The sequence below is a fragment of the Medicago truncatula genome, chromosome 1 (genome assembly GCF_003473485.1).
Source record: "Medicago truncatula cultivar Jemalong A17 chromosome 1, MtrunA17r5.0-ANR, whole genome shotgun sequence".
NCBI lineage: Eukaryota > Viridiplantae > Streptophyta > Magnoliopsida > Fabales > Fabaceae > Medicago > Medicago truncatula.
Window position 1 is genome coordinate 21123730 of NC_053042.1, and position 72089 is coordinate 21195818.

The following is a 72089-nucleotide window of genomic DNA, read 5'->3' on the forward strand; positions in this document are numbered from 1 at the left end:
ACATAACAGTCTTGTTACTTTTTTCCTTTTGATTTCTTTGAGTGATTTGATTGAAGAATTGTGTAGTACAAATTGAGTTAAAAGCTTCTCTATAGATTGTGGTTAGTAGAGGAAAAAAGAATCAATCTAGATGAATTCATTTCCTATGGGATCAGTTTGATTGATTATTAGTGTTTCTTGTTGTTATAAGAATTCACTCAAGGTGAATTTTGATTGTTACATTGTTGAAGAGATAGTTGTAGAAATTTTTTGATTGTTTTGAATTATATAGTTCCACCGATTCCAAACCCAAGCAATATCTCCAACAGAAACTTTTATATGATTTCACAAAACACTAGCACATAGGCTTAGGACATAGCATGCATACCATTTGTCCATATAAAAATGTTCAATTTTTCGAAATAAAAAGAGTGTTCCATCAAACACATAGAAACACCCCCCAAAATGTCATAGTTGAATTTGGTAATTAAACAAATAGGTAACATAATAAAAGAATCCCTCGACGTCACCCAACGGAGCAATGAGAGTAAAATTCCAATACAAGGTACTTGACATGCAAGCCAATCAAATAACAACGTAAATATAAAATAAAAGAAAGTCTTCCAAACACGAATATAAATAGCTCCTTGGCACTACTTCTCACATGTTTCTTGCGCCTGCGCGTCATCCTAATCGTCAAACACAAATACATGAAAGGGGTGAGTAATCAAGTTTCATAATGTATAATAATAAATTAGACAAACACTATAAATCATACACTATCTTTCACAAGGCAATAAGTTTTCTTCCAAGGGACACACTATCACTCACATGAATACACATTTCATAACAACACATGCACGCACAATTCCTACAACACTTCTATTTCACTTGGTACCATGGAACATGGCACTATGCTCTTGTAAGTGAGACAAACAGATTCAGATTCTCATATATTTACTCGACTCAGCCCAAAATTCATATACATCACATGCAAAAATACACAGTGGTTGCACGTCAACTCCAGACAATATGGGAATCATAATTGCCATTTGTTACATTCACTATTATACACATAACTTAATCGAACAATTCTCACCCTTATCTTGATTATATTATGTCCATTTGTTGTTTACAATTTTAATTAGTCATTAAAAAATTTGTTGTAATGCTTGTTTAGAACTCCAACCCTCATTCTCTATACTATACCTCATTATATTGTCATTTAAAGCTTAGGATTATCCATCAATTAATTTGTACTTTCCATGTGTATATAATGGGGAGTTCAGTTGGTCAACTCAATAATCAGCAATGTTAGTGTATACTTTCCATGTGTATTTGTGGCCAATCAGTTTATTGAAAAAGCTTACACAAATGATCAAGAATTTTATTTGAAGTGGTGATGTCAACCAACAGAAGATCTGCACTACAGCTTAGAAAGTGGTGTGCAAGCCTAGAGAGGAAAGAGGGTTAGCTGTAAAATTCCTTTTTTGTTGAATCAAGTTTCTTTTCTGCATCTTTGTTAGAAGTCTTCCACTTCTGAAGAGCAGAGGCAAGTTCTTCAGAAAGGGTAATCCTATTAATCATCATATCACCTCATCTGTTTGGCATGGCATGAAGCATCATATTCATCCTATCTTTCAAAAGGCTACCTGGACCATTGGTAATAGGGGAAAATGTTCATTTTTGGACTGGTAGATGGTTAGCTAGACCTATTGTGGATACTTGGCATATCTCTGAGCAGTTACATAGTTCTCTCGATATGAAAGATGGAAGATGGTTTGTGGAACATTTCTGATTATTTTGTCCAAAAAGATGTTACTTTGGTGCAACAAATCATAAACATCACTTTGCGTACGGAACCTGGCCCTGATAAACTTAACTGGTCTGTGAATGGTGACCTTACCAGCAATCTAGCTTATGCTCTCTTGAAAGGAACTGGTCTTAATAAGTTGATTTGGAATAAGTTTTTTCCTCCTACCAGTGCTTTCATTTTCTAGAGATTTACGCACAATGGACTGCCTACTAATGACAATCTCAGAAAGAGAGGTTGCATATTTGACCACCACTTATATATTCGTTCATTGCTCTGAAACTATAAAAGTTTGGGACTGGCTTAGGAAGGGAACTGGACTGCAAGTGGATACCTCTAGTACAACAAGTAATGATCTATGCAGTCCTTCATATTATCTAGATAATACGAATAGAAAGAAACATGTATTTTCCAAACATGTTTATCCAGACTGATTAAGCAGATTATCTTTGATGTTCTACTAAGTTATACTTTGGCTTACTAAGAAACATGGTGGCTGATGCTTTGGCAAAAAATGGTGAAAGTTTTGTATCTTTCCTTTGCTTTCTATTGATAGCCTAGGATTAGATTGCTCTAGAATTATCATGTGAATTTTTGTCAAGGGTATTTTATCAGTTTTATTTAATTTACTAAAAGAAATAGATATCTGCAGATATAAATATCATTATATTTGCATTTGTATCAACTAACTAATAGGTGATTAAAATATCGTTTTATTTTATCTGCGGATTGTAGATACTTGTTAAACCATATGTCTCGTGCCCATCACAGATATCCACAAATACGAACTTTTTCCCATCCCAAAATAAAGGGTATATCTTAACATATCTTACATTTTGAGTTGTGCTTATTAATATTAGTTTTCCCTTTAAAAATGTGATAACATTTTTTTTACAAGAAAACAAAACTAACTTATCTAAAGCAAAATGTTCAAAAGGATTAACTTATATTTAATTTTATTAATAATAGATTTAAAAATGAAAACGTCCCTGGAAATATCAAGAGTTTATTTCACCTTTTTTTTAAAAATAAATTATTAGTCCTTGCAGATATCCCTCTTTTTTCTTTTGATTCTTGTTGTTTTATATTAATCCTAGTAAAATTTATTTATATTAAAATTAGTCCTTATAATATGTCAAGTATTTGATTTTAACCCTCAAAATAAGGACTAAAATGAGTATTACAAAAAATGATTTCAAAATGATCATATTTTGCAAGTATCAAAACAAAACTCAAAGTTCGTCAAGAAAAAAACTCGAATGACTAAAAACAAAAAGATATATATTTGTAAGGACTAAAAATTAAATAAATAAAAAATATTTTTTATTTTTTTTTTGTTAAGTAGTCTGTTGGCTATAAATTCATCTCTTAAGGTGAATAAGTTGGATGTTAGTTCGAACTCTGACCCCTGCATATTTTATGCTATGATGATACCAATTGATTTAAACTCACGGAAACAAATAAAAAGTATTTTTTTAATAGAGATTAAAACAACAAAAAAAGTAGTAAATTTTCATGGACTAAAAATATATTTCAACCTTAATAATAACCGGTGATTCAAAAGAGAAGGAAAAAAATGTATTCCAAAAATTTCAGTCAAGAAGGAACAAAACACTTCACAATCAAATGATAATGAGAATAATTCCCTATTGAGTAGAATTTGGTGTTGCGCACCTTGCAATTGTGAGGATAGATGATGGTCTCATCATTCAATATATTAATTAGAAAGTGGGACTTCCTGTCGACAAAATGTTAACATTAATTAATTAATTAATTAATAACAAATATATCAGCCCTTAACTAAAAATATTATTTTGATTTTTCAATAAAAATAAAATAGTTTGATTATCATACCATCAGTTTTTTATTTCTAACCAAAAAAATCATACCATCAGTTTTTTTATCGATAAAAGTAACTTATTCCGCGTCAATATAGAAGACAATTTCTCTTTCTCAGATTTCATTAGATAATTTTGTTTAGCGAATTAGATCTCAACCTAATAAGACCAACCACAATGGTGGATGTTTCACCTATTTAGCACCATATTAAATAGGCACTCCCATTGTGGAGTATAATACATGGGTGGCTATGGAAGCACCCTCTCTCTTCATTTTTCATGGGTTCCATTTAAAAAATCTTAATAAAATAAATAAATTTTGTTGAAATGTAATGATATAAAATTATTTGTGGGCCCTATTTAATAATTCCTTTTAAGGTGCTGGGTTGGAGAAAATTGATGCTTATTAAGTATTACGGTAAAATGAGTGATGTGGGCATATGAATTCAATTTAAGCACGCAATTTAGGGTGTTGTGTTGTGATGGTCTTAGTGTTAACTTTGTAGTAAATCTATAATTAATTTCAAAGTCACGGTCCGAACATGCACCAAATTAATATTGTGAGCCTTGTTTAATCATGTGAATAAAAAGTAAACAATTTTCATAAATAATAATGACATTGTGTACCTTTTCTATGAACATTTGTTCAATAGTTGTGTTAAGATCACCTTTCCATCGCATGTTTTCTTCTTCCACCTTAATTGATGTGAGGCACGGTGCTACTGTCAGTGCACATGAGAAGATCTTCATTTGAGGGCATCCTTTAACGATGAAACTGAGCAAAGATGGGAATATGAATGTTTGTTTCCCATAGCAGAAGCTTCTCAAATTTGACAACGAAGTAAATTCCAAGTATTCCAAGTTTTCAAATACGATGTTTTCCTCTGCTTTATCATCGTCAATCTTCACGACATCCAACATCTTCTCACAATTAATTATGTTTAATGCTTTGAGTTGAACTAGACTTTTAGCTGTTGAAATTTTTATCAAATAGATCAACTCTTTGCAGTTGTCCACTTTTAAATGGGTTAAATTTGTGAAAGATGTCGATGATGGTACCAAGCTTATCAAACTTGGACAATTCACTACACGTAACTCTTCAAGATATTGTAACAGAGGATGATCCAATGGAAAGTCTTCCTGCCAGATGTGCTTGAGCTTGTCCAATTCAAAAAGCCACAACTTTCTTATTTGATTTGACGTTTGCATACTGAGATAACTTGTGGTTCCTTTAGTGGTGAACAATGTTTCAAAAGAACTATTACGCACTTGAAATGTTTCAACATTAGGAAATATTGTATGGAAATCATTCAGAAGAATAGTTGGAGTTTCATCGAAGCATTGTAAACGAAGAAATTTGACTTTATGAAAGATATTTTCTTGAACATAACCATTCAATATCCCCAACATATCTTTGCCATTTACTGCCAATTCCTCCAGGTTTAGGCTCAACTGAAAAATACACATCCATAATGAAAATAAATACTAGCGTATTACTTTACATACAAAATAAATATGAAACATAAAAATAAAGAAAAACGGTGTAGATATGGTGGGGTTTACCTTTTCAATACAAAACAGGGGTTGTTGGAATAGCATGTCCTGGTTTTCATCAACCGAGTAAGGTTGTTGCAAGTCTGAATTGTTGAAAGAAAACATTCTCAATGCTTCACAACGATATACATTCAAAGTCTTCAATGAAGGGCAATCTAAAGTATGCTTTCCTTGATAGAAACTCTTGAGATTTGACAAAAGCCGCAGTGCCATGATTTTCAATTGGGGGAAATTAAATTGAATTTCCATTGATACAGTTTCTTCCATTGCAACAATTTCCTTGACTCCGCAAGAACTTATCTCAAGCATTTCAAGATGTCCAAGATCTGGGCATAGTGAATATGGAAAGACATATAACAAGCTTTGACACATAGAAACATCCACCTTGTGTAAGTTTCCAAAGCTGATAATTTCATGAGGATCCTCATTCCATATATGCTTCAATTTGGGTAAAGTAGACAAAGTCAATCTTTTCAATTGAGTGTTTTCTTTTATAAATATTTCTTGTGACTTCATACCTTTCACATCAAACACTGCTTCTAATGAATCGCAATCTTTTACTTCTAGTTCTTCCAATGTCTGTAGCACTTGCATTACATTTGATGGAAAAAGTACATGTGATAAAAAATCACACCTTTCCACGAGAAGATGTTTCAAATTGCAGAACACATTGCAGTGAAGTTGGCCATACCACACATCCTTTAGCTCAGGATAGTCAGATAAGGCTAAGTACTTGAATTTACAAAATGCAACCTGATCATTCAAATTAATAAATCAAAAGACAAATTAAAATTGCATTTAAGCAATCTTTAATTATGCATTAATATTCTAGTCTACAAGAATACAAAATTGATCTAGATAGATTTTCTTAAACTTACCCAAAGTAAATAAATTGATGGATGATAATAAAATATACCTTATCACAAAACATTTTCTTTATGGTTCTGTTGAGGTCACCCTCCCAATGATTTCCTTCATTAGTTTGTACATTTTGAAGAATTGTTGTGTTGGTAACTCCCAATGAAAAAAGTTTCATTCGAGGACATTCTTTGACAACTACAACTTCCAGCAACGGAAACTTAATGGGGCATGGGCATGAACAAAATCGACATAGCCTTTGTAAAGAAATTAGTTCTAGAGTTTGTAAACTGCAAAATACAATATCATTTATCTCATCTTCTTTACCGTTCACTATATCCTCAAGCCAATTACACATTTTAATCTTCATTGTTGTGAGTTTGACAAGACTCGTGGCTGTTGAGTGTGTTATCAAATTTATCAACCCATTGCAGTTTGTTACCTCCAAATAGGTCAAATAACTAAAGCTAACAGAGGATGGAACCAACTTTGTCAGACTGGAACACTGAGAAACATCAATGCTTTCAAGAAACTGTAGAACGGGGTCCATCTGAAATCCTTCTTTGCATATACATTGAAGCTTGCTCAGTTGCCACAATTCCAACCGTTTGAGTTGCGGGTTAATTTGAGTTTCCTTTTCCGTTCTTATGGTTTCTTCACCTTGAAATATCTCTGTGAAGGAACTCCACTGGACCAACAAGCTTGCACAATTAGGAACATTTTTCAAGAACCAATATGGAAAAGTAGTTTCTTCATTGTAGAACTCACACACGGTAATGTGTTTGATGTTGTTGAATTGAACCCCTGAATATTGGCTCTGCAATATCATGCCAAAATCTTTGTCGTTCAAATCTAAATTCTCCACATTGGCAAGTACCTGTTGCAAAGACAATTAAAAGTGTTATATCCATGTTAAGAAATGTTGAATAATTTATCTTCAAATTAACAAAACAATGAAAAACAGTTCAAAATTGTACATGTATGTTCAGTGCAAGGATGATATTTAACGCTACACTTACCTCTTCAATCTCAAAAAGAGGTTGATATGTTGAGATATTGAGCACATCATTTCTGGAACTTTCTTGGTGTCTCAAAGTCTCTGCCTTAAATAGCTCTATTTTTGGACATCCAAACAAATGAATTGTTTTCAATGATTTGCATTGAAGAGAATGGACCCCAACAAAGAATGCCTTCAGTTTGGTCAAATAATGAAGTTTAATGAATGTCAAATGAGGAAACACAAATTTAACCATCTCATCTGGTCCATCTTCCCTGGCAACGATTTCTTGAATCCCACATTTAATTACTTGAAGATTTTGAAGTTGCATCACATCTCTAGCTACTGAAAGTGGAAAGAGGCTTATCAAGCTATTGCATCCCACAACGGATACATCACTTAAATTTTGAAACCTCATAGTGTTATGTGGATCCTCCTTCCATACATGCCTCAGTTTTGGAAGATTAGATAGTTTTAATTTCTTCAGTTGACTAGAATTCTGCACAACAATTTCTTTGGAAAATTCATCTTTCAAATCAAAAACTGCTTCTAATGAATTACAATCCTCCACATCTAATTCTTCCAGGTTCATCAGTACTTCTAGCAAGTTAGGTTGAAAGAGCACATCGGATAAAAAACCACATTTATGAACCACTAGATGCTTCAAACTCCTAAATGCGTTATGCTCAAGTTGACCATACCAGAACTCTTTTAACTCGGGAAATTCAGATAGTTTTAAATGCTTGAAACCACCAAATCCCACCTGTGAAAACAATTGTATTGTGAGTTAGTTCAACAAACGTAGCAGTAAAATATAGTTCATAAGCTGATATCCCATAGTAAAAGTGTGGATTTTTTTTTCAGAAACTCATGAAAACCAAGACTGTGAATCCAGTCCAAAGGATGACATTAGCTCAGATGAAACAGAAGATGGAACTGTTCCTTTGAGTTTGTATGCTCAAAAGGCTCTCAATCTTAACTCCCTGGGGTGTTGACTATGAAGATGAAGTAAAAAATACTCATCGACATGAGATTCCTAACCATGGAAAATTTCAAATAGTTATTTCTAATATAGAGAATAGAATGATAAAAAATGATTAGAAAACAGTCCAGAAATGATCCAACCAATGCCCATTAGAGGGATGTTATCCCAAAACCATATTTTCCATTAAAGAGACCTTTGGTTGGATATAACTAATCTTCAACAAGCCCCACCACCGTTCACAGTTTCACACACACAAAATTTGACCATTACCATTTTAGTTAGTCTTCTAAACAATCCTTGTGAGCACCTAAACTACAAATTCCTTTCTATTTGGAACTCTCATAAAGATTGCAAAAAAAAAAAATTAAAATAATGGAGTGCTCGAAAAATGTTAGTTATAGGAGGCAATCAATCCATCCTTCACAGAAAATTGTAAATTCTCAAGTCCAAGCTTAAATGGTGGAATAAACACTCGTTTTGTAACATTCATGACTCAGTCAATAATATTAAAACAGAGTTGGATTAATTCTAGCTCAAAGTGAGTAGCTAAGGCTCTTATGGTGACCATAATGGAGGAACTCTAGAACTTAGCATAATAGATGGCCATGCTTGAGAGGCTTAAAAACGGGTTAAATGTAATAGAAGCGATGTTGCCCATGGGTGTCCTGGTAACGCTTCATGTCCAGATATTTTCAGCGAATGCCAATCTGTAGCAGGTTTTGCTACTAATTTAGGCATATCAACGACCTTGTGTGCACAGATTACGACGGTCATGCTCACTATTTAGACTCCTTACGAGCATAGTTGGAGGAATATTTGGATTTAAATGGATAACATGTTGGTTATATCTACTTCCCAATCTATCATTGTGTCACTTGGAACATTAGAAATAGCTAGCTTAAATGTTTGAATCTTTGAAATTCAGAAGGAAATGCCTACGCTGACAGAATTATTAATCATGTAGAAATTCAGTATTGACAGGATATGAATGGATTCAAGATACTCTTGATGGAATTGATAGGATATGAATGAAAAAAGATTTGAAAAAGCGTTTTTTTCTAGTTCTAAAATTTTTAAATGAAAGAAAAAAATGGTTTCGAACTATGTTAAAAAAAAATAGAAAACTGGAACATCAAAACTTAAAAGTATTCTATTTAGGTTCAAAACAATAGATGAAACAATAGATGAACTGAGTGAAAGCAAAAAAACTTCAACAATTAGTAAGAATAATTTAAAGATTGAGGTGATTGAGGAATCACCCGTTAAAATGGAATCTATTAATTGGACAAATTCTTCATTCACGGAAAAAAGGATAAAAGATCTTAATATTAAAACAAAGACAATCATAAAACAAATAGAAACAATGACAGAAGAAAAAAAAGAGGGGATTCTAACTTCAGAGATCAATTTGAATTCGAACAAAACTACTTATGATGCTAAAAGATTAGAATTACAAAAAAATATTTTGCAAATCTTAAAAAGAAGATTTGTTCGATTAATACGTAAATCCTATTCTTTTTTCAAAATTTTCATAGAAGGGGTATACATAGATATCCTTTTATGTATCAGTAGTATTGCTAGGATCCATCGACAACGTTTTTTTTATTTTCTTGAATCAACAGACAAAATACTATTATAATTTAGAGTTAACAATGGAAGAATACGTGAATACAGTAGATGAAGATCTTAAATCTGGCTCATACTATTATAAAGGATCAGATTCTAAATACAGGATCGATCTAAAGGGAGAACGAGATTTCTTACTATCAAAATAGTTGGGTTTTTATTTGCACTATGATAGTTCAGACGAAGAAATAGGAATGGATAATACCAACTTATTTTGTCTCCTGCTTAGAATGAAAAAATTTTAAAAAATTGTAATAATGTCGATTAAAAAGCTAGAGCTAGATATAGAAATGCTGGTTGATTCAATTACGAAGGATTTTTGTTATACAGAATGTAGGGACACTGAGGACTTGAATGAAAGGCTAATATTTTTTATTGAACCTATTCGCCTGCCTACAAAAAAACATGAACAATCTCTTCTATATCAAACCATAAGACTACCGTTGATTCATAAGAGTAAGAGGCGAAGAAGTTGGAGTTGGAAAAAGAAAAAAAGTCGTGTTGATCAAAAGATAACAGAAAATAAAGATAAAAATCTTTATGATTTGTTTGCTCCTGAAAATCTTTTGTCCACTAGACGCCGTAGAGAATTGAGAATTCTAACTTGTTTCAATCCTAGGAATAGAAATACTGTGCATAGAAAAACAATAAATGACAATGAGAATCAAATAAAAAATGTTTCTCAAGTTTTGGCTAAAAATAAAGATCTTGATAGCGAAACAAAAAAACTAATGAATTTTAAATTATTTCTTTGGCCAAATTATCGATTAGAAGATTTAGATTGTATAAACCGCTATTGGTTTAATACCCATAATGGAAGCCATTTCAGTATATTAAGGATACATATGTATCCTCGATTGAAAGATTAATTTATAATCTGCATTTATCTTCTATATTATCATTATCATAATATTTTTTGTAACATATTTGATATGTGAATAAATAAATATATATATAAATAAATAAAAATATAAAATTTTATTTATTTATATTTTTATATACATAAATAAAAATTTAAATTTAAATAAAAAAAAGAAATGTGATGGTCTTATTTTTATTTGAAATAGACAAGACAATAGAATTTTTTATTTATTCAATTAATAAATATAGTATTTATTTTTTTATCTATTTGATTTCATCTATTTGAATTACATTCCTTAATAATATAATAATATAATTGATTTGAAGAAAAAAAAAATTAAGATAATTTTATATACAAAATTAAAAAATAGTGTCATTACTATTACTGATCAATAAAAATATCTACCAAAAAAGAGGGGGAGAGAAAAGCTTTCATTTCATTTTATGTTAAAAAATTCATTTATACCTGTTATTTTACAAAAACAAAAACCGCGAATCAGTTGAATTTCAAGTATTCAATTTCCATAATAAGATACTAAGACTTACTTCACATTTGGAATTACACCCAAAAGACTATTTATCTCAAAGGAGTTTACATATAATTCTAGAAAAATGGCAACGACTACTGTCTTATTTGTCAAAGAAAAATAAAATACATTATAAAAAATTAATAAATCAGTTGGGTATTCAGGATTCGCAAATTCTTTAATTTCAAGAATCATTTTCAATTATTCGATTTATTAGATCCTGAATTTTGATGAATTTTTTTTTTTAACGATTCATGGAGAATGAATCGAGGAAAAACTTATGAATGTGCCAGCTACAAGAAAAGACCTCATGATAGTCAATATGGGGCCTCAACACCCATCGATGAATGGTGTTCTTCGACTTATTGTTACTATTGTGAACCAATATTGGGTTATTTTGACAGAGGTATGGAAAAAATTGTGGAAAATCGAACAATTATACAATATCTGCCTTATGAAACACGTTGGGATTATTTAGCTACTATGTTCACAGAAGCAATAACCATAAATGGACCGGAACAATTGGGAAATATTCAAGTACCTAAAAGAGCCAACTATATACGAGTAATTATGTTGGAATTAAGTCGCATAGCTTCTCATCTACTATGGCTGGGACCTTTTATGGCAGATATTGGTGCACAAACCCCCTTTTTCTATATTTTTAGAGAAAGAGAATTAATATATGATCTATTTGAAGTTACGTCAGTTATGAGAATGATGCATAATTATTTTCGTATTGGATGAGTAGCGGCTGATCTACCTTATGGTTGGATAGATAAATGTTTTGATTTTTGCAATTATTTTTTATTGAATATCAAAAACTGATTACGCGAAATCCAATTTTTTTAGAACGAGTTGAAGGGGTAGCTGTTGTTGGTAGAGAAGAAGTTATAAATTGGGGGTTTTTTTCTAGTTCTAAAATTTTTAAATGAAAGAAAAAAATGGTTTTTTACATACTAATTAATGTAAAACTCAATTTAACAATTCTATTCATTTTCTTGTTAAAAAAAAAAAAAACAATTCTATTCATTTTAAAATTAAAGATAATAATAATTTTCTCTAATGCTAACTTTTAAAATTAATCTAGTCAAAATATATTTTGTCTTTATGGGCTTAACTCAATTGGAAAGGACAATGTATAATATATGCAAGGTTCAACGGGGTGCGGTAATCATGAATAAGGCATCATTATGCAACATGCATAAATCCCAGCCCATTAACCGGTAGGTACACCCCAAGCGAAACCACAATTCCGTTACTTCATCTTTTCCGGCACGATACCAGATTTTCATTAATTAATGGCCAGTTTATTTCTGCAATTCACATGTTCACTTTACTGATATGTGATCATGGCAACACATATATGCACAAGTCTTTAATTTTTGAATTAAGCTTTTAGCAAAACAATATATACATATGCTTAACTTGGTAACCGTCAACATTTGCATAACACACCATTGTCCACGGCGACACCAACACGAACACAACAAATGAGGAACACTCAATAGCAACAACACACCACATCAATTTCCATTTTCCATCGTCGTCATACGATACACTTGATTTGCAGAAAGGGTTGTTGCTGAATTGAAATAAACTTCAAGATATTGATTACCGAAACCATAAGTATGGTTTAATGGTTTTGATAGTCTTGTATGTGAAACCAAGATAATTGTGTAATGGTTTTTAATGAAATTATTATTGTTACATGGTTTTAAATAATGATTAAGATGTTATACACTGAAATTATTACTGAAACCATAATTATGGTTTTGATAGTCTTATATGAGAAACCAAAATAATTGTCTAATGGTTTTGTGAAGTGTTTATGCAGGGTGCATAAGAAAATGACTTATGCATAATAATTTTTGCCAGTTCGAGGTTCTCGACAAAAAAAAAAAAAAGAAGTCAAAAGAAATATTAGTAGTTGGTAGTTATTGAGTAGATTGTTTGTAGCTAATGCTGCAATCACCTATGATACGACTTTTAGTTTCTGAACATTATTAAGCGTTAGTAGTTATAAGTTCACGTATTAAACTACTTCTATGGTGTTTTGTTTTATAAATAACCACGTATATCTTTTTTCCCAAAATGATAATTTAAATTATCATTATATTTATCTAAACCCTAATTTGCCTTTCAATTGACGTGTTTTTTTTTCTCATATGGTGGCCGGGTTTGAACTTCGAACATTGCATATTTTATGCATTGTTCAAACCAACGGAGTTAAGCTCACAAGGACAATTGACGTGCTTTATATATACTAGCATTGGACGGGCTAACGCTGATATATTTTTTTTTAACCGTTTGTCAGTTCTTTCTATTGCACTAACGCATATAAATTATCATATTTTTTTATAAAATTTATATTTTCATGAAAATTAGTTAGATTTTGTCAACTATTGCGCTAACACACTTTCATCAACAACATCAGCGTCATTCCTCAAAGAAGTCTGCTGGTTCTTAAGGTAGTCTGACAAGCGCTATTTTTATTGCGTTAACATTTAAAAATTATGAGGTTGACATTTCTTATTCTCCTCCAATTATTCATCTTCATTAAAAATTAAATCAATCTATTTTCCACTCGCCTTCGAGGTTAAGATCGAATGATTCATCTCCATTAAAATAAAAATCAATTTTTTCATCTCTTGTAGAATCAAAATTATTCTTTGGCTTAATTGCACTTTTCCCCCTATAGTTTGCCAATTGTGCGATTTTGCACCCCCATAGTTTTAAACGAGCAATTTTGCCCCCTATAGTTTACCCCCTTTCTGATTTTATGGTCCCCATGACATTTAATGCTGATTTTTTATGCATTATGTGTGCCACGTGTGTGATTCTATTTTTTAAAAATTAAAAAAAATGGTATTTTTCAGATTTTGAGAGAAGGAGCACATGATTTTTCAGATTTTAAGAAGAAATATCACGTGTCTCCTTCTCTCAAAATCTGAAAAATACCATTTTTTTTTATTTTTTAAAAAATGGAATTACACACGTCACACATTAATTGATAAAAAACAGACATATCAGCACTAAATGTCATAGGGACCATAAAATCAGAAAGGGGAAAACTACAGGGGGCAAAATCGCTCGTTTAAAACTATGGGGTGCAAAATTGCACAATTGACAAACTATAGGGGGAAAGTGCAATTAAGCCTTATTCTTTTCATCATTTCCACACACACAGGTGATATAGTGAGAAAAAAGTTCAATTTTTATCGGTATATTTCTCCAACAATAAAGAATGTTTAAATTGGACCTATACAAAATAAACATTTAAATGTAAACATTAATTGGAGTAAAATAAAGCAAATTTTTGCCAAAACATCCATTCGATATTTATATATTTATTTTTTTTATAAAAAAATAATAAAATATTTACACGTACGGGATACCTTGTATTTTTTTATAGTAGAGTTGTACTTTAAAAAATCATCTTAAAAAATGGTTATGAAACTCACTGTTCATATTATCTAATTTTTTTTGGTTCTATATTCATATTAATTAAGATTTACCAAACTACATGTGTTTTATATATGTCGAAATATGAAAGTCGTTATAAGGTCACGACAAAGCACTCCATATATGAAGAGACAAATCAAAATTACTACCCTAAAAAAAAAAAATCAAAATTACTATTTTTTTAACGGCATATATTTATATTATTATAATTGTTTATCAAACATGACTACAAAATCTTTGAATATTGAAGTCTTTGTTACAACCTCAGGGTCCATTTCTATGATTTTTTTTTTCTTCTTTTTATCAAATATGACTTTCTTTCTTTTGACACTATGTATCTCTTTTACTTTTTTTTAAGAGTATATTGCGAAGTATTTTAAAGTCTCCAAATAGTTGTTTTTCCACAAAGTTCAACTATTATGTAAATTAAAAATCAACTACTATGCATCCAAAGAAAACAAGAGAAAATAGAAACCCAAATGACATTATGAATAAACATACCTTATCTTCAAACATGTTGTATATTGTATCGTTTAAGTTTCCTTTCCAATGCCATTCTGAATCATTTTCTGCAATTTTAACTTTTCGAAGAATTGGTGTGCTTGTGTCTCTGGCAGAAAAAATCTTCATGCGAGGACATTCCCCCACAATTACTTTCTCCAACAACGGAAACTTCATGAAACACTCACCAGAGCAAAACTTGATGAGGCTTGGCAAACATTCCAAAATCAAAATTTGTAAACTAATAAAAGCAATGTCAACATTTTCTACTCCATTAACTACTTCTTCAAGTGAATTACAATCTTTTATCTTCAGCACAATGAGCTTGTCCAAACTTCGTGCAGTAGGAGTTGTGATCAAATATTTTAGCCCATTGCATTTTATTATCTCTAACCTTGTGAGATGATTAAGGGTGACAGAGGAAGGCATCAAATTTATCAAACTAGAACATCCATCAACAAGTAAGTATTCAAGGAACTCAAGAACTGGGTCAATTTGAGATCCTTCCTCACATATATGTTGAAGTTTAGGTAATTCGTTCAAATTCAGTGTTTTGATTTGTGTATGAGTCATCTCACTTATTTCTCCTTTATCTTGGAAAATCTTATTGAAGCGACTCCCCCCAATATATAGTGACTCAAGAGTATGCACATTTTCAAGAAACCAATAAGGAAAGCTAGCATCATCAGTGTCATAGCAATTAAAGCCAATCCATGTCATTTTGCAAAAGATGACACTTGTGTTTTGGGTTTGCAATAGCATGTCAGCATCCGCCTGTTCCATCCTCAACATCTCCAAGTTTGGAATCACCTAAAACATATTTAAACAATAATTACTATAGACTAAAATTTGTCTTTTTAATTTTTGCCAATACCTCTGTACTTTTTCCTCAAGAAATTGTCAAATACTTTTACACGCCATCTAATTCAATTGTAAAAGGTGAATGAATTAGAATTATTCAATTGAATACAAGTATAATAATTATTCTTTGGTATTTCAAAGTAATAACACTAATTCCTTACTGTAGAGAAAAACAAAAAACAAGTCCTACATTTATTATATTGATATGCATACCTCTTCAGCAATGAAAAGTGGTTGTTGCTTTAAAACAGAGTGTTTGTCATCTTGAAAATTGGAGCTTCTTGTAGAATGAGTTCTAAACAAATTCAACTTTGTACATTTGCAAACATCAACTTTCCTCAAAGATGGACATAGCAGAGTGTGATTTCCAGCATAGAAACCATTGAATTCTTCTAAGTACCAAAGCAGTAAAGTAGTTAGTTGATTAAACTCAAATATGGGAGCTGCATTCACGCTAGATTCATTCTCCTCTGCAACAATTTCCTTCATGTTCCAACAAGATTTTATACTAAGTTCCTTGAGATGAGAGCAACGAGTGGCTACAGAGAATGGTAATAAATACTCCAAGCTTGCACAATGTTTCAATTGTACATTTATTAGATTTTGAAAACTAAGAATTCCTTGAGGATCTCCACTCCATTATTTTTCAACTTCATCAGTTCATCTAGAGTAACCTCTTTCAATTGTGTCATAACCTCTTCACTGTTATTTTCATTCAAATTCAATTCAAATATCTCTTCAACTAAAGCACAATTTCTAACCTCCAACTTCTCAAGCTCATTATATGTGTTTTGCATTGAAGAAGGAAAAACCACCACAATTTTCTTACAATTGTTCACTTCCAACATCTTCGATGTTTCAAATTGCCGATGCCATATTGTCTTCAAGCTGTCCATATCCTTCAATATCATTTTCTCTAATTTCAAAAAATGAACCTATGAAATCATGAATAACCACCATCAGTATAAATAATTATTTAAATTACAATTTTAAAAAATTGGATGTTTTCAATAATAGAATTACCATACCTCTTTTACTGCATTATTTCTATCTTCTTTAGTGATTATATCCTCCATGATAGGACAATTACTTATTTCAAGATGTTTGAGGTTCATAAAACTTTCAACCAAAGTAGAGGAGAATAAATACTTCAATCCAACACAATTATCCACAATCAAGCTAGTCAAGTTGCACATTGATTGATGATTCTCATCCCAGACTTTGTTCAAATTGAGAAGTGAGCTTAATTTAAGGGTATCCAAATTAGGAAATGAAACCTACATAAAAACAAATTAACAGAAATCATTACTCTTATAATATGAAACATCGAAACAACGTATAACTAGTTAAAAAGTAAATACTATGAAACAGTATGAAGTCTTCAAATACAAGAATCTATTTAAATATATTTTTTAAGGATAAAACTAACTTATAACTAATAGTATACTTATAATTTTTTAAATGACTTTTATTATCACATCTATTGCAGTTTCGTGGAAAAAATAAGCATTATAGTTTTTTGAACAGAAAATATTAATGTTGTTCATTTACTCAATTGTTTTTTCTTTCTTCTCTAAACAAATTTATTCATGAATCAATCTGTTTTTACATATCACAAAATCAAAAATTATATCATATGTATCTAAAGAAGGTAAAAACAAAATAGCATACCTGAGCATTGAAAAATGGTGTAGTAGAAGCATATGGCTCTACATCGTGATACTTTTCCTTACTTCTATGATGTGTCAAATAATCAGAGGCAAAATTATCAAGTGTCTTCAAATGTTCTAAAGTCAAAGAACGCAATTGAAGAAACTCGATTTTTTCATCAGTGATATCATTATTAGCACTTGAATCGTTGTCTCTGAACACTATCTCCTTCATAGAATTGCACTCACAAACTTCAATCTTAGAAAGGTGAGAAAGTCCTTTAACCATTGTAAAGGAGAAAAGATACTTTAACTGGACGCAATTTTTTACTTTGATAACACTGAGACTTCCAAAAGAAGCAACTGAAGGTTGACCATGACATATATGCTCCAAGTTTCTAAGATTAAGAAGCACTAGTGTTTCCAAGATGGGAAAGGACGCATGGATTTGATTTCTCTCTTTATTGTCAACAATGTGATTCAAGTTAGTATTATTTTGGACATGGAGATGTTTCAGCAATGTAAATCCTTCTCTATTTAGGTGAGGAAGCACATTTTGAATTCCATCTACATCATCCAAATACAAATTCTCAACACCTTTAATCAATGCTTTAATTCCATGCTCCAAATGTATGTTTGTACCAAGTTTGAGCATCAATGTGTTTAAGGTTCCATCCTTGATGTCAGACCAGTCCCATACATCTCCAATAGCTATTTTATATCTTTCCAGCTTCTCAAACACCAATTGCAAGTCCCTTGGCAACATCCAAGTCTCACGAATTTGTAATTCTAGAGCTGTCAATTTGGGTAGTTTTTGAAGCTCGGCAAGACTAGCATTTTCATTATGAAACGTTGAACTCACATCTTCCCAATTAATAGAGGTATTACCCATGTACAACTCCTCCAATTTAGTCAAGCTTGATATGATGTTGGGTGGGACTACCTCTATTCCTGAATGGCTCAAGTCAAGCATTCTCAATCGAATCAATCTCCCTATTTCTCTTGGCAACTTGATCATTGAAGATTTCCAAAGGCGAAGAATTTCTAAATTTTGCAAAGCTTCTATTGCATCCATATTTTCCAAAATGCAATAATCCAAACACAATGTTTGAAGCTCTGTTAGGAACCGAAACGACGTGGGTAATGATAACAAGTTCAAGCGCGTTAAGTCTAGCACTCTAAGGCTTCTCATTCCCTCAAAAAAAGCATCAGGGATTTTGAAAGAAGAAATGTTACAGCCCAAATAGAAAAGCTTAACGTTTGGACAATCTATCGTTTGAGGAAGCTCGAGTGTATGACATCTTTTTAGAAAGATCTGCGTGCACCTTTTTAGAAAATCATTGGTTGGCCATTCCTCATCAGATTGTTTTCTTAGAAATATATGCTTGTCCCTACGTGCTATGGAGATAGCAAAATCACGAACAAAGTCATGCATTTGGATATTTCCGTCTGTTTTAACTTCAAGCAAAAGACAAGCCGCCTCCAAAGATTTGATTATTGTGTAAAGTCTGTTTCTTGCATCATCTATGGCATTAACATGCTTCAATATGTCCAACCCCTTTGCAACTTTGAGAAAGTACTCTATATCATCACCTAGCATTAATGCAAAAAGCAAGAAGAGATCCCTCATATCATCACTCTCCAATGAGTTGTAACTCAATTCCAAAGCAGAATAAGTTCCCGGGTCCATCTCTGTATGATCATTACTTTGTAATTTCCTTAATGCATCTTTCCAAGACTGAACATCCCTCTTATTTTTCATTGCACGCGCTACTGTCACTACCCTAAGAGGCAAACCTGCACATTTTCTGGCCACTTTAAATGGTAGATCTTTCAAATTGCTATCTTTAACCACATCCCCTGCCATAAATTGAAACAAGCTCCATGACTCATTTTCACTCATAAGTTCAACTTTGAAAGAGAAATCCTTTGGGACATCCATTTGCAGCAACACATCTTGATTTCTACTTGTCATCAACAATTTGCAACCATTATGTTCATTACCAACTGGTATCCCCACTTCTTTCAAATCAAGTATGGTCCATATGTTATCTAGAATGATAAGGACACTTCTCTCCATCTTGATTCTTTGTCTAAGGCGTTCTGCTCTGCCGAGAATACTCTCCTCTTCAAATCGCAGACCCAAGAAATCTGCAATCTCCGCTTGAATTTTTTTAATGTCTGGATTTTTCGATACTTCTGTGATAACCACTTTATCAAACAATTTATGTTCATTGGCTGTCTCAGCAACTTTCCGCACCAGAGTGGTCTTCCCCACCCCACCCAACCCATAGACCCCAATGTTGCGTGAAGTAGGATCTGCTAAAGCCTTCACAATGTCCTCCTTAAGCAACTCCCTTGTGTCATACTTTTCACCATCTCTTGTTGAGGAGGAGGAGGCTACTACATCAAGAGGGGGAAGGTAGCCAATTTGATCAAAAACCTCCTTTCTTTGAACTTGATCAACATCGTTTGTAATTTTTGTAGCTTTCCTACTTAGTTGATGACGTAAAATCAAGTTGGGGAATGACCATGCTGAGCACCTAACATTGGGACGACGAGGATCGTTTTGAAGCCGATTTGCATTTTCAATGACCTCGTTCACTTTCTCCAACCAATTTAGAACATGTTTTTCAATTTCTCTACCATTTCCCCTTTCTCTTGCAACCGAATGGAGCATTATTTCTCTTGCAGCCTGAAGGTCTTCAACATGATCCTTTAACTTCTTGAAGTTGCCTTTGTAGAATATCAAGTAACTTGCTTGACGTCCAATAGGCACAACGGTATATTCTGCTATTTTTGCAACAACAGAAATTAAAATATCCATTGATTTTCGTTTCTTCTCCTCTTCTTTGGGACCTGAGTCAAAATCTGAAAGTGAAAGTAAAAGATATTGTATGGATGAGTGCAAAAGAAGCCAGGGAAATAGTTGGAAATGTGAGGACATCAAGGGAATTTTAGTTTCTACCCTTAAAATATTCGAAAATTATTCTCCTTCCCTTTTGTTGTATACCCAACATTCCATTATTTTTTTCTCCATAAACTCAACCACTTTCCTTCCAAATTTTTGCTTTGTATTTAATTTGATGAACCAAATTTGATCAAAAATTTTGATGAACCAAATTAGCCCCAAATTGTTTATGGCCATGATTTACAAAACTTTGGGTTTTCCTATACGGTGTTTGAATAAGATTTCTAGTATTTTTTCTTTTACCCTTCTTTTACGTTATATTTAATCATTTTCGGAAATTAATTCTAGTAAATATATTTTATCCAAAAATATATATAATAGGAACAAATATTTTGTACCCTTTATACTTCCATTAATTCATTTGCTTATAAAAAAAACAAAATTAAATTACTAAAAAGAAAGATCATTAAGCTTTTTGATAATTATTTATTGAAGAGCATGTACCTCTTACCTGCTATTGATGATGCGATCTACAAGACTGATGCAATTTGGCTTCAAAAGAAGAAACTAAATGACCTGCAAATAACAACAAAATATCAAAACAAACTACAATCACAAATTGCAAAATTTTAAGGTGAACCCAATCTCTTCACTATTAAAAATACAGAAAATAATGACTAAAATTTGAAAGACAATCAACCAAGCTATATTTTGTTTCAGTTCAAAAGCAATAAACTCCGAGAAACTATGTTTGTATTAGTAATTAATATAATAGTCCTTAAGATATTTGTGTTTTTGGTTTATTATTTGGTTAATTAGTTTCAAAACAACTTATTATACAAAACAGCTTAATATTACCTCATTTTCTAAAACCGCTTATTCAAAACAACTTATTTATGCAAAACAGCTTACAACGACCTCTTTTCAAGAACCGCTTATTCAAAACAACTTATTTATACAAAACAGCTTATTACGACCTCATTTTCAAAAACAGCTTATTCAAAACAGATTATTTATATAAAACATCTTCATACGACCTCATTTTCAAACAGCGCTTATTCAAAACAACTTATTTATACAAAACAGCTTATTACGACCTGATTTTCAAAAACAGCTTATTCAAAACAACTTATTTATATAAAACAGCTTATTACGACCTCATTTTCAAAAACAGCTTATTCAAAACAGATTATTTATATAAAACAACTTCATACGACCTCATTTTCAAACATCACATATTCAAAAAAACTTATTACGACCTGATTTTCAAAAACAGCTTATTCAAAACAACTTATTTATATAAAACAACTTATTACGACCTCATTTTCAAAAACCGCTTATTCAAAACAACTTAAACAACTTATTTATACAAAACAGCTTATTACGACCTCATTTTCATAAATAAGCTGTTTTGTATAAATTAGTTGTTTTGAATAAACGGTTCTTGAAAAAGATGTCGTAATAAGCTGTTTTGTATAAATAAGTTGTTTTGAATAAGCGGTTTTAGAAAATGAGATCATATTAAGTTGTTTTGTATAAATAAGCTATTTTGAATAAGTTGTTTTTGAAAAAAGAGATCTTATTAAGCTATTTTGAATTAGCTGTTTTTGAAAAAGAGGTCGTAATAAGCTGTTTTGTATAAATAAGTTGTTTTGAATAAGCGGTTTCTGAAAATAAGGTCGTAATAAGCTGTTTTATATAAATAAGCTATTTTGAATAAGCTGTTTTTGAAAAAGAGATCGTATTAAGCTGCTTTGCTTAAATAAGTTGTTTTGAATAAACTGTTTTTCAAAATGAGGTCATATTAAGCATGTTTTGTATAATTAAGTTGTTTTGAATAAGCGGTTTTGAAAATGATGTCGTAATATGCTGTTTTGTTTAAATAAGCTGTTTTGAATAAGCTGTTTCTGAAAAAGAGATCGTATTAAGCTGTTTTGAATAAGTAGTTTTTGAAAAAGAGATTGTAATAAGTTGTTTTGTATAAATAAGTTGTTTTGAACAAGTTGTTTTTTGAAAAGAGGTCGTAATAAGCTGTTTTGTATACATAAGTTGTTTTGGAAAAAGATATCGTATTAAGCTGTTTATAATAAGCTGTTTTGTATAAATAAGCTGTTTTGAATAAGTTGTTTTTTAAAAAAAATATCGTAATAAGCTGTTTTGTAAAAGAGGCCGTAATAAGTTGTTTTGTATAAATAATTTGTTTTTAAAAAGTGATTGTAATAAGCTTTTTTTTTATAAATAAGTTGTTTTGAATAAGTTGTTTTTTAAAAATAGATCGTAATAATTTGTTTTTCATTAGATAAATTGTTTGTTTTGAATAAATTAGAAGTTAAATTACGAAGTATAACAATGTATTGATTTTAAGAGGAAAAAGGGTAAAATAGTAAAATTATAACATAAGCCCTCAATTTCCTTTCCTTGTTGGCTTTTTAACTCGCAAACAATGTAACGGACAATGGACTCTCTATAGTGATGTACACCGACACGCACACACGTTGTATGTTTACCGCTTTAGATGTATGTTTAGGGAACACCAAACTTAGAAAAAATATTCATTTTCCAAAAACAAGCAAATTCCATCACTTGAAAATTTTTCCTAATAAACCTTGGAGTCAAAACTCTATTGAATTTTCCCTTTATTTTCTTAAGAAAAACTCAAATGAACTTTAATTCCAACTTAGACCCTTTTTTTAATAATTGAACCAACCATTCACCATTTTCTTCTCTCATGCCTTTACGGCCTCTTTACCTTCTTTAAAACCATTTTTTCAAAACTTAAAATCAATTGAAACACACAAAAAATATTTTTTTTGAAAGAGAACTACATGGAATTTTGATTCCTTAAAAGGGTATGTAGGCAAGAGGTCAAAACCTCTCCAAGTCCAATAAAATAAAAATCCAAACACTTCTCCCCCCATTCTTAGCATAAGCAATTTCTTTTTTAATAAAATAGCATTAAAAATAAAGCGTAGACATAAAATTAGGAAAACGGTTCCTATAGAGTACTATAGTCGTTCCGGGTGCCTAACACCTTCCCGTAACGAAAACGACCCCCGAACTTAGAATTTCTAAGGGTTTTTCTCAATTTTGTCCTTCCCAAGAAAAAATAGAGATTATCAATGATTGAAAGGTTCAAGCCTAATTAATGACTTGACACCCCAAAATCAAGATAACACGGGTTATTACAATCTCTTTTTTAAAATTAACTTATTCAAAATGTTGTTTTGAATAAGAGGACGTTGTAAGTTGTTTTGCATAAATAAGTTGTTTTGAATAAGCGGTTTTAAAAAATGAGGTTGTATTAAGTTGTTTTGTATAAAAAAGTTGTTTTGAATAAGTTGTTTTTGAAAGAGAGTTCGTATTAAGCTGTTTTGCATAAATAAGTTGTTTTGAATAAGCGGCTTTAGAAAATGAGGTCGTATTAAGCTGTTTTGTATAAATAAGTTGTTTTAGAAAATGAGGTAGTATTAAGCTGTTTTGTATAAATAAGCTGTTTTGAATAAGCTGTTTTTGAAAAAGATATCGTATTAACCTGTTTTGCATAAATAACCTATTTTTAATAAGCTCTTTTTGAAAAAGAGGTTGTAATAAGCTGTTTTATATAAATAAGTTGTTTTGAATAAGCTGTTTTTGAAAAAGATATCGTATTAAGCTGTTTTGCATAAATAAGTTGTTTTGAATAAGCTGTTTTTGAAAATGAGGTCCTATTAAGCTGTTTTGTATAAATAAGTTGTTTTGAATAAACGATTTTTGAAAATGAGGTCGTAATAAGCTGTTTTGTATAAATAAGTTGTTTTGAAAATGAGGTCGTAATAAGGTGTTTTGTATAAATAAGCTGTTTTGAATAAGCTGTTTTTGAAAAAGAGGTCGTATTAAGCTGTTTTGCATAAATAAGCTGTTTTTGAAAAAGAGATCGTATTAAGCTGTTTTTGAAAATGAGGTCGTAATAAGTTGTTTTGAATAAGCGGTTTTTGAAAATGAGGTCGTAATAAGCTGTTTTGTATAAATAAGTTGTTTTGAATAAGCAGTTTTTGAAATTGGAATTTTGAATTATTAAGAGGGTAAAATTGTCAATTTGTATGTTTAACCCTCCAAAACCTCCCAATTTGGGGGAACTTTAAAATTGGACAAATGAAGCCCTTCAAAACCCCCCAAAACTTTTCCCTTCTTTTTTAAAAACTCGCAAACAAGGGTTACCACTCAATAAGCCTTTCCTTCCGTTCCCCTCCCCTACAAAATCCAACTCGCAAACAAAGCCTTAAGTGCTGATGGATTAAATTGGATTTCGGCATTTCTTCGATAGTTAATTGCAGTCGATTCCATTTTCGGTAGTTAATGGCTGAATGATATTTTGGTATTTTACTCGTGTTTTTCTGCCAAATCACATGTGTCAACAACAATTTTCATAAATTAATTTGTTGAAATGTAAATGATAAAGAATTTTAATGTGACCGATTTAGACATTTTGTTAGAGGGTTGAATTGATTGAGTGCTTATTGTCTTTTGACACTTATTTTCTTTTTTTAAATAATCTCAATCTTTTCACACTTATTTTACTTCTCTATAAAAAAATCCATATTATGAGGAACTACTCTTAACAGTTTCAAATCGAAGCTATTTTTAGTTTTTTTAAGTTGTAACAAAGAGACACAATGCTCTTAAAATTGATTATTTTTTTAAAGTAATTTTTGTTAAAAAAAAAAACATAATAAATGGCCCCTAAATTGTTTTAATTGGAAACAAGTAGTCATGAACCTCTTACCTGGATTATGATATGAATCAACGGAACAACCGATGCTATTAGATGATGCGACCTAACAAGACTCAAAATGGCTCAAAAGCAGAAACTTAAAATCTGCAAATAACAACAAATATTAAAACAAACTTCAATCACAATTATGTTAGTGAAGGAAAACAAATAAATTAATGCGTACCTCTAAAAACTAAGCTGAACCCAATCTCTTCATATTCATATCATAATGTACAAATTAAAAAATGCAGAAAATATATGAGATAACTTTCCATCACTATTTTTTTAGTTTTGGTTTTTGGTTTTTTTTTCTCTTTTTTGCCATTGGAATGGGAAAATAATAAATATCTGAAAGACAAAACAGAAATACGAAGAGATTAATTCATGACTCAGTTAAAAAGCGATGAACTATGAGATGGGTTTTAGGAATTGAGAAACTATGTTTGGATTTAGAATAAACTATGTAGTAGATGCATGCTTACTGCTTAATTAAGAACAGAAACATAATCATAATCATCAATTAATTTAGACAGTGGTACTCTACTCTGCACGTGATACACAGTCTCCGATAATTCAAATACTTACTAACCCAATCAAAGATAAACTAATTAAGTTAGGCAGTGTTCACATGTGCAGTGCACATGATGTACACTAACCCAATGAAAAATAAATTAACTAATGGAGAATGTTAACCGATGTTCCCAGAGCATTGGTTAAGCGCTAAATAAAGTAAGTTTTTATTAAAAAGTAGGTTTAATTGCATTTTTGGACCCCTATCTTTCCAAAAGTTGCGGTTATGGACTCCTAACTAATTTAAATACAAAACAGCACCCTATGTTTTGATTCTTTGGCAGTTTTAGACTCCCAAGGCAAAAAAAAAAAATTGACACGTGACACCTCACTTAGGGTGCCACGTCAACGTTGACCGAGTCAACAATGGACTGCGGGTTTCTCTCTTCTCATATTTCTTACCTATTTCTCTTTTTTCATACTCTCTCTCACCTCTTTCTCTCTTCTCAACTTCTTCTCTCAACCAAACACACTCTAAAAAAAATTATTCCTAATAGTTTTGCATAAAAATCATATTTGAAAGATGTGATTTTGAAAATATATGTGATAATTTGAAGAGCATGGATCTCTTACCTGGTGCTATTGATGGAGCGATCTAACATGCAAAATGGCTTAAAAAAGCAGAAACTTAATGATCTGCAAACAACAATAACAACAAAATATTAAAACAAACTTTGCTATCTACTATAACTTAAAGGAAAACAAATTAATTAATGCATACCTAATACTCTTTATTAGTTGAAGAAACTCCAATCCTTGAAATGAACAAAGTGAGTGAGTACAAATTAAAAATGCAGAGAAAACTTTCCTTCACTATATTTGAGTTTTTTTTTTTTTTTTGAAATAAGAATGGAAAATAGCAAACAACTGAAAGACAAATTAATAAAAACAGAGAAATAAGAAGAGATCAATTCAAGAATCAAATGTAAAAGACAATTAGCTGAGTGAGAAAGGTTTGGATCTGGACTAAGACACTTTAGATGCAATTTGGTTGGTTGGTGTGTTCTCTCGTACGTATATATATACATACATATATATATATACATCAAAATAGGCTCAAAAATGGGAAAAAATATGTATTTTTTAAAGTGACAATAATGGGATGATTTGTGGATTAATATTGAGGGTTGTGCAGTTTAAATGGTTTGAGCAAATGTTGAAGGAGTTGGAGGAGTTAAAAGACTAAGATGGTAAAAATAATAATTTGTCTATTAGAAATAACCATTATTGTGACTTTAAAAATACACATTTTTCCCTATTTTGATGTATACATGTATGTAGTTTTTTCAAACTCCAAACTTAATAGTTAGCTTTAATATTTAACTATTAATTGTTTGTTTTTAAGAAAAGAATAATATAAATTTTTAAATTTGGGGGGCATTTTGCACATAAGTGCAAAACTTCAGGGGGGGTATTTGCAAAACATCATGTCCACTAGCAGAAAAATTTGACAGAGGGGGTAAATTGACTAACGTTGTGAAATTTTAGGGGGGTAATTGAAGTTTTGTTAATTTCAGGGGGGTAATTGATGAAACTTACAATTTTAGGGGGGAAATTGACTATTTACTAAAAAAACTATATTTTAATGATAATTTTTTCATTAAGGATTTAATAATAGTACATTATAATTAATCATCATTAAAATGGAGATAATACTAAAAATAATAATTTATTACATCTTTGAATCAATTTTGATATAAAATGGTCATTGACCTAAAATGAAATAAAATTCATATACATAACTTGAAGTGCATAATACATTGAGAAAACAATCATACATCTATTTTTTATATAATTAGAATGCTAACGAATGCTAATAACATATATATACCTCTTGTCAAAAAAACATATATATACCTTGGCAGTTTTTTTTTTCTTCATATATATACTTTGACCGTTGTTCTTTTATTTTTTTGTCAGATAACCTAGTGGTTAGAATTCACCTTATAAGGTGAATAAGTTAGTTGTCCGGGTTCGAACCCCAGCCCCTGCATATAATAATGCATTGTCCTACCAACTGAGTTATGCTCACGGGACTACAAGGTTGTTCTATCATGTACAAATTTACACATGTTAAAATATTTAAGATAGTAAGTTTGTTTTAGAACTTGTGTATTTTACATTAAATATATAAATTTTGTTAAATATGGTTTTAGTTCCTATAAAATTGAGAACTTCTATGTTTATTTCTTACTTAATTTTAATAGTTTTTTTAGTCCCTATAAAAAAAATTACATGTAATTTTAGTCCCTGCTAAAACTAAATCTGTTTAATTATCTTCAAAATCTTAAATTTTTGAAAAAAAATTCAAACACGTGTTTAGAACATTATAAAAGGTTTATTTAATAAAATTTAGAATTTTTTAACATGAATTGGCAATGGATGGTGCATTAAGAGAAGGTTGAATTTTCATATTTTACTTGAATTTTGCAGCTATGAGCTATGAAATTAAAGGAGTAAAGATGAACATTAAGACATTGTTGAATTTTTCATATTTTACTTGAATTTCTCAACTATAGGCATATATTTAATTGTTCATGGTACAATTAATTATTTTTCTCTTCATAGTACAAGATGGATCTGTTATGGTAAAAAAGGCATACAACAACCACTAATTCCTTCAAAAAACTATTCCAAATTTTTTTGGTGAATGTGGACCTGAATATGTATTAATTGGCTTAAAAGCGTGAATTAAAAATGTTCTCAAATCAGAAATTGTCCAAATACATTGCATTGAAGAAGTAGTTCATTTAACTTTTAAAAAACTTTGAATTTGTGATGTGGGTGTTTCTTTAACCATGCTTTAGCAAGTACTGTTATATTTGATTCAATAGTAGCAATTAGCAAACTAAATGAAAGATGCATTGCAACCAAATATGCTTTTGAAAGCAAGCATTTAGATACTTAATCAAAATGATATTTTTTTTGTACTTTATTAGAACCCTACTTTCGAATAAATATAATTGGGGATTATTTTCACATTTTCTGAGACAATAATTATGAGACGAATGGAGTAGTAAACACACAATAAGAGTTTATGACTCAATTCCACCTAGGTAGTAAAATAAATTGACGTAAAAAGTTGAGTTATACTACATTTGTAATAAGGGTCTTGTTAACGAGTATTATTTTTTATATTATTTAAGGTTTCTAAATGAATAAGTTATTCATTGAAAAAATTAAATAACTCAATTTTCAAGGATTAAATACACACATTTTTATACAAATTTTCTATTTTAGATAATTAAAGAATTCTTAAAGACATTTAACAGCATTTTCATTTTCTCAACCATGTGAAATATATCCCCAATTAAACTATCTTAAAACTTCATCCGTCTCAAAATAATATAGTTGTTTAAGGTTATTTTTTATGAAATGATAAATTTTGTTGATTTTAATGGTAAAATTAATAAAAAGGAACTCAAAGAGTGGTTAGAATCAAAATTGCATAATTGTAAAATAAAAAGAAATCTAATGATAAAGGTAAGTAGGGTGTGGTTATTTTAGGGTGCCTAATATAGTCAAACATCATAATTATTTAGTTGTAAAATAAAAAGAAATCTAATGAAAAGCTTTCTGAAAACCGCAATCGACCTTCCTTTCTAGTTGAGATCTTTCCCATCTTCCCAAAAACTGCATAGATTGTTATACACATTTGTTTTGATTTTGGGTGTTGCTTTGTTTCTATTCATCTTTTATTTTTAAGTTTGTTAATGTTATTTAGTTTACTGCTCTTTTTATTATTTATTTGTCTTTATTTTGTCCTCTGTCAAGAATCACTACAAAATTTGATTAAACAAATTGATTTTTCTCCCTGGGTCCTTAGCGAAACACTATGGTACTAAGCAAGTTGAATTAACATAATTAAAAAATAATAATTCATAAATATATGCTACCGGAATGGATTTAAAGAGGTTTCTGGTAAAGCTTTCGGAAATGTATACATGAGTGTTCATAAAATTTGGTTAAATTCAGAAACGTTGTATATACTGATTACTGGAAGAAAAAAAATACAAATTAATATGTTTAAGGTGGTTTTATCATGTGGGGGTGAACTCAAAAATGTTGAAAGTGAGGAATTGCAAAATTTTACTTTATTTGTGAAGGAAAACAAATTAATGCATACCACTTGTTGAAGAAACTCCAATATTTGAAATGAACAGAGTGATAACAAATTAAAATGCAGAGAATATACATAAGATAACTTTCGTTCACTATTTTTGAGTTTTGGTTTTTGGTTTTTTTTTTTGTTTTTGCAGTAGGAATGGGAAAATAGCAAAAAAACTGAAAGAAAAATTAATAAAACAGAAATAGTAAGAGATTAATTCAAGAATGAAAAGCGAAAGACAATGAGTAAAAGTATTTTTTGTTTAAGCTTAAGAACAATAAACTCAGAGATGGCTTTGAGGTATTGAAGAACTATGTTTTTTTTTTTGAAAGTAAGAAGAACTATGTTAATATGTTTGGATATTGACTTGACTCATTAGATATTAGATAGATATGTGAATATGAACACAAAACATAATAATTCAATTCACAGTGTAGTGCTGTTATCGTCTGCTACTGCAAGTGGAGCACGTGATTCTTGATTGCACATTTTCAAATTAAATTAAATATAATATTAATTAATTGATATATTCCAATCAAAAGCAATAAACTCAGGAATTGTCGGAACTATGTTTGGATTTTAACTTGACTCTTTGACGCGTGAATATGAATACAAAACACAATTGTTACAAAAGTTATTAATTTTTTTTGAAAGAGTTACAAAAGTTATTATTAAATGGTACAAATATATTACTATATAAATAAAGAGCATTTATATTTTATATCTACACTCTTGCTTTTTATACATCCATCCAACATCATATCACATACTAATCCTTCGGGTTTTATTTACCGGAAACAATTGATTGTTTTATATATATTGAATAATTTATTACTTATTTAAGAATCTATGGTCATGTTAACCAGTGTCCCCGAGACACTAGTTAAGAAATTCAAAAAAGAAAAATTTGAATTAAAAATAATTTTTTTTTACTTTTGAAAAGTTGATTACACAATTTCCAATACAAAAACTACTATATGTACTTCCTTAACCAGTGCCCCGAGAGCACTAGTTAACATTTTCCAAGAATCTAAACAAAATACATAAATTATTCAACGTAGGTAAAAAGTCAATTGTTTCATGTAAATAGGATCCAATAAAGTATTATTTTATTTTCTTTATTTCAAATGGTAGATCAAATATTGAATGTCTAAAAATTATTTTCCATAGATTAGACTCTACTCTGCTAGTAACTTTTGTTAGTTGTACTCAACGCGTGATACCTACTCCATAATTGAAGTGCATTTGGTTAGGTGCAAGTTCATAGAAACTTTATTGCAAATTAATTTTGTTAGTTGCAACTTCAATCGAGGATTGCTGTTCCCACATGTTGTTTGGCTGTGCCACACGAGTAAAATACCAAAATACCCTTCGGCAGTTTGCTATCGAGGTTTTTAGGAAACCGGCGGCAGTTAACTGCCGAGGAAAACTTCGGTAGTTAACTGCCGAGGAAATTTGATTATGCAGACAGCAGGTTCTGCATAATTCTAAGTATTTCCAAGCCATTTTTTCGGCCAGTTTTTACCTGTAATTAAACCAGAGCATTTCCAAAGGTAATATAATTCATACAAGATTGAAACTCGGACATAATGAAGACAAATACAATATCTTTTACAATTGTTCATAATTAAATTAAACCGACATTTGGTTAAAATTAAACAGACGTTTGAAATTCATCAAAACATTACAAAGTGTCCATAATTAAACTACTCATTATACATCATTAAATTAAATCCCTACTTACATTCAATGCAATTACATATGGAACGAACATACATATATAATATATTGTCTTCCACCATATTCCGAAACATAAATCCGACGTCGCCGTCGTCGCGAATAAGCAAAGGCATATAGCTTGCCGTTTTCCATGCGTATTCATCTTTATCTTCTCCTAGGTCTATGCATGGCATTTGACCAAACAAGTGACGTGTATATTGATTTTCACCAAGATGCTCAAAATAAGTGTTAAGTTGTGCTTTCAAATTGTCAAGAGAGTCCGTCAGCGTTATCATAACCTTAACCGTCTTTTTAAACGCGGAGTACCTAACCCGCCCTTCAATTTGTGCAACCTTAGACATGTCTCACTTGAAAAATTTTGTAACAAAACAATCATATATTAGAACAAAATTAAATGGAATGTAATATCGAATAAATGAAATGCGGAAAACATTAAAAAGCTATAAATTAGTATTGCATTATTTTCTCCACATAAAAATCATATTATCATATATATATATATATATATATATATATATATATATATATATATATATATATATATCAATATAAATTACATAATGTTAGTTATATATTGGCCACCAAAAAATTGGCGTTACAATTTCGACCCAAAAAAATACATCGGTGTAATTTCTACCAAAAAAAAAGAACTAACACCGACAAAAAAATCACTCATTAAAGACCAAGTGATTGGAGAAGATCAAGTGACATAGAATCTTCCTCATCTTCCGCAATAACTTCAAATTGTTGCTTTGGTTTTTCGGGAGTGTCCAACAAAATAGGCGCCGCTTTGTTTGACTCCTTTTGTGGTTTGCACGGTTTGTTTCCACTTTCAATAGCCGTGAGCTTTCGGAACAAGTCATGTCGATCCAAATACTCATCTTCCCAAGTCACCGCATCTTCTTTCTTGTGATTGTGCCACTCCGTAGATGATGGAGGTAATGGACAACCATTCTTCAAGGAAATAAGCACAAAATGATTTGGAATTGCCCCAAGGCACAAGATGGGAGTTTTTTGATTACCCGGCGGTGGTGGCCCTCTTAGTGGGAAAAACGATTCCGATTTTCCAACTTCAAGATTTGTCAACACAACCACACACATTTTGTAATAATTAGCAACAATGTGTCCCATGTCCGGAAATGTCAACCACTTATCAACAAGATGTGCACAAGTTTTTGTATTTGCGGGAGGATGTAATCCGTTTAAAATATAGTTATAACGATCCTCACCCGCAAATACTTCAACATAATCATCTCTATGATCCATCAACTCTTGGATAAGATGTGTACGGATCATGAGATGATTTTTTTCGGTCAAGCCCATGAACTCCGCTATAGCCCGAAATCCGCAATGTCCATCGCCGATAACATCCACCACTTTTTCAATAAATGGAAGCATGAAGCGTGGCATATAATCAATAGGACGCATAACCAGGATAGCTTTAGGCTTTGGATACCGAGTAGGTGGTGGAAGTGGGGAAAGTGATGTTTTACCAAGACGAGCACCTTTTTTCCTTTTATATGATGATGTAGTTGGTGATGGTGACGGTTGGCTATCCGGATTTTGGGAATCAACAACCTCCCAAGAAGAAGGGATCCGACTAGTCGATGTAATTTTTCCTTTAGACCTCGCAATGTCGACTTTTTTCTTTGCTCCCTTGGTTGGTACTTTTCGTGGTGGTGGAGACATCAAGGTGGTTTCAGGAAATGCCAATTGCCGCAAACCCTCTTTGACCTCAAGCTTCATTTGGAAAGGGAGTTTCTTTAGACGCTCTACAATAGCCTTCAACTCAACCTCGACACAAAAAGCATCTTCATTACTTTGTTCACCCATAGATAACCGAAGCTAATGGTGGTATATCTCATCCAATAAAATTGGCTTCTCTTGAAGGAGTTTTGTAGCAATTTCACATGCACATGGTAGTCCATAAGATGTCCTTTGAACACAACCACAAATGTCATTGTCCATGCACAATGTTTCCCTACAACGTTTTTCTTCCAAAGCAATGTTGTCCAAAGCATTTCTAGACACATGACCACCTAACCCCGAGTACAAGGCGACATCTTTGAATCTATGTTCCAACACGCAAACATTTTGACCAAAGGATGTTTGTATAGCGGTGAACTGGAGCAACAACATGTGATGTATTTTCTCCCAACAAGTACCCAAATCACCCACACTATTGTCCAAGTATTTCTTCAACAAAGCATGGGCCGATTCGACCCTGTTTGTGGTCCTGCAACCAAGATGCAATACATGGTCTGTCCATGCCCTCACAATTTTGTCCTTCACTTCATCCAAGGTGGTCATGGCATAATCTACAAAAATTGGGAAATCACTACATGAATCTTTGAACTCCACTAATGCATTTGCATATAATTGTTGATTGGGAGATTCAACCATAGTTTTCCATGCGTTCATTATATTCTTCACCACATCCCGATTGCTCACCTCTTTCCCATCCTTTTTAAAGCCCAAAGGATATTTACAATTCAAGACACACCTTTGTTTAACATTAGCTTGCACATGAAAAAAACAATTCAATGCATAACTTTCCGGAAAAACATGTGCAACCGCTTTCATCAAAGACATATCCCTATCGGTAACAATCACCTTAGGCATATTCATCTTTGACGAAAGAAGTTTACGCAACATTGTTAAAACCCAAACAAAGTTTTCTTCTTTCTCATGTGTCATAAATCCAAACCCAACCGAATATGTCAAATCGGTTGAAGTCACCCAAACTACCTCAAACATTGGCATCCTATACATGTTGGTCTTGTACGTGGAGTCCATAACCAAAACCGTTGGAAAATTGTTAAACAATTTAATGGATGTTGGATGAGCCCAAAAAATATCTTCAATAGTATTACTTTCAAGTTGTGTTCTTGAGTAATAAGTATAGTTGTGCTCCTCCAACTTCGAGATTAGAAATTGCAACGGCTTCTTGTCACCCCTATTTGCCTTCCATATTTGTTGACGTTCATTGTACACTTGCTTCACATTTGTCATGCAATGTGGTCTCTGGTTCTTCAAGTGTATCAAAATATTTCTTGGAAGCATCTTGCTCTTGGTCAAGTCACGTACGATCTTCTTGTCGTCCTCCTTTAATCTACCGGCAAGAATGTGTCCTTCTAAAGCCGGCTCCATGGGATGGTTGTGAACTCCATTAAGAATGTTTAATCCCCATTCCTTTGTTTGCTTACTTTGATATCCACTAATCATGAATAAGCAACCGCATTTTCTTGAGCCCGTGTTTGCATGCTTCTGTTTTTTTTCCGGAACTATGTGACTTCCACTCCTTTCACACACTAGCCGGAACATTGGATTGATCAAGCTTGATCTTTGTGTGACAATGGTAAATCCCGCCTTATTTGCTTGTTGGCGCACCCACTCAAGCAATTCATCTATATTTTTCGACTTAACGTCGTCTGAAAAAAACTTAGCCGTGTTGACCTCGTGGGGTTGAAGTGGGAGTACACCGGAGCCGCCAACATACTTTGAAGCTTCAACATGGACAGAAGCTTCATCTATGTTTGTTTTCGCTTCAAAATTAGGCGATTTGACATCTCCGGAATTTTCGACAAAATTTTATTTTGTCTCTCCCGGAACATCTTTCGCATTCTTTACCATTACTATAATTAAACAACACATAAATATGAATTAACAACTAAGTAATGCATAAACATCAATGCCATAATGAATCAAAACAAAAAAAACAAAAAAAAAAGAAAAAAGAAATTTTTTTTTGAAAATTTGGCAGTGGCTGCCATTTTTTCGTGGTGAAAATTTTCACCAAGAGTTCCTCGGTACCTAGCTACCGAGGTTTTCCTCGGCACTAAACCACCGAAATATTCCTCGGCAGTTAACTACCGAGGATTCCCATGACAGGGTTCTACGTAACTGACGTAGATACCCCTAAAACACCCAAAAAATGACTCAAATAAAATGCACAATACCTGTTTTTTTACGTCAATAGTGTGTTGATACCTCCTATGCTTGATGCTTGAATGATTTTGGATCAAAAATTGATTATAGAAAAAATGGATTTTGGGATTGAAATGAGGTTGGAAATGAAGGTGATGAAAAATAGTGTGTAGGGGGAGCAGGTAGCTGTTTCATCGGATGAAACATTTTCCTCGGCAGTTAACTGCAGCCGGATTTCAAATTCCTCGGTAGTTAACTGCCGAGAGGGTATTTGCGTAAATTACTGGTGTGGCACAGCCATACTATATGTGGGAACAGCAAAACTCACTTCAATCCCCCTCTCTGATAGTTTTATCTTCAACAAATAAAAATCGTTACAAAATTACAAAATGGGAAACAGCTATGAAGTGCATAGTGCTTCGTATGAATTTACGATTGTCAATGAACCGAACCAACTCGAACATAGTTTAAAATTTGACTCGATAATTAATTCGTTGAACTTGATTCATATACCAAATGAGCCGAACTTCAGATGAAAATTAAGTTCGTTAATTAAATGAGCTGAATTTGAACTATATATAATTCGACTCGTTTGGTTCATCAATTGACTCAATTATATATATGAGTTCGAAAATAGAATAAACCATACTTTACTTTAACGTTGATGAAGAATTTCTACTTACATATAAAATGCATTTTTGTACAGCCCCTATATTTAATATTTATTTTATAAAACCACATTCCTACAAAATCATTAAAAAAGGATAGAGCAAAAGTAATAAGAAAATCATTAGATTTAGAGAGAGAAAGTATAGAGAGACGCTCTGGTGGGGTTTTGGGGCAACTATGGGAACACAAACAGAGAGAGCAACAGTGGGAGGGAGTGGGATCAAGGACAAAGATGTGAGGACTGAGGTTTTGAAGCCACGCAGCGCTTATCTGTGCAAGTTGGATGTAACTGCCACACCCTTTTTTTTCGGATTTCCCCGAAGGCTACTTCGTATTGGAAATGTATAAGGTGTTCGGCTCGGTGGCAGAGATCTATGTGCCGTTGAAGGTCGATCGGAAGGGCAGACGTTTCGGCTTCGTGAAGTTCAAGGAGATACATAACTTAAAGGTGTCGAAACGACGGTTGGGAGGGAGGAGGTTCAAGGTCAAAGGAAAGTCAGAGGGAAGGCACCGTTGGAAGGAGGCGAGAGGAGGGTGTCCAAGGATAAGTCATTCAAGTTGATACTGGTAAGGCCGCCGGAGCTAGCGGTGTAACAACCCGATTTTTAGCTAGATTTATTTAATTACTTTTATTATGTGTTTATATGTGATTATTCATCATTGGATGTATTTTCATGGATTTCCGTGTTAGAATGATATTTTAGTCATTTTGGACTTATGGGTATTTCAATCATTTTATGAAAACGGGTAAAATTGTAAGCTTGGCGAGAAAAGTTGATTACACAATTTCCAATACAAAAGCTACTATATGTACTTCCTTAACCAGTGCTCTCCCCCGAGAGCACTGGTTAACATTTCCCAAAAATCTAAACAAAATACATAAATTATTCAACGTAGGTAAAAAGTGAATTGTTTCATGTAAATAGGATCGAAGAAAGTATTATTTTATTTTCTTTATTTCAAATGGTAGATCAAATATTGAATGTCTAAAAATTATTTTCCATAGATTAGACTCTACTCTGCTAGTAACTTTTGTTAGTTGTACTCAACGCGTGATACCTACTCCCATAATTGAAGTGCATTTGGTTAGGTGCAAGTTCATAGAAACTTTATTGCAAATTAATTTTGTTCGTTGCAACTTCAATCTCCCTCTCTGATAGTTTTATCTTCAACAAATAAAAATCGTTACAAAATTACAAAATGGGAAACAGCTATGAAGTGCATAGTGCTTCGTATGAATTTAAGTTTGTCAATGAACCGAATCAACTCGAATATAGTTTAAAATTTGACTCGACAATTAATTCGTTGAATTTGATTCATGTACCAAATGAGCCGAACTTAAGATGAAAATTAAGTTCGTTAATTAAATGAGCTGAATTTGTACTATATAATTCGACTCGTTTGGTTCATCAGTTGACTCGATTATATATGTGAGTTCGAAAATAGAATAAACCATACTTTACTTTAACGTTGATGAAGAATTTCTACTTACATATAAAATACTTTTTTGTACAGCCCCTATATTTAATATTTATTTTATAAAACCACATTCCTACAAAATCATTAAAAAAGGATAGAGCAAAAGTAATAAGAAAATCATTAGATTTAGAGAGAGTAAGTAGAGAGAGACGCTCTGGTGGGGTTTTGGGGCAACTATGGGAACACAAACAGAGAGAGCAACAGTGGGAGAGAGTGGGATCATGGACAAAGATGTGAGGACTGAGGGTTTGAAGCCACGCAGCGCCTATCTGCGCAAGTTGGATGTAACTGCCACACCCTTTTTTTTCGGATTTCCCCGAAGGCTACTTCGTATGGGAAATGTATAAGGTGTTCGGCGTGTTTGGCTCGGTGGCAGAGATCTATGTGCCGTTGAAGGTCGATCGGAGGGGCAGACGTTTCGGCTTCGTGAAGTTCAAGGAGATACAGAACTTAGAGGTGTTGGAGCGAAGGTTGGTGGAAGTCTGGATGGGAGAATGTAGAGTGAAGGTGAAAAAAGCTAGATTTGGGAGGGAGGAGGTTCAAGGTCAAAGGAAAGTCAGAGGGAAGGCACCGTGGAAGGAGGCGAAAGGAGGGTGTCCAAGGATAAGTCGTTCAAGTCGATACTGGTAAGGCCGCCGGAGCTAGCGGTGTAACAGCCCGATTTTTAGTTAGATTTATTTTAATTACTTTTATTATGTGTTTATATGTGATTATTCATCATTGGGTGTATTTTCATGGGTTTCCATGTTAGAATGGTATTTTAGTCATTTTGGACTTAGGGGTATTTCAGTCATTTAATGAAAACGGGTAAAATTGTAAGTTTGGCGAGAATTACTTTTATGATTAGTGAGAATAGTTATTTTACTAAGTTACTAGAGTAAAATTGAGATTTTACCTTTACTTGACCGTTATTAGTTAATTACCGGTTAGAGTGTAGAAACATTTTTGGTTTGAATAGAAATGGGTTAAGTCCATTAAGTGGAGGGTTAGGCCCAATAAGGAGACTTAGTATAAAACCTACTCTTATGAGAATTTCCACACACTTTCCTTCATAAGATATTTTTGAGAGTGAATAGAGAGAGAAAGTGGGAGTAAGAGGAGAAAAGGGTATAGAGAAGAGGACTTGAAGAATCAAGGGTTAGGAGAAGAGCTAGGAGCAAAATTGAAGCCTAAGCTAGGGAGATTAACCTACTAAGGTAAGGGGGTTAGAATTCATCATAATCACTTGACAATTCATCAAGGCGAATAGGGAGAATTCATCATAATGATTAGGCAAGTTTTTAGATTGAGATTGATCCTGGGAAAGTTTAAAAATGGATTTTTGAGTGAAAAAAGTCAAGTTCCCGAGAGCACCCATTTCTTGTTCGCCAAGACGAGCTGCTTACTCGCCAAGGCGAATAGACACTTTTCTGAACTCGCCATAGCGAGTAATGTTCCTCGCCTCGCGAGCTCCTTTAAGACAAAATAGCTTGTTTAGGGTTTTGCGATCTTTGTCGCACGAGATGTTATGAGTTAATCCTTGGGGTAGGAATGGAGGTTGAATATAATATTACTGATGATCTTTGAAGCTGTTATAATATGATTTAATGTTGATAGTTGTTATACCCTGATTTTGGACCTAAAAAATACTCATCCAAATTGCTTTTGCACTACTGATAATTGTTAATTTACTATTGTTTTATTCTGAATCTTTACTTTATTTGATAATTGTTAATTTACTATTGTTTTATTCTGAATCTTTACTTTATTTCATCTGCATATTTTACTGTCTCCGTCTCGGATTATTTTCAATCATGATTTTGTCTTTGATTTTCTTGCATAAAACTATCCAAAATGTCTTTCTTGCATTACAAGTCATTTGAAAAACTTTCTGAATCATTGCATTACTTTTCTTGTATTTTATTTCAAAATCATACAAAAGGGTATTTTGGTCATTTCCTGCAGTGGAACCCATTTTAGTACCTATGTTTATCTCTGAGTCTTTTCAACTTGTTTTACAAATCACTGTTGAGTCTTTGTTTAAAAACCATTTCAAAAATTGCATCTGAGTCAGTTTAGTCCCTAGGGGCATTTTAGTCTTTTACCAATTTTAGTCCAATACTTTTTACAATTGCATTTTAGGGTCTTTTTTTGTAAATTGCAGTCCAGTCCTTCAATTTTCTTATTTTGCAGCAATGTCCATAAGTCCAATTATGGGTGTTCCTTCCTCATTGGTCCAAGAACACAAGTGGCAGGTTATAAATAGCCAAGTGTCAGAGCCAGAAAGAAAAGAAAAAAAAGATCCACAGAATCAGTGCCACATCACCGTAAACAGAATCACAGTTTCTCTCTCCATTCAGTTAGATCAAAATCGAAAATCATCAAGAACATTCAAAAACCCTAACTTTCCAGAACTGAAAATCAACACAGAATTCAAGCAAATTCGTCACAATTCTCAGTGATTCAACACTGAATCTTCATCATTGAACCATTTCCTTCGCAATTCCAGTGCAAATTCATCACCATCACTGACGAACTCAAGCACGATCACGAAGGATCTGAGAAGAGAAAAGATGAAGAAGAATTGATTCGAAGAAGAGCATCACCGATTTATTTTCGGTTTCAAAGCGAAGATTAACCAACAGAAGCCGTTCAAGTTTTTCTGAAGATTTTCGTTCGAATCTCCAATCAAATCACAGGTAAAACTCAAACTTCATCTTTCTTTCTCAAGTATCAACAAAGACGAATCAAATGTAGATCTGTGAAGTTCTAAAGCTTTCATTCGAAAAAACTAAACAAAAGAAGGACTAAAAAGATTTCGGAAACCGTAAAAAAAGAATTTCAGATCTACGTTGATTCGAGCTTTGCCTGAAAAATCCAATGCCAGATTCGAATTCAGGACAAAAAAGGATTTCTAGAAATGTAAAAATTTTCGAAATCGGAGAAGTTTGTTCAACTCCGGCGGCGGCGCCACCACCCTTGGGCGGCCGGCCACCATGCCGGAGGAACAAACTTCACCGGAGAAGATGAAGATCATCTTCTTTTCAAGAAACCGGTGAGAATGAGAGAAGAGAGAAGTGAGAACTTCTCTCACTAGGATGAGAGAAGAGAGAGAAAGGAGAGGAAGAAATGAAATAAACCGGTCCCCTAGCCTTTTTATAAACACCTGAACCGGTCCGGTTTATTTCCGGTTCTTTCCCTTCATTCTGAGCCTTTAGATCTAGGGTTTGGTTTCCTGGATCAATCTAACGCTCCCTGTGCATCCGGATCTGTGGATTAGGGCTTGGGCTTTCAGTTTGTTTGTTTCTGCATTTTTTTTTGCTAATTCCTTGCTACTTGCACTCTGCTGTCTTGCTATTTGAACCCATGATTGCTTAATTTTTCTCTTAAAAAAATTCTAAAGGAATTCCTATATTTTTTATTCATTTTTGGTACTTCTTGTGATGCTTTTACACATTGAAAAAACTAATAAAAATGTATGTGATAGTTCTTGATGTTTTTTTTCACTTTTTAATGGAATTTCTTGTGGATTTTTCATCACATTGTGTTCATGGTCTTGGTGCATGATATGAGTGATTGATATGCAATTTCATGTTGAATATGTCTCTAATCATATGTGTGTTTTGCTGTTTGTGGATGTGAATTTTCTTTTCTTTTTCTTGTTTGGCAAGTAATGTGTGTTTTTATCAAGAAACAAAGTGTAAAATATCTCTATGAATGTGTTATAATGCTTGGCTTGAATGTGTCCTTGATATTCTCACATTATAGCTTAAAATCAAACCTCTTTAAAAAAATTGCTATGATGAGGGAATTATAGGTCATGTGCATGTCTAAGTGTTATATCAAATTCTAGGTATATTTTGTCATTTTATTTCACTTCATTGCTCTTTTTTTTTTTTTTTGCTATCCTATTTCAATATTGCTTACTTTTTCTTACAATTTTATGCCTTATGTTACTAACCATTTCATTTCATGTTTCATCCATCTCATGAGCATCTTACCTTTTTCATTTCAATTTCTCATAGTTTAGGTTTTTTACCTTCTCATTTCTATGTCAAAATGTTATGTAATATTTTAGGTAGTTTAAAATTTCCTTTTTAATTTCTTGCAAGACCATAGAATGTAAACTAGGGCCAATGTAAAGGACAATGGACTCTAATGATGTACACCGACACAAGCACCGACACGCACACACGTTGCATGTTTACCGCTTTAGATGTATGCTTAGGAAATGCGATACTTAGAAAAATGCCAATTTTCCAAAAAAATAAGCAATTTCCATCACTTGAAATTTTTTTCAAATAAACCTTGGAGTCAAAACTCCATTGAATTTTTCCTTTATTTTCTTAATCAAATTCAAATGAACTCTAATTCCAACTTAGACCTTCTTAATAACAATTGAACCAACCATTCACCATTTTTTTCTCTCATGCCTTTAAGGCCTCTTTCTCTTCTTCAAAACCATTTTTTCAAAATTTAAAATCAATTGAAACACACAAAAACATTTTTTGAAAGAGAACTACATGGAATTTTGATCCCTTAAAAGGGTATGTAGGCAAGAGGTCAAAACCTCTCCAAGTCCACTAAAATAAAAACTCAAACACTTTCTTCCCCCCATTCTTAACATGAGCAAAACTTCTTTTCAATAAATAGCATTAAAAATAAAGCGTAGACATAAAACTAGGAAAAAGGTTCTATAATCATTGCGGGTGCCTAACACATTCCCGTAGTGAAAGCGACCCCCGAACTTAGAATTTCTAAGGGTTTTCTCAATTTTGCCCTTCCCAAGAAAAAATAGAGATTATCAAAGATTGAAAGGTTCAAGCCTAATTAATGACTTGACACCCCAAAATCAAGATAACAGAAATGGCGACTTCACTGGGACTTTTTTTTAAGCGGGTCACGCCTAGTTTTCCGTAGTTTATGTTTACGCTTTGTTTTATTGCTTACATATGTGAATACTTGTTTATTTTTCATTTGACGTGTGGGGTGAGAATATCAAAGTCCTATACCCGGGCTGAGTGAACTTATGAATAGGTAGAGATATAATCGACAATTTGATCCGAGGGTTGCCTCGTGTATTGGGTTATGCGATCAATCTCACATAGCTGAGGCATTTTGGAAGTAATATTGTCGGCGTGTGTTGTCATGCTTAGGCACTTTGCTTTCAATTGTTCGACGATGCTATGGACCGTAGTTGCCAAGCCCATCCTTGGCCTTTTTAGGACGTAGTGCGGTGGCTAAATTGAGTGTTGTCTCAAATTTTAGTCGTCACGCGATACTACACTCAAACTAGACCTTCTTGCGAATAAACATGGAACAGACGTTGTCTTGTGCTACCATGATATACATAAGAGAGGTTGCAGTTTGGGAACTTTTATTAGAACCTTGGTTACTATTATCCTAAGCCCTAGTTTACCAGACACCATGTCCACCCGTGGCTCCTCGACTTTGAATCTCAACCCTCCATGTTTTCTCTGTAACTGAAAAACAATCATGCATACATGCATTCATGCATAATTTTTTTTTTTCATGCATTCATCGAAGGACTAGACAAATTAAAGACTTTGTAAACATTACAGGTATGAAGAAGACTAAATCCTACAAGTTCAAAGAGGTTGATTTGGTTAGTTTGAAAGAATTGGCACTCAAGGTTAAGAATCAAACAGGTTTCCGACTCCGATGTGGTGGTTTGCTTACTATTCTTCGGACCAATGTTGAAGAGAAGCTAGTGCACACTCTAGTAATATTCTATGACCCGAGTTTCCGTTGCTTCACTTTCCCGGATTTCCAGTTGGTCCCTACTCTTGAGGCTTACTCCTACTTGTTAGATTCACCTATAGCCGAGAAGACGCCTTTCACCGGTCCCTGGACTTCTATTACTCCTTTGGTTGTTGCTAAGGACCTCTATCTCAAGACTTCCGATGTCTCCAATCATCTTACTACCAAGTCTCACATCCGAGGGTTCACTTCAAAGTATCTCCTTGAGCAGGCTAATCTCGAAACCACTTGTCAAGACACACTCGAGGCTATTCTTGCATTGCTTATCTATGGGCTCATTCTCTTTCTGAATCTCGACAACTTTGTGGATATGAACGCTATTGAGATCTTGTCAAATAATGTTTACAAAATTTCTAATTTGTCTAAAACCCTTCGATGACAAAAAGAGTCATTTTTGCATCTGCATTTGTACATATCATGCATCATATGCATCATTCATCGGTCACAAAAAGCTCCCAAGTGCTCGTCACCTCCTGGTTCTTCTGCCATAGTTTGAAAGGTGGCTCGTGCTCGAAAAGTCTACGAACCTGACAAAATCCATCGGACTAGATCATACAGAAAGAAGAATTTGGTAGCTATGGAAGAAGAAAATGCTCAGCTCCGTACCGAGTTAGCTTCTCTGAGGGAAGAATTGGCTAAGGCTAATAATACCATGACTGCTCTGCTAGCCGCCCAGGAACAATCAGCCACAGCTATCCCTGTAGCTACAAGTGTGATTCCAACTGCATCTACTAATGCTCGCTTCGCTATGCCAACTGGGTTTCCTTATGGACTTCCACCGTTTTTCACTCCTAGTACTGCAGCAGGCACTTCTGGTACTGTCAATAATGGCCAGATTCCTGGGACGAACCCTGTCTTTGTCAATACCACCTTGCCTCAGACAACGGCCACTCTGGATCAATTGAGATATCGGGGAACTCCCTTGGGAAGGAGCACCCTTCTAGTTAAAGCCTTCCACGGAACCCGTAAGAACGTTCTTGGGGAGATAGATCTGCCAATAACTATCGATCCCGAAACCTTTCTGATCACGTTCCAGGTCATGGACATCAATGCTGCTCAGCTACCTCCGTCGTACCCGTACGCGCAATACTCTCAGCATCCCTTCTTTCCACCATTCTATCATCAGTATCCTTTGCCATCGGGTCAACCTCAGGTACCCGTCAATGCCGTCGTTCAACAAATGCAACAACAGCCTCCAGCTCAACAACAACAGCATCAGCAAGCTAGACCTACCTTTCCTCCGATACCAATGCTATATGCCGAGCTACTCCCAACTCTACTTCTCAGAGGGCACTACACAACCAGACAGGGCAAGCCTCCACCTGATCCGTTACCTCCTAGGTTCCGTTCTGACCTCAAGTGTGATTTCCATCAAGGTGCTCTGGGTCATGATGTCGAAGGATGCTACGCTTTGAAGTACATTGTGAAGAAGCTCATTAACCAAGGAAAGTTAACTTTTGAGAACAATATCCCTCATGTCCTCGACAATCCTCTTCCGAATCACGCTGCTGTGAACATGATTGAGGTATATGAGGAAGCTCCCAGACTTGACGTCCGTAATGTTACAACTCCTCTGGTGCCACTACACATCAAGTTATGCCAAGCCTCTCTGTTTGACCATGATCATGCCAGTTGTCCAGAATGTTTCTGTAATCCTTTGGGTTACTGCGTTGTTCAAAACGACATCCAGAGCTTGATGAACGACAATTATTTGACTGTCAGCGATGTCTGTGTGATTGTGTCAGTCTTTCATGATCCGCCTGTTAAGAGCATGCTTTTGAAAGAGAATGTTGAGCCTCTAGTGATAAGGCTGCCCGGACCGGTACCTTATACTTCAGCAAAGGCTATTCCTTACAAGTACAATGCCACAGGAATCTTCTACGGTGCCGAGTTTGTCAATGCAATTACCGAAGAGGCGACTGGATTTGGTCCTAGGCCTGTGTTTGTTATACCAGGAGGCATTGCGAGAAATTGGGATGCCATCGACATTCCTTCAATCATGCATGTTTCCGAATAATGTGTCTTGTTGATTAAATGTTTTGTTTTTCAAAATAACCATCCTCTCGCTCGGCCCGAAGCGAAAGTGATATTTCTGGAAGGGCGTGTTTGTTTCGGCATTCCCGTTATCAATAAAAATCGTCGTTTCTTTCACGGCTTTTATTATTTTTTTTCTAGTGCTTTTTTCTCTCTTGGAAATAATGGTAATACCAGAAAAAACCAAAACATCTGTATTTTTTTTATTAATTTAAAAAAAAAATCTGCATAAAAAACCTCTTTCTAAAATCATCCAACCATTTTACGCAGATTGAACCATAATAAACCCGTTGAACACAGTAACCCTACGGTTCCTCCAAATTTTGAATTCCCTGTGTATGAAGCCGAAGATGAAGAGGATGATGATATACCATATGAGATCACTCGACTGCTTAAGCAAGAGGGAAAAGCCATTCAGCCTCACCAGGAAGAGATCGAGATCATCAACTTGGGTACCGAAAAGCAAGTCAGAGGTTTCCTCGGGCGATTGAATTACATCTCCCGATTCATATCTCACATGACCGCAACCTGCGGGCCGATCTTCAAGCTACTCAGGAAGAATCAGCCTATTGTATGGAATGATGAATGCCAAGGAGCTTTTGATAGCATCAAGAATTACCTGCTGGAACCTCCTATCCTTGTCCCACCCGTGGAAGGAAGGCCTTTGATTATGTATTTGTCAATGTTTGATGAATCCGTGGGATGTGTACTTGGTCAACAAGATGAAACTTGAAAGAAAGAACATGCTATCACTACAAGAATAATGACCTTTTGCCAGGGATTTTGTCAAGGGTTTGACACCCCTGGAAAATTTGCCAGGGAAAATGCCAAGGAGAACTGCTGGCATAAAAGACAGGGAGTTGCCCCTCGTTTTTGTCAAAAAGCCGTCGCTTTTTTTAAGGTGCCAAGATGAAATTTCAAAAGCTGTGAAATTTCTGCTGTGTCAGGACAAAACCGACGGATTATGCCAGGGAAACGCCCCTCGGATGCGCAAAAATCAATAGATTCCTGCTGTTTTCAGGTTGACTTGACAAGGGCCTGGAAAAGCTGGTTGCTTGCAGGCATGCCAGGGGCATAACCCCTGGGATATTGCAGTTTTCCCTCACTTTTTTCTGCTGTTCTGGGCCTACTGCTGCACCTAGCTATGTTGGGATTTGACCAGATTTGTGAGGGAAATGCCACTCACAAAAGCCCTGGTTTTTTTTCCCTTCCTATATAAGAGATGCACCAGTCTGAGGCAAAGCAGCAAGTAACTTAGAAAATTTTCTTCACTTAAAACACAACACCTTCATCAAACTTCATTTATTTGGTAAAAAATTCTTCATTTCTTATATGTTTTATCATGATATTAATTTTTAGTACTTATTAATGATATTTATTTTCTATGTTATTTGTAGTTGTGTTACTTATCTGCCTCCTGTGGTCAGCTATTGTCCAAACTCTTGTTGTTTTTGGATTGCATTGCAGATCTTCTATTGTAAAGCTTCAACAAGTTAGTGATTTTTTTTCCTCATAAGAATATATGCTGACTGTTTGATAATTTATTTTTTGCTTAAAAATTTATGCTGACTGTTTGGTAATTTGTTTTGCCTAAAAATTATACATGTTGATGATATGTTATAAAAATATATGCTGATTGTTTTGAATTATTTTTTTTCGAAAATCTAAGAAATTAAATATAATCATGTAATTTTTTTTTTGTTCATATTATTATGCATGAATATTGTTGGTTTATTTATTCGAATTTGAAAAATATATCCATGTTTTTTTTTTGTGAAAAAATGAAATGTATGCATGTTCTTTTTTTTTTTGATAAAATGAAATATATGCATGTTTTTTATTTTGTGATCAAATGAAATATATGCATGTTGTTTTTATATATTGTGATAAAATGAAATAAATGCATGTATTTAACGCATACTACATTTTATTAATTAATAAAAAAATTGTTTTTATAAATAAAACATTTTTTTTAAAAAAATAATATGGATTTTAATTAGACTTATTAGTGTTTGTGTGATTAAACTTTATTTATATGCATTTAATTGTGTTTTAAAAAAAATTAATTTTTTTAAATATATATTTTTTAATTAAATTGATTTTTTTTACCATTTAACTGTATTACAAAAACAATTTAAAAAAAATCAATTTTTAAATTAATTTAAATATATTTTATTAATTTTTAAATTAATTTAAATATATTTTATTAATTAATTAAATATATTTAAATATATTTTATTAATTTAAATATTATTTAAATAATATTTTTTTTAAAAAAATAAGGACATTTGCCAGGGGTTAAACCCCTCAGATCTCCCTCGTTTTTTGCAGCTGTCACTTCAGTCAGAGCCGGCGCAGAGGTCAGTCGTAGTCAGAGGTGCAGGAAAGCTGCAGACGAAAGTGAGGGAACATGCCAGGGGTTCTGCCAGGGAGAAAGCGTGGCGTTTTGCCAGGGGTTCAGCCCCTCGTTTTTCTGCCAGGGGTATAGCCCCTGGCAAAGTGTTTGCGATGAGCGCTTTTGCCAGGCCATCTGCCCCTCGTTTTTTCCCTCACAAATGTCCCGTTTGCCAGGGATTTTGTCCTTTTGACAGGGATTTCGCCCCTGGCAAAAGGCAATGTTTCTTGTAGTGTATCTACTATCTGAGCAAGAAGTTCACCGACTGTGAAACTCGGTATACGATGCTTGAAAAAACTTGTTGTGCTCTGGCCTGGGCCGCCAAACGCCTGCGTCATTATTTGGTGAATCATACAACTTGGTTGATATCCAGAATGGATCCGATAAAGTATATCTTTGAGAAAGCTGCTGTTACTGGGAAGATTGCACGCTGGCAGATGCTCTTATCTGAATATGATATTGTGTTCAAAACTCAAAAGGCAATCAAAGGTAGCATTCTTGCCGATCATCTTGCCTACCAACCCCTTGATGATTACCAACCAATTGAGTTTGATTTCCTCGATGAAGAGATCATGTATTTGAAATCAAAAGACTGTAAAGAACCGTTGATTGGTGAAGGTCCAGATCCCAATAGCAAGTGGGGATTAGTCTTTGATGGTGCTGTCAATGCTGATGGCAAAGGAATTGGGGCAGTCATTGTATCCCCGCAGGGGCATCACATTCCTTTTACCGTCCGGATTCTATTCGAATGTACGATCAACATGGCCGAGTACGAAGCATGTATCTTTGGGATCGAGGAAGCAATTGACATGAGAATCAAACACCTCGACATCTAAGGAGATTCTGCACTTGTTATCAACCAGATCAAGGGTGAATGGGAGATCCACCATGCCAAGCTGATTCCTTACCGTGATTACGCGAGGCATTTGTTGACATATTTTACAAAGGTTGAGTTGCACCATATCCCTCGTGATGAGAACCAAATGGCCGATGCTCTTGCTACTCTATCCTTCATGTTTCGAGTAAACCATTGGAATGATGTGCCAATAATCAAAGTGCAACGCCTTGAAAGACCTTCGCATGTGTTCGCTATTGGGGATGTGATCGATCAGACTGGTGAAAATGTGGTTGACAATAAACCCTGGTATTACGATATCAAGCAGTTCTTGCTAAGCCGTAAGTATCCACCGGGTGCTTCCAACAGAGACAAGAAGACCTTGAGAAGATTGGCCAGTAGATTCCTGTTAGATGGAGATATTCTGTACAAAAGAAACTACGACATGGTATTGCTAAGATGTGTTGATGAAAATGAAGCAGAGCAGTTAATGCATGACGTACATGACGGTACCTTCGGGACCCATGCTACAGGACGTACTATGTCAAGGAAGTTGTTACGAGCAGGTTACTATTGGATGACCATGGAGCACGATTGCTACCAGCACGCCAGAAAGTGCCACAAATGTCAAATCTATGCTGATAAGATACATGTGCCTCCGCATGCTCTCAATGTTATTTCATCCCCATGGCCGTTCTCAATGTGGGGCATTGACATGATTGGAAGAATTGAACCGAATGCTTCAAATGGTCATCGTTTCATCTTAGTGGCAATTGACTACTTCACCAAATGGGTTGAAGCTGCATCTTATACCAATGTAACTAAGCAAGTGGTAGCCAAGTTCATCAAGAATAACATCATCTGTCGATATGGTGTTCCCAGCAAGATCATTACTGACAATGGTACCAACCTGAACAACAATGTGGTGCAAGCTCTTTGCGAAGAATTCAAAATTGAGCATCATAACTCTTCTCCTTATAGACCTCAGATGAATGGTGCAGTTGAGGCCGCCAACAAGAATATCAAGAAGATTGTTCAGAAGATGGTTACTACTTACAAGGACTGGCATGGGATGTTACCCTATGCTCTGCATGGCTACCGTACTACAGTGCGCAGTTCAACCGGGGAAACCCCTTTCTCTCTTGTATATGGTATGGAAGCAGTTCTTCCTTTGGAAGTGGAGATCCCATCTCTCCGTGTGATCATGGAAGCAAAGTTATCCGAGGTTGAATGGTGCCAAAGCCGGTATGATCAGTTGAATTTGGTTGAGGAAAAACGTATGCATGCCATGGCTCGTGGACAGTCATATCAAGCAAGAATGAAGACTGCCTTTGACAAGAAAGTCCATCCTCGAGAATTCAAGGAAGGTGAACTTGTATTGAAAAGGAGGATAAGCCAGCAACCCGACCCAAGGGGCAAGTGGACTCCTAACTACGAAGGTCCTTACGTTGTCAAGAAGGCCTTCTCCGGTGGTGCTTTAATTCTTACACACATGGATGGTGTAGAACTTCCAAATCCTGTGAATGCTGATATAGTCAAGAAATACTTTGCCTAGATATATGAAAAGAACAGTGTGGTAGGTCGAAAACCCGAAAGGGCGGCCTAGGCAAAAATGCGCTTCCCGGTGGATCGAAAACCCGAAAGGGCGGTCCAGGCAAAAATAAGGGACAAAAAAAAAACAAATATGAAAAGCTCGCTGAGATTGTATGCAACTCAGGCAAAAATGAGCGTCTCGATGAGCCGAAAACCCGGAAGGGCGGTTCATGCAAAAATGAGATTGAAACAAAAGGCAAGTAACTATATCTGGCCAACCACCATCCCCTTGGGGCATCTGCAGCTGTTAATGACCATCTTCATCTGAAGCTTCTGTGCTTGCGAATTCAAAGTTTCCAGGAAATGTAGTGATTACTGTGTTCAATGTACCACCAACCAATAAAATTACCATTTTCCAAGCCTTGTAAATCCATGGAGTCACGCCTTCGGCTGACCACCACTCTTATACATCAATTTGAAATTGTGCTTTTGTTTGAAACTCTACTTTCTTTCTACTTTCAAAGCTATGTACAAAAAAACATTTTCTTTCTATTTTGATAATGACAATGCTTGAAACAAACATCTTGAAAATTGAAAAAGTTTTTGTCTATTTTGAAAGCAAACCTGAGCAACAGGGTACATTCAAATGAAACATGCATGAGCGAGTGTATGTTGATGTCTATTTCAATATGTGTTACAAGCAGGCTCTTCCCCAGGATAGTCTGTGGTCAATGGCAAGAATGAAAAAACAGAATGAAAATGCATGAAAATAAATAGGCTCGCTAAGTTGAAAACCCGAAAGGGCGACTTAGGCAAAAATGAGCACCCTGCTGGATTGACAACCCGAAAGGGCAGTTCAGGCAAAAATGGGGCAATGAAAAGAATTTATTTCCCCGGTGGATCGAAAACCCGAAAGGGCGATCCAGGCAAAAATGGGATGCAACAAAAATGAAAATTGAGAAAGTGACATGCAAAAAGCATTGACCACAGATGCGACATCCACAGTACACCCAGCACTGAAATGCCCAGCAGTGATGGCATTATCCCCAGCAGAGTCTTCTGAGATTCTATCCCCAGCAAGTTGCATAGCTACCTGCCCTCGGCCATGGTTCCGATACGTCTCCCAACGACGTTATCTCCAAAGAGGATTTCCAAGAATGTGTAATATAGCACGAGCCACTACGTGCCCAATACTCCAATGTCTTGTCTGTCTCTGCGAAACTGTGTCTACAAACTGCCAACAGTCATGCATTACAAGCATTCATACATGCATAATCATGCATACTACGTGCCCATGCATTTAATAAAACTGTTATATCATCCATACATATTGCATTTCCAATGTCAGCATCAGTCTGAATTCAATACCCATGTCAGGTTCTCTGTCAAAATCTTGTGAGCCAATAATATTGGTCAATTTCTACCTTTCAAACCAAATCGACTTCAAGTCAATCTCAATCTACATTTTGTCAAAAAAACTAATCCCCAATGAATTTGTTTCTGTTCGGTCTAGTGGCTAGTTCAAGTCCAAGAACAGCTTGTACCTGTCTATCTGTTTCTGTTCGGTTAAGTGGCTAGTTCAAATCCAAGAACAGCTTGTACCTGTCTATCTGTTTGTTTCCGGTGGAGTAACCAGTTCGCATCCAAGAACAAGCTCGCACATGTCTATTTGCCTTTGCTTTCGGTCGAGTTACCAATTCGCATCCAAGAACAACTCGCACCTATCTACTTTTCTATGTCCCCGGTCGAGTGACCAGTTCGAATCCAAGAACAACTCGCACCTGTCTGTCTGCCTTTTTTCCCGGTCAAGTGCCCAGCTCAATCCAAGAGCAGCTTGTTCCTGTCAATATGTTTCTGTTTGGTCAAGTGCCCAGCTCAATCCAAGAGCAGCTTGTACCTGTCAATTTGCTTATGTTATCGGTCGAGTTACCAGTTTGAATCCAAGAACAGCTCGTACCTGTCTATTTGCCTTTGCTTTCGGTCGAGTTACCAGTTCGAATCCAAGAACAACTCGCACCTGTCTGTCTGCCTTTTTTCCCGGTCAAGTGCCCAGCTCAATCCAAGAGCAGCTTGTACCTGTCAATATGTTTATGTTTGGTCAAGTGCCCAGCTCAATCCAAGAGCAGCTTGTACCTGTCAATTTGCTTATGTTATCGGTCGAGTTACCAGTTCGAATCCAAGAACAGCTCGTACCTGTCTATGTGACTATGATTTTGGTCGAGTGACCAGTTCAGATCCAAGAACAACTCGTACCTGTCTATTTGTCTTTATCCACGGTCAAGTGACCAGCTCACTCCAAGAGCAGCTTGTACCTGTCAATATGTTTCTGTTTGGTCAGGTGCCCAGCTCATTCCAAGAGCAGCTCTTACTTGTCAATTTGCCTATGTTATCGGTCAAGTGCCCAGCTCACTCCAAGAGCAGCTTGTACCTGTCAATATGTTTCTGTTTGGTCAAGTGCCCAGCTCAATCCAAGAGTAGCTTGTACCTATCAATTTGCTTATGTTTGGTCAAGTAACCAGTTCGAATCCAAGAACAGCTCGTACCTGTGTATGTGTCTATGATTTTTGTCGAGTGACCAGTTTAGATCCAAGAACAACTCGTACCTGTCTATTTGTCTTTATCCCCGGTCAAGTGACCAGCTCAATCCAAGAGCAGCTTGTACCTGTCAATTTGCTTATGCTATCGGTCGAGTTACCAGTTCGAATCCAAGAACAGCTCGTACCTGTCTATGTGACTATGATTTTGGTCGAGTGACCAGTTCGGATCCAAGAACAACTCGTACCTGTCTATTTGTCTTTATCCCCGGTCAAGTGCCCAGCTCACTCCAAGAGCAGCTTGTACCTGTCAATATGTTTCTGTTTGGTCAAGTGCCCAACTCAATCCAAGAGCAGCTTGTACCTGTCAATTTGCATATGTTATCGATCAAGTGCCCAGCTCACTCCAAGAGCAGCTTGTACCTGTCAATATGTTTTTGTTTGGTCAAGTGCCCAGCTCAATCCAAGAGCAGCTTGTACCTATCAATTTGCTTATGTTTGGTCAAGTAACCAGTTCGAATCCAAGAACAACTTGCACCCGTTTACTTTTCAATGTTATCGGTCGAGTTACCAGTTCGAATCCAATAACAGCTCGTACCTGTCTATGTGTCTATGATTTTGGTCGAGTGACCAGTTTAGATCCAAGAACAACTCGTACCTGTCTATTTGCCTTTATCCCCGGTCAAGTGCCCAGCTCAATCCAAGAGCAGCTTGTACCCGTCAATTTGCTTCTAGTTTCCTGTCTACCCTGTTATCTATTATCTTGTCAATGTCTATCAGTCCCGCAATGGATATGACATCTTTTGTTAGTTCCAATTCTCGTTGTCTTGCATTCATAATCCAAATGTTGCATGGCATTCATGATATTTGAAAATGTGCAAGCGTATTTTTACGTCCAAAAAACAGTGCAAATGTTGATATTTAAGTGTCTTCGTCCCGTCAAGCCAAAGACTCCGTCTCTTGACCCTCCGGACAAAGAAACTTAAATAGGGGCAGCTGTTATACCCTGATTTTGGACCTAAAAAATACTCATCCAAATTGCTTTTCCACTACTGATAATTGTGAATTTACTATTGTTTTATTCTGAATCTTTACTTTGTTTCATCTGCATATTTTACTGTCTCCGTCTCGGATTATTTTCAAATGATTTTGTCTTTGATTTTCTTGCATAAAACTATCCAAAATGTCTTTCTTGCATTACAAGTCATTTGAAAAACTTTCTGAATCATTGCAATACTTTTCTTGCATTTTATTTCAAAATCATACAAAAAGGGTATTTTGGTCATTTCCTGCAATGGAACCCATTTTAGTCCCTATGTTTATCTCTGAGTCTTTTCAACTTGTTTTACAAATCACTGTTGAGTCTTTGTTTAAAAACCATTTCAAAAATTGCATCAGAGTCAGTTTAGTCCCTAGGGGCATTTTGGTCTTTTACCAATTTTAGTCCAATACTTTTTAAAATTGCATTTTAGGGTCTTTTTTTTGTAAATTGCAGTCCAGTCCTTCAATTTTCTTATTTTGCAGCAATGTCCATAAGTCCAATTACAGGTGTTCCTTCCTCATTGGTCCAAGAACACAAGTGGCAGGTTATAAATAGCCAAGTGTCAGAGCCAGAAAGAAAAGAAAAAAAAGATCCACAGAATCAGTGCCACATCACCAGAAACAGAATCACAGTTTCTCTCTCCATTCAGTTAGATCAAAACCGAAAATCATCAAGAACATTCAAAAACCCTAACTTTCTAGAACTGAAAATCAACACAGAATTCAAGCAAATTCGTCACAATTCTCAGTGATTCAACACTGAATCTTCATCATTGAACCATTTCCTTCGCAATTCCAGTGCGAATTCATCACCATCAGTGACGAACTCAAGCACGATCACGAAGGATTTGAGAAGAGAAAAGATGAAGAAGAATTGATTCGAAGAAGAGCATCACCGATTTATTTTCGGTTTCAAAGCGAAGATTAACCAACAGAAGCAGTTCAAGTTTTTCTGAAGATTTTCGTTCGAATCTCCAATCAAATCACAGGTAAAACTCAAACTTCATCTTTCTTTCTCAAGTATCAACAAAGACGAATCAAATGTAGATCTGTGAAGTTCTAAAGCTTTCATTCGAAAAAACTAAAAAAAAGAAGGACTAAAGATTTCGGAAACCGTAAAAAAAGAATTTCAGATCTACGTTGATTCGAGCTTTGCCTGAAAAATTCAATGCCAGATTCGAGTTCAGGACAAAAAAGGATTTCTAGAAATGTAAAAATTTTCGAAATCGGAGAAATGTAAAAATTTTCAGATCTACGTTATTTCACTTCATTGCTCTTTTCTTTTTTTTTTGCTATCCTATTTCAATATTGCTTACTTTTTCTTACCATTTTATGCCTTATGTTACTAACCATTTCATTTCATGTTTCATCCATCTCATGAGCATCTTACCTTTTTCATTTCAATTTCTCATAGTTTAGGTTTTTTACCTTCTCATTTCTATGTCAAAATGTTATGTAATATTTTAGGTAGTTTAAAATTTCCTTTTTAATTTCTTGCAAGACCATAGAATGTAAACTAGGGCCAATGTAAAGGACAATGGACTCTAATGATGTACGCCAACACAAGCACCGACACGCACACACGTTGCATGTTTACCGCTTTAGATGTATGCTTAGGAAATGCGATACTTAGAAAAATGCCAATTTTCCAAAAAAATAAGCAAATTCCATCACTTGAAATTTTTTCCAAATAAACCTTGGAGTCAAAACTCCATTGAATTTTTCCTTTATTTTCTTAATCAAATTCAAATGAACTCTAATTCCAACTTAGACCTTCTTAATAACAATTGAACCAACCATTCACCATTTTTTTCTCTCATGCTTTTAAGGCCTCTTTCTCTTCTTCAAAACCATTTTTTCAAAATTTAAAATCAATTGAAACACACAAAAACATTTTTTGAAAGAGAACTACATGGAATTTTGATCCCTTAAAAGGGTATGTAGGCAAGAGGTCAAAACCTCTCCAAGTCCACTAAAATAAAAACTCAAACACTTTCTTCCCCCCATTCTTAACATGAGCAAAACTTCTTTTCAATAAATAGCATTAAAAATAAAGCGTAGACATAAAATTAGGAAAAAGGTTCTATAATCATTGCGGGTGCCTAACACCTTCCCGTAGTGAAAGCGACCCCCGAACTTAGAATTTCTAAGGGTTTTCTCAATTTTTCCCTTCCCAAGAAAAAATAGAGATTATCAAAGATTGAAAGGTTCAAGCCTAATTAATGACTTGACACCCCAAAATCAAGATAACAATAGTAATGTAATATATTTGTATATGCATTATGTTAATTATATAAGATGTTTTAAGTTGATGTTGTTGAGGCAAAATCCCTAATTAATTTTAAAGATAATAAACTTTAATGATTAAGGATTAAATGGACTTTGATTAATTCCTTCGTATTTAACTTGTGCTCTTGAGTGTTTTCACTAAGACAGGAACAAGGCTTGAATCATACCAAGATGCATAAAATCAAAGGACATTGAATCCATGAACTAATTCTGAAGTTCAGAAAGTTAGTTCAGAATGTTGATCAGAAAGTTGATCAAAACGTTCTGATGATAGTTCAGAAGGTTGTTCATAAGCAACCCAGATTCATCAAGAACATGAAGAGCATGCAAGTACACTTGACATGAATAAAAGGTCCAGAAAAGTACATATGCATGAATCTATCAACAAATAAAGGCATGGAAAAGGAACTATGTCAAAAGGATCTTTAATGTTTATCTAAGACTATGAACATTAAAGTACTAGGAATATTCCAACGAGAATATTGTCCTAGATGATGCATTCACTGCACTTCAGCTATATCTTAATATTAGGTTTGATTACATTAAAAGTTAAGTCTTACAAATCAACCTAAAGTAAGAACAAATGGAACATTCTGAGATCAGAATGTTCACTTCTGCACATGCTTCCAGCCATGAACAGTGTAGTTGGTGGAAAAATGGAAAAGCTAGCAAAAGGAGATCATGCATCAGAGATAACGTGTACTCTGAGATGAATCAAATCTTTTGTCACGTATTGGATGGTCCTAGAAACTCATCAGAGATTCATCCTTGATGAACCCAGATGAATAACATCATGAATATCAAACATTCTGATGAAGAACACAGCAACATTCTGATGTTCATCCTGGGAACTCAACAACATTCTGATGTTCATAATGTTCACCCTGATTTTCAAGTAAAAGCTTGTGGGTCCCAGGACACGTGGCATAACACCATTGGTCACCTTACAACGGCTATATGAGTCCAAAGACTATATAAATAGAGATCAAAGGCGCAGCATTACTTGCACCATTGCAAAGCATACAAGAAAACAACAAAGATTGTTTGAAGCTCTTGCAAAGCTGAAATTGATCAATCTCTAAGGCTTTTGTTTACTTAGTGCAAATCAATACTCTCTGTTATCTTAAAGATAACTTCTTCTTCCTCCTCTGTTTGTTTATCAAACATTCAAACTCCACACAAATTGCAAAGCATACAAGAAAACAACAAAGATTGTTTGAAGCTCTTGCAAATTGAAATTGATCAATCTCTAAGGCTCTTGTTTCCTTAGTGCACATCAATACTCTTTGTTATCTCTTTAAAGATAACACTTCCTTCCTTTCTTCTCTTGTCTGATTTCAATCATTCAAGCTTCAAACATCTTGTAAAGTCTCATCTACCTTTAGGGGTACTAAAGTGTTAGTTTGAGCTAAAGGTGCAAAAGTCTTAGTGGGTAACTTAGCAAGAAGAAAAGAAAGTCTCATCTAGCTTTAGGGGTACTAAAGTGTTAGTTTGAGCAGAAGGAGCTAAAGTCTAACTGCGCAACTTAGCAAGAAGAAAAACAAATCTCATCTAGCTTTAGGGGTACTAAAGTGTTAGTTTGAGCTGAGTTTGTAAAAGTCTAAGTGGTTAACTTAGCAACAAGGTGCAAGCCTGCTGAGGCATAGAGAATACATAATTGTAATTGTTCAGGTGAACAAAGATTGTAAGGTGCAGGATTTGAGAGGTTATCTCAAGCATCATAGTGGGAACTCTCACAAGATTGTGAGGAGTGGACTAACCCACATTGGGGGAACCACTATAAATTCTCTATGTGTTGATTCTTTCTTCCCTATACTCCTTACTTACTGCATACACAACACACACAAACACATTTACTTTATTAAATTGTTTTTGCACTCAGACATCAGAACGTTCTGAAGTTTCTTTTTAACTTAACCATTCCAAGTTTCAACTTGAGAATCAATTTTAAGTTACAGGTTTAATTTTTAAAAGGTCACAATTCAAACCCCCCCTTCCTTGTGACTGTTTTATCTACTTCAATTGGCATCAGAGCTGCCTCTATGGGTTGAGCACTTAACAATGTATGAGGAAAAGATCCAGAAAGAAGTAATGTCAAAACCTGCAAGCCAAAGTGCATATCACATATGTAACAATGTGGGATATTTGAAAAGTAAAATCTCTCTGAAGAAGAAAATGCAAAGATGGCAACCAGAGATGATTTTGAAGAAGAAGTCAACACATGAGTAAAAGACAACACATAAAGTGAAGAGGTAAGAAATCTGATCCTTATCTTTTATATAAAGTGTTTACTATTATCTCATACGACTCATGCATTTTATCTTAAAAGTATGAACTTTTAAAATAATAACTTTTCTTGTATAAAGAAAGAAAATGTGAAACTGCTAATCTTGAATGATATATCTTGAAACCATTCAAAAATTGTAGAACTCTCATTTTAAAATATTTGAGAAAAATAAGATTCTCAATGAGCAAAAATTATAAGATTTAGCAAAGTCTGAATTTTTGAAATAAAATGTTATTTTGAAAAGAGAAGTAATGTTTTGAAAAAGGACATAACCAACTTTATAAAGTCTGTTAAGACCTTTCAGAAAGGCTGGTTTAGGATTCATAACCTATCACAAACAAAATTGTCATGAAAATATGTTATACCAAACAAAAGTGAGAAGGTAAATAAAAATGATCATTTGGAAATAGGATTCAACATTCTGAACCTGTATATTGTTTTATGAAAAGAAACTTGAGAAAAATCCTCATTTCAAAAAGACATTTTATCCTAAATTAGATTGGTCTCAAAAGGTTGAGATTGGTAAAACATAATGTTCTTATTACAACAAAGTTGATTATCTTAAATCAAAATGTGGTCATAAGAAATAAACTCTCAAGAAGAGAAACACTAACCTTCAAGGACCCAAAGTAATATGGGTACCAAAAGCTTTGCCAATCTGTGATGCAGAAATATTTGCTTCCAAGATGATATGTGGAGAAAATGTTCAATCACTAGAAGATGAGCAAATGGAATTTGCAACTAGTGTTAGTCTCAACATAGAAGATCTAAACTCAGACTTCAACACTGATGTGTTTCAAGATGCTCAGAAAAACAGCTCAGATTGTGCAAGAAACATCTAAAACTGAAGATCTGAATGTTCATGTGTCTGCAAATCAGAATGTTCAGGAAAATGCTCCTGATGCTGAAGCTACTCAATCCTAAAAGTTGAAAGCTTCAAAGCTCATTCCTCTGTGTTCAAGCAAGACAAAAATAACTTTGGAAGTGTTTGAAAATATCATTAATGTTGATCATGTATCATATATCATGTTTTCAACAAAATTGTCTTTCAATCTCAACTACATGATCCTGCAACATATGATTGAAGAACAAAGAAGACTTCTCATATTCTATATGATTTGGCTTTCACACTCACATTCAAGCATTTTAAGATGTCTCTGAAAAAGTGAAGTGTATGAGAATGATTATCAAATCTTTGACAAAAAGAATTTGACATCAATATCCTCCAACATTGGATCAAGACATCCCTGGAGAAACCTTCCAAAAAGCTTCTGACATTGCTAACAAAGTTGTTCAGAAAGCTGATGAAGTTCAGAATGTTGAAAAACTTCAAAAGGAAGTTGATGTTGCTGAGAATGAAAGTCAGCAAGTTGAAGCAATACCTCAAATATTAAGATTGCAGTCAATAAGGTTCAGGAAGCTGATGCAACTACTGAAACATGACTTCAGAAAAGTTGATGCAGCTACTAAAAGATGGAACTCAAAAAGTTGATGAAGTTCCTGCATAACAACTTCAGAAGGTTAATGAAATTGAAAAAGCTTCTGGAAAAATACCTTAGAAAGCTAACAAAGCTGAAAGCTTTTATTGGAGAAGGATCCTTTAAATCTTTTACTGCTGAAACAATTTCAAAATTTGAAGTGATGTTACAAACATCATAAGTAAACTCCAGTTTGATTAACAAGAAATTGTTCTAGAATCTGATATGGGAAATGACCCTCTATCATTAAAAGATCATGATATGTATGATGTTGCTAAAGTTCTAGCCACACACATGCTTAGTGGAAACACTACTACAAAGGAATCTGATGAAGTTGAGCTAGCTTGAAATCAAGATGGTTTTGAACTGAATGCGGATGAATTCAGCCCAGACTTCAATGCAAGTGTCTTTGAGGATTCTCAGATGAAAATGATGGAACAATTCCTTCAACTCAAGTTCAGAATGTTCAAGCAAACATTCTTCATGAACAAAGCACTCCAAGGTTTTTCTTATTGCTGCTTGGACTTCTCCATCTAGATGAGAAAGTATTTCAAAGAAAGAGAAACATGCTCTCTTCATTGAATCTCAAAGTGAGGGATATCATCGCATAAGGTACACATTTATTTGCACTATAATAAATATGATGATTGAATGCATCAAATTTTGTCATGTCTAATATGTGCATATATCAAATGTTTGAACTTAAATGCAAATAAGTGTTTCATACTTTGTTCATACTCCTTTCATGATGGTATTATACTCATTTACAACTGCACATGTCATAATTGATGATTGAATTCATTGCATGATGTCTTATGCTTTAACAAGATATATTAAGGGTGCATTGAAAATGAATTAGTGTTCTTATAATTGAACAATGGGTTGTTTCTGTTATATATAAATTCATGCATAATATTCTCTCATTATTTGCCCCAAAATTCTTTCTTAACTATCATGTTAAATGTTAAATGTGTTACATCATTTTGTAATACTTATCTCTTCACATTTGAAATAAATGACTCTTAAGCATTTCTATCCGAGTTATTGACATGAGATGCAAACTAATTCATCATTGTTGTTAAATAATTCATAGGAAGATTTATGTTTAATCATAAATGTTAAATCATGATTGTTCATTGATATGAAACATAAAAATGTCTTAATTTGTCAAACTTCAGAATAATCTGAAACGTGAAGATTTCACTTAACTTTGATATGGTTTATGAACATATCACTCCTCAAACATGATTTTAAATGAATCTTGTTATACCCTGATTTTGGACCTAAAAATACTCATTCAAATTTATTTTCTACTACTTATAATTGTCAAATTACTGTTGTTTTACTCTGAATCTTTACTCTCTTTTCATCTGCATATTTTACTGTCTCTGTCTCAAAGTATGTTCAATCATGATTTTCTTGCATAAAACTATCCAAAGTGTCTTTCTTGCATTACAAGTCATTTGAAAATTCTCTGAATCATTGCATTACTTTTCTTGCATTTTATTTTCAAAAATCATACAAAAGGGTATTTTGGTCATTTCCTGCGGTGGAACCCATTTTAGTCCCTGTAACTGTCTCTGAGTCTTTCTAACTTGTCTGTACAAATCATTGTAGAATCTCTTTTTAAAATCATTTCAAAACTGCATCCGAGTCAGGTTGGGTCATTTTAGTCCCTAGGGGCATTTTGGTCTTTTCCTGTCATTTTTGTCCAATTTACCAATTTTAGTCCAATTTTATTTTAATGGCATTTTTAGTACTCAAACAGATCCCAAAATTGCATTTTTGTCCAATACTCTTTTTTTTAATTGCATTTTTTTAGTCTTTTTTTTAATTGCAGAGTAGTCCTCATATTAACTTTATTGCAGATTAGTCCTTAAGTCCAAAACAGTCCAGGTGTCAATTTTCCATTGGGTCTCAGATACACATGGCAGGCTATAAATAGTAAATGTGTCAGATCCATCACAATGTGTCAGATCCATCAAGAAAGAGATCAGTCAGAAAAAAAATCAGAATCAATCACAATCAGTCTCAAACAGAATCTTTTTCTCTCTCTCATCCATAACAGAATCAAAACAGAAAAAACTCAGAAAAAGAGGAAGAACAAACCAAAAACCCTAAAATTTTTCCAGAACTCAAATTCAACAGATTCATCCGTTCTTCTCCGATTCTCAGAGATTCGTCAAAGAACCTTCATCACTGAATCGTTTTGCTCTGCAATTCGAGTGCGAACTCACCACTGAAAGCGGCGAACTCAAGCACGATCGCGGAGTCTTTTTGAGAAGAAGAGGAAAAGAAGCAGATTCGAACCGGTGAAGAAGAAGAAGAGAAGAACCGATTTATTTTCGGATCCAAGCCAGAAAATCCACAAAAACAGCATCAAATCGAAGCTTTCCTGAAGATCCGGTTCGAAATCACCAAGAAAACCACAGGTAAAACTCAAACTTCATCTTTTTTCTCGAGAACAAAGAAAAAGGCGAATCAAGTGTAAATCTGTAGGATTATAGAAGTTTTTAACCGAAAAAAGCACAAAGAACTTGAAAAAACTTCATTCAAAACCGCAACTTCAAACTCAGATCTACTCCGGTTGAAATTCTTTTTCAAAAAACTAAGCTCAGATTCATGCATAGGAGAAAAAAGGATGTTTAAAAATGTAATTTTTTTTTTAAATCGGAGCAAAACAAATTTTCCGGTGGCGGTGCCGCCACCTTGAGGTGGCCGGCCACCGCGCCGGAGAAGCTTGTCACACCGGAGAAGATGACCGGATTCTAGAGAGAGGTCAGACTCTCTCTCTCTAGAATCCAAGGAAGAGAGAAGTTTTTTTTGTGGACTTTGTGTTTTTTGTGTGAAAATTCCTTTATATACTCCCTCCGTTCCCACGCGCGCGCGTGCATGTTTCTGTGGTGTTCCCTCGCTCTGTGAACCATCAGATCTGAATTGTTCCAAGATCTGATGGTTGCTGTGTGTTTGATTTTGAATCCTGTGTGATTTTTTGTGTGAAATATGCTATATCTTCTGTCTGAACCGTTAGATCTTTGATCTAACGGTCACTGTGCTTCCTGCATTTTACACTATCTTTTGTGCCTTTTTTTGGACCCTTGGATCTTTGATCCGGTGGCTGTGATGTGATCTTGGGAGTTAGATCTGGACCTCTGGATTCATCCAGCGGACCAGATTAAATCCTGCTGAGCCTCTTTTTAATTGTGTTTTAAATACTTTTTTTACACTTTCTTGGTGTTTTATGCTTCTAAAAAAATTTCTAAAAATATTTCCCTATCATTTTAATTTTTCCTCTAAGTATTAGAATTTATTTGCTTATTTTTGCATTCATTTTCTTTACTTTGTTCTTTTAATTCTTGCTCATTAAATTCCATATATGTTCTTGATGCATTTTTACATATTGTGATATTTTTGCATGTGAAATAATGTGTGGAAATATCTCTAGGAATATGATATAATGCTTGGCTTGTGTGTACTCTTATGATCCTCACATTGTAGCTTAAATTCAAACCTTTCAAAAATGGCTATAATGAGGGAATTATAGGTCATATGCATGTGTGAGTGTTATACCTAAATTCTAGGTGTATTTTTACTACTTTGTTTCATTGCATTATTTTCTTTCTCTTGTGCTATTCAATTCTATATTGCTTGTATCTTTTTTTTTATTATTATCATTTTGTACTTGTGTTACTAACTCTTATGCTTCATATCTCATTCATTCCATAAGCACCTAATCTTTGTACCCTCATTGCTCCTAGTTTAGGTTTTATTTTTGTATTCATTTCTATGCCAACTGGTTTGTAATAAATTTAGTTAGTTTAGTTTAGTTTACATTCTTGCAAGACCATAGCATGTATCTAGGACTCGATGTAAAGGACTATGGACACTATAAGTGATGTACACCGACACAAGCACCGACACATGCACACACCCCACATGGATATTCTAGATGCATGATTAGGGAATGTATGTTTAGATGTATGCTTAGGTTTTATAATGCTTAGACAAAAAATCATTTTTCCCAAAAAATGTGAATAACCTCACTTGAAAACCTTTTTCCAAAAAAATAGGAGTCAAAACTCCTCATTTTTCTTTCATTTTCTTAAGTAAAAATCTTAATGAATTTTAATCATACTTAGACTTTATTTTGCAAAATAACTAATTCCACCTCACATTTTCTAAATCTCATGCCCTTGAGGCCTCTCATCTCCATTCTTCAAAATTCCTTTTTCAAACTTAAAATCAACCAGCAAAAACAAAAAACAATTCTTGAGAATGAACTACGTTTGGTTTTGATCCCTTAAAAGGGTACGTAGGCAATGAGTTAAAACTCCTCCAAGCCAAATAAAAATAAAATCTCAATCATCTTCTCTCCCCCATTCTTCACTCAAATAAAACTTTTTTCAAAAAATAGGCAATAAAAGTAAAGCGTAGAAATAAACTTAGGAGAACGGTTCTTATGGAATATCATAATCGTTCCAGGTGCCTAACACCTTCCCGTAGCGAAAACGACCCCCGAACTTAGAAACTCTAAGGGTTTTCTCAATTTTGCCCTTCCCAAGAAAAAATAGAGATTATCAAAGATTGAAAGGTTCAAGCCTAATTAATGACTTGACACCCGAAAATTGTGATAACAAATCTTATGTTTGAATTTATCCTTAGAAGATTTTTTTATATACTTGATCCTCATTATGATGTTGTATGTGATCTTGTTATAATCTTCAAAAATTGTTCTAAGGTCTGCATATTTTGTTCTTACACTTATATTGGCCCTGCTTTGAGCATAAAAGTTTGTTTTAAGCATTTTTGAATAATTATCTTCCTTTAATTTCAAAAATTGAAGACAAAGATAGAGTTGTAAACATCAATGGCATGTCAATATGTGCTAGATTTCAAACATGTGCAAAAGAATCATATTTAACTGCAGTTAAAAGGATTCTTAGATATCTAGTAGGTACTAATGATCTTGGCCTTTGGTATAGAAAAGGTTATAGTTTTGATCTTGTAGCATATTGTGATGCTGATTATGCTGGAGACAAAGTTGAGTGGAAGAGTACAAGTGGCTCCTGTCAATTCTTGGGACAAGCATTGATTGGATGGTCTTGCAGAAAGCAAAACACCATTGCACTCTCCACAACTGAAGCTGACTATGTATCTGCAGCTAGTTGTTGCTCTCAAATTTTGTGGGTAAGAAATCAGCTGGAAGACTATTCTCTAAGGTACACAAGTGTTCCTATTTATTGTGACAATACAAGTGCAATTAATCTTTCTAAGAATCCTATTCATCATTCTAGGTCTAAGCATATTGAAATAAAACATCATTTCATTAGAGACCATGTTCATAAAAAGAATATTGCATTAAGCTTTGTTGATATTGAAAATCAACTAGCTGACATTTTCACAAAACCCCTTGTTGAGGATAGATTCAATTTTCTTAAAGAAAAATTGCAAATCATAAAAAATCCCAATAAAGATTGATCACCGATCACTAAGGGCCTTAGACTAAACCCCCTGATGTTGTATGATCCAAATCAGATATATTCACATAAATCAGAATGTTCATTCCATCAGAATGTTCTTCAGAATGTTCATCAGATTGTACTTCAGAATGTTCATGAAGTCAAAATCTTTTGAAAAAACTATCTGGTCAGTCTATTCATAAGATCATAATGTTCAAACATTGATATGGTTAAGTATGTTCTTAAAAGATCAGAATGTTTAACCTTTGGATTCTGGGTCAAAAAATCACACACGCAGGATTTAGTGTGTTGATTATCCATAAATCTCTTCAAAATCTCAAGCATTAAATGTTTGATTAAGGTTTGTTATGTTTAAGCTATATCCATTAGACAAAGCTTAAAAATCATTTCAACCACTCTCCTTCCATCTTGTCAAACGGCTAGTTCTTTCTCTCTCCCACAACTTTTCAGTTTTTCATCTTTCCCAATAAAACTGCCAACACCTTTTCTTCATTCCTCCAACTGTACGTTTGGCTCTATAAAAAAGTCTATCACTTGTTCAGATTTTTTTATCACACTTCATCTTTCCCAAACCACCTTTTTCTCTAAATCAAAACCAAACATAAACCAATTCTCTCATACTCTGTTTTTCACGAACAATGGCTCGAACCAAAACATCTTCTCGTGTTCGTTCCCAATCACCACCAAACGCTGCTAATGATCAATCCTCTGATCATTCTCCTCTAAACGAGACCCCTCTTCACACCATTTTGCAAGATGTCATTATTCCTGCACATGACACTTGAAAATCATCCCAACCTAAAACTTCTAAAAAGCCAATCAGAAGATCCCAAAGGATGAGAAAGGGATCATCGTCTAAGCCAAACACCACCCATGTTGATTTAGTATCTGATAATGAAGAGAAGAATGGAGTCTCTGATGAAGAGAAATCTGAGAAAAGTGAGGAAGAAGTCTCAGGAAAAGGTAAAGGAGTTGCAGAAGAAGAAGCAAGCTCTGAGAAGACTAAAGAAACTCTCCTTCAGATGGCTAAAGCTGCAAAGATAGTTTATCAAAGAAGGAAGCAGATTGCAAAGGAAACACTGCCTTTGTCTGAAGAGAAAACCTCATCTGAAGATGAACAAGAAGCAGAAACAGAGGAAGAGGAATTCGTTCCTAGAAAAAGAGGGAAAGGCAAAGACGTTGCCATTCTTGCCTCTACTCTAAAGGTTCAAAGTGCGGAAAAGATGGCCAACAGACCCATCACCAGAGCTAAGGCTCAGAAAGGACATTGAATCCATGAACTAATTCTGATGTTCAGAAAGTTAGTTCAGAATGTTGATCAGAACGTTCTGATGATAGTTCAGAAGGTTGTTCATAAGCAACCCAGATTCATCAAGAACATGAAGAGCATGCAAGTACACTTGACATGAATAAAAGGTCCAGAAAAGTACATATGCATTAATCTATCAACAAATAAAGGCATGGACAAGAAACTATGTCAAAAAGATCTTTAATGTTCATCCAAGACTATGAACATTAAAGTACTAGGAATATTCCAAAGAGAATATTGTCCTAGATGATGCATTCACTGCACTTCAGCTATATCTTAATATTAGGTTTGATTACATTAAAAGTTAAGTCTTACAAATCAACCTAAAGTAAGAACAAATGGAACATTCTAAGATCAGAATGTTCACTTCTGCACATGCTTCCAGCCATGAACAGTGTAGTTGGTGGAAAAATGGAAAAGCTAGCAAAAGGAGATCTTGCATCAGAGATAACGTGTACTCTGAGATGAATCAAGCAAATCTCCTTGAAGCATGGGCTTGAAGATTGCAGATCCACTATCCTCTCTCTCCTGCACCAAATCCAAGATAGATTTGTTTCAACTTTATCCTACTTTTTCAAGCAACTTTTGATGCATATGGAGAAGTAACTTTTGAGGGATAAAACTTGAACAAATCTTTTGTCACGTATTGGATGGTCCCAGAAACTCATCAGACATTCATCCTTGATGAACCTAGATGAATAACATCATGAATATCAAACATTCTGATGAAGAACACAACAACATTCTGATGTTCATCTTGGGAACTTAACAACATTCTGATGTTCAGAATGTTCACCCAGATTTTCAAGTAAAAGCTTGTGGGGCCCAGGACACGTGGCATAACACCATTGGTCACCTTACAACGGCTATATGAGTCCAAAGACTATATAAATAGAGATCAAAGGCGCAGCATTACTTGCACCATTGCAAAGCATACAAGAAAACAACAAAGATTGTTTGAAGCTCTTGCAAAGCTGAAATTGATCAATCTCTAAGGCTTTTGTTTACTTAGTGCAAATCAATACTCTCTGTTATCTTAAAGATAACTTCTTCTTCCTCCTCTGTTTGTTTATCAAACATTCAAACTCCACACAAATTGCAAAGCATACAAGAAAACAACAAAGATTGTTTGAAGCTCTTGCAAATTGAAATTGATCAATCTCTAAGGCTCTTGTTTCCTTAGTGCACATCAATACTCTTTGTTATCTCTTTAAAGATAACACTTCCTTCCTTTCTTCTCTTGTTTGATTTCAATCATTCAAGCTTCAAACATCTTGTAAAGTCTCATCTACCTTTAGGGGTACTAAAGTGTTAGTTTGAGCTAAAGGTGCAAAAGTCTAAGTGGGTAACTTAGCAAGAAGAAAATAAAGTCTCATCTAGCTTTAGGGGTACTAAAGTGTTAGTTTGAGCAGAAGGAGCTAAAGTCTAAGTGGGCAACTTAGCAAGAAGAAAAACAAATCTCATCTAGTTTTAGGGGTACTAAAGTGTTAGTTTGAGCTGAGTTTGTAAAAGTCTAAGTGGTTAACTTAGCAACAAGGTGCAAGCCTGCTGAGGCATAGAGAATACAGAATTGTAATTGTTTAGGTGAACAAAGATTGTAAGGTGCAGGATTTGAGAGGTTATCTCAAGCATCATAGTGGGAACTCTCACAAGATTGTGAGGAGTGGACTAACCCACATTGGGGGAACCACTATAAATTCTCTGTGTGTTGATTCTTTCTTCCCTATACTCCTTACTTACTGCATACACAATACACACAAACACATTTACTTTATTAAACTGTTTTTGCACTCAGACATCAGAACGTTCTGAAGTCTATTTTTAACTTAACCATTCCAAGTTTCAACTTGAGAATCAATTTTAAGTTACAGGTTTAATTTTTAAAAGGTCACAATTCAAACCCCCCTTCCTTGTGACTGTTTTATCTACTTCAGATGTTGCTTATTATTTGTATATGCATTGATATTGACATGTTGTGAATTGCTTGTGCTGTTTCTGTTGCTGTTGAATATTGATCAAGTTTCAGGTGTTGGTCTAAATTGTAAAGTTGTAAGTTATCGTTCCAAAGTATTGGAGTCATATAAGTTGTTGATGTTGTCTAAGTTGTGAGTTGTCGTTCCAAAGTATTAGAGTCTTAAGTTGTCGATGTTGTCCAAGTTGTAAGTTGTTGAATCCATGGATACTCATTTTAAGTTGAGGGCTTGATGCCCTGGATCCTTTGCTCAACACGTTGGGGGCTTGATGCCCTGGAGCCTTTGCTCAATTAAGTTGAGGGCTTGATGCTCTGGGAGTATATTAATGCTCAAATAAGTTGAGGGCTTGATGCCTTGGGAGCCTATTTACGCTCAATACGTTGGGGGTTTGATGCCCTGGATTGGTACCACATGCATGATTAAGAAGATAAAGTTGCATAGTCAAGTCGAAGTTGCATTGTCGTGTCAAAGTCGTTGTTGATGAGTTGTCATCTATGACAATGTTATGTTGATTATGTCGTTGTTTCAGAAGAGGTGGTGTACTCTTACGTTGTTGTTTATAAGAGGTGGTGTACTCTTACATTGTTGTTCTATAAGAGGTGGTGTACTCTTACGTTGTCGTATTATAAGAGGTGGTTATGTTGTCAGGTTGACATTGTCGATGACGAATCGTTGAAGTTGTTGAAAATGACAAACCATGGACTATTAATGAATATGTTGTTGTTATATTTTGATGAGATGATGAATATGTTGTTATATTATTATAAGATGATGAATATGTGTTGTTATATTATTATAAGATGATGAATATGTGTTGTTATATTACGATGATATGATGAATATGTTGTTGTTATATTATTGTCAAGTTTACATTGTCGTTGACGAATCGTTGAAGTTGTTGATAATGACAAACCATGGACTATTAATGAATATGTTGTTGTTATATTATGATGAGATGATGAATATGTTGTTGTTATATTATTATAAGATGATGAATATGTGTTCTTATATTACGATGAGATGATGAATATGTTGTTGTTATATTATTTTAAGATGATGAATATGAAGTAGATAAAATAGTCACAAGGAAGGGGGGCTTTGAATTGTGACCCTTTAAAAATTAAACCTGTAACTTAAAATTGATTCTCAAGTTGAAACTTGGAATGGTTAAGTTAAAAACAGACTTCAGAACGTTCAGATGTCTGAGTGCAAAAACAGTTTAATAAAGTAAATGTGTTTGTGTGTGTTGTGTATGCAGTAAGTAAAGAGTATAGGGAAGAGAGAATAAACACACAGAGAATTTATAGTGGTTCCCCCAATGTGGGTTAGTCCACTCCTCACAATCTTGTGAGAGTTTCCACTATGATGTTTGAGATAACCTCTCAAATCCTGCACCTTACAATCTTTGTTCACCTGAACAATTACAATTCTGTATTCTCTAAGCCTCAGCAGGCTTGCACCTTGTTGCTAAGTTAACCACTTAGACTTTTACAACCTTTGCTCAAACTAACACTTTAGTACCCCTAAAGCTAGATGAGACTTTGTTACAATTTGTATGGAGGTTGAATGTTTGTGAATCAAACAAAGGAGCAGGAAGATGTTATCTTTCAGATAACAAAGAGTATTGATTTTCACTAAGTAAACGAAAGCCTTAGAGATTGATCAATTTCAGTTTTGCAAGAGCTTCAAACAATCTTTGTTGTTTTCTTGTATGCTTTGCAATGGTGCAAGTAATGTTGAGCCTTTGATCTCTATTTATAGAGTCTTTGGGCTCATATAGCCGTTGTAAGATGACCAATGGTGTTATGCCACGTGTCCTGGGCCCCACAAGCATTTAATTGAAAATCTGGGTAAACATTCTAAACATCAGAATGTTGTTGAGTTCCCAGGATGAACATTAGAATGTTGTTGTGTTCTTCATCAGAATGTTTGATATTCATGATGTTCTTCATCTAGGTTCATCCAGGATGAATGTCTGATGAGTTCCTGGGTTCATCCAATACGTAACATGAGATTTGTTCAAGTTTTATCCCTCAAAAGTTACTTCTCCATATGCATCAAAAGTTGCTTGAAAAAGTAGGATAAAGTTGAAACAAATTTGTCTTGGATTTGGTGCATGAGATTTGTTTGATTCATGGCTGGAAGCATGTGCAGAAGTGAACATTCTGATCTCAGAATGTTCCATTTGTTCTTACGTTAGGTTGATTTGTAAGACTTAACTTTTAATGTAATCAAACCTAATATTAAGATATAGCTGAAGTGCAGTGAATGCATCATCTAGGACAATATTCTCTTTGGAATATTCCTAGTACTTTAATGTTCATAGTCTTGGATAAACATTAAAGATCCTTTTGACATAGTTCCTTGTCCATGCCTTTATTTGTTGATAGATCCATGTATATGTAATTTTCTGGACCTTTTATTCATGTCTTGCATGTTCTTCACGTTCTTGATGAATATGGGTTGCTTCTGAAGAACCTTTTGAACTGGGTTGCTTCTGAACAACCTTCTTGTCATACCCCAAATTTTGACCACTTTTTTCTATTTTTTTACCCATTCTAGTTCGTAGTGTAAAGCCAAGAATTTTCGGCGGGAGGTATTTTAAAATACCTCATATTCTCAATTCTCATTTTTATTTAGTTTCCATCTTTTACTAAACTTTAAATTCATTTTTTAACCTTTATTTTATCTTATTTATTTTTAGTCCTTTTATTTTATTTTTAATGTCAAAATTTTGTCCGATAATATCGGAACACACAGGTCACAAACAGCTCATTCACAGCTAAGAAACAAGCTGTCATGTTCCTCTCCAAGCAACAGAAATTCAGTCCTATAAATATAACCACCTGCACACAGACAAAAGGGGGCCCAACGACAAAAACAGCAATAAACCAGAAACCAGTTTCAACATCAAAACCACAACTCAAAATCCTCATACTCAAAGCAACCCAAACCAACACAAATCCAGATCATAACCGAATCAAACCTTTTTTTTCAACATACCCAAACCAACAAGTCGTACAAAAACAAACAGATCCGATAAAAAAACACAAGAAAAGGTAGTTCTTTTCAAACGTTTCAGATCTAGGTTGTTATAGACTTCATTTCGAATTTTTAAGGCTAAAAAACGTATAGAGGAGAGGGAGTAGGAGAGAAAGAACAAAAAAAATTTAAAAAGGAGTAGATTTTAACTCCGGTGCGGCGGCGGCGCCGCGATGGCTCGCTGGGCACCGCACCGGAGATACTTCCGGCCGCCACTCTTCTCGCCGAAGAAGATGAAGAAGGGAAGGAGAGAGAAGAGAGCTTCTCTCTCTAAAATGAGGTAGAGAGAGGAAGGGGATGTAAAAAATGAAATTAAACCGGCACCATCCCTATTTATAATATCAGGCCGAACCGGTTCAGTCTCTGAACCGGTCTGAACCGTCCTAAACCGGCCCACGAGGCCCACACGCGCCTGATCTCATCCAACCCCAATC

The 72089-nt window shown here is 34.2% G+C and overlaps 3 protein-coding genes across 6 annotated transcripts; 1 reads left to right on the forward strand and 2 right to left on the reverse strand.

Annotated features, from left to right (window-relative positions):
* Positions 1 to 322: 322 nt before the first annotated feature.
* LOC11424934 (uncharacterized) lies at positions 323 to 16390 on the reverse strand. 2 transcript variants are annotated; one of them, XM_024776323.2, is made up of 8 exons: positions 16076 to 16390; positions 15002 to 15811; positions 7062 to 7802; positions 6101 to 6919; positions 5194 to 5937; positions 4258 to 5082; positions 3467 to 3530; positions 323 to 668 (listed from the first exon to the last, which is right to left on the reverse strand). In XM_024776323.2, the coding sequence occupies exons 1-7, from the start codon at positions 16349 to 16351 to the stop codon at positions 3510 to 3512; spliced, it is 4236 nt and encodes a 1411-aa protein (XP_024632091.1). In that variant the 5' UTR covers positions 16352 to 16390; the 3' UTR covers positions 323 to 668; positions 3467 to 3509. The 2 variants fall into 2 exon arrangements, with proteins under 2 accessions (XP_024632091.1, XP_024632087.1); XM_024776319.2 differs by lacking the exon at positions 3467 to 3530.
* Positions 16391 to 16420: 30 nt separating this feature from the next.
* LOC112419204 (probable disease resistance protein At4g27220) lies at positions 16421 to 26754 on the reverse strand. 3 transcript variants are annotated; one of them, XM_024776329.2, is made up of 7 exons: positions 26464 to 26754; positions 26316 to 26378; positions 25185 to 25277; positions 20934 to 20998; positions 17534 to 20382; positions 16891 to 17139; positions 16421 to 16797 (listed from the first exon to the last, which is right to left on the reverse strand). In XM_024776329.2, exons 5-7 carry the CDS (start codon positions 20336 to 20338, stop codon positions 16459 to 16461), a joined length of 3393 nt encoding a protein of 1130 aa, XP_024632097.1. In that variant the 5' UTR covers positions 20339 to 20382; positions 20934 to 20998; positions 25185 to 25277; positions 26316 to 26378; positions 26464 to 26754; the 3' UTR covers positions 16421 to 16458. The 3 variants fall into 3 exon arrangements, with proteins under 3 accessions (XP_024632097.1, XP_024632105.1, XP_039691013.1); XM_024776337.2 differs by having other exon boundaries at positions 20927 to 20998; XM_039835079.1 differs by lacking the exons at positions 26316 to 26378; positions 26464 to 26754 and adding an exon at positions 25357 to 25832.
* A 39413-nt stretch (positions 26755 to 66167) lies between these two features.
* On the forward strand, positions 66168 to 66602 carry LOC112418559 (uncharacterized). Its single transcript, XM_024774957.1, has one exon. It carries the CDS (start codon positions 66168 to 66170, stop codon positions 66600 to 66602), a length of 435 nt encoding a protein of 144 aa, XP_024630725.1.
* The last annotated feature ends 5487 nt before the right edge of the window (positions 66603 to 72089 follow it).

Excerpts from the sequence above, each read along its gene's own strand:
- LOC11424934 (XM_024776319.2), bottom strand. The coding sequence starts at position 16,351 with ATGAAGGAAATTGTTGCAGAGGAGAATGAATCTAGCGTGAATGCAGCT. Across the intron at positions 5,938-6,100 it reads AGAAAATGTTTTGTGATAAG|GTTGCATTTTGTAAATTCAA; the intron begins GTATATTTTATT and ends TTGAATGATCAG. Across the intron at positions 669-4,257 it reads AACAAATGTTCATAGAAAAG|GATGACGCGCAGGCGCAAGA; the intron begins GTACACAATGTC and ends TTTGACGATTAG.
- LOC112419204 (XM_024776329.2), bottom strand. The coding sequence starts at position 20,338 with ATGGATATTTTAATTTCTGTTGTTGCAAAAATAGCAGAATATACCGTT. Across the intron at positions 17,140-17,533 it reads CACCATTTTTCAATGCTCAG|GTTTCATTTCCTAATTTGGA; the intron begins GTATGCTATTTT and ends GTTTTTATGTAG. Across the intron at positions 16,798-16,890 it reads GAAATAATGCAGTAAAAGAG|GTTCATTTTTTGAAATTAGA; the intron begins GTATGGTAATTC and ends ATGATTTCATAG.
- LOC112418559 (XM_024774957.1), top strand. The coding sequence starts at position 66,168 with ATGAGAAAGGGATCATCGTCTAAGCCAAACACCACCCATGTTGATTTA.